This window comes from Dipodomys spectabilis, unplaced genomic scaffold (assembly GCF_019054845.1).
Source record: "Dipodomys spectabilis isolate Male_0828 unplaced genomic scaffold, ASM1905484v1 ptg000179l, whole genome shotgun sequence".
NCBI classification, from domain to species: Eukaryota; Metazoa; Chordata; class Mammalia; order Rodentia; family Heteromyidae; genus Dipodomys; species Dipodomys spectabilis.
The window spans coordinates 12,805,199-12,877,287 of record NW_024870856.1 but is presented as its reverse complement, the minus strand read 5'-3'; the positions used below and the strand labels follow the sequence as shown (position 1 = coordinate 12,877,287).

Sequence of the window (72,089 nt, the reverse complement as noted above, 5' to 3'; positions counted from 1 at the left end):
CAGTCCTCCTCAGTACACTACCCACTCCTCTTCAGTACAGTACCCAGTCCTCTTCAGTACAGTACCCAGTCCTCTTCAGTACACTACCCAGTCCTCCTCAGTACACTACCCAGTCCTCCTCAATACAGTACCCAGTCCTCTTCAGTACAGTACCCAGTCCTCTTCAGTACACTACCCAGTCCTCCTCAGTACACTACCCAGTCCTCCTCAGTACACTACCCAGTCCTCTTCAGTACACTACCCAGTCCTCTTCAGTACAGTACCCAGTCCTCCTCAGTACAGTACCCAGTCCTCTTCAGTACACTACCCAGTCCTCTTCAGTACAGTACCCAGTCCTCTTCAGTACACTACCCAGTCCTCCAGTATACTACCCAGTCCTCCAGTATACTACCCAGTCCTCTTCAGTACAGTACCCAGTCCTCCTCAGTACACTACCCAGTCCTCTTCAGTACACTACCCAGTCCTCTCCAGGACAGTACCCAGACCTCCTCAGTACACTACCCAGTCCTCTTCAGTACAGTACCCAGTCCTCTTCAGTACACTACCCAGTCCTCTTCAGTACAGTACCCAGTCCTCTTCAGTACAGTACCCAGTCCTCTCCAGGACAGTACCCAGACCTCCTCAGTACACTACCCAGTCCTCCTCAGTACACTACCCAGTCCTCTTCAGTACAGTACCCAGTCCTCCTCAGTACAGTACCCAGTCCTCTTCAGTACACTACCCAGTCCTCCTCAGTACACTACCCAGTCCTCTTCAGTACACTACCCAGTCCTCTTCAGTCCAGTACCCAGTCCTCCTCAGTACAGTACCCAGTCCTCCAGTATACTACCCAGTCCTCTTCAGTACAGTACCCAGTCCTCTCCAGTACACTACCCAGTCCTCTCCAGGACAGTACCCAGACCTCCTCAGTACACTACCCAGTCCTCTTCAGTACAGTACCCAGTCCTCTCCAGGACAGTACCCAGTCCTCTCCAGTACACTACCCAGTCCTCCTCAGTACACTACCCAGTCCTCCTCAGTACACTACCCAGTCCTCCTCAGTACACTACGCAGTCCTCTTCAGTACCCAGTCCTCCTCAGTACAGTACCCAGTCCTCTTCAGTACACTACCCAGTCCTCTCCAGGACAGTACCCAGTCCTCTCCAGTACACTACCCAGTCCTCCTCAGTACACTACCCAGTCCTCTTCAGTACACTACCCAGTCCTCCTCAGTACACTACCCAGTCCTCCTCAGTACACTACCCAGTCCTCCTCAGTACACTACCCAGTCCTCTTCAGTACACTACCCAGTCCTCCTCAGTACACTACCCAGTCCTCCTCAGTACACTACCCAATCCTCCTCAGTACACTACCCAGTCCTCCTCAGTACACTACCCAGTCCTCTTCAGTACACTACCCAGTCCTCCTCAGTACAGTACCCAGTCCTCCTCAGTACACTACCCAGTCCTCCTCAGTACACTACCCAGTCCTCTTCAGTACAGTACCCAGTCCTCCTCAGTACACTACCCACTCCTCTTCAGTACAGTACCCAGTCCTCTTCAGTACACTACCCAGTCCTCCTCAGTACACTACCCAGTCCTCCTCAATACAGTACCCAGTCCTCTTCAGTACAGTACCCAGTCCTCCTCAGTACACTACCCAGTCCTCCTCAGTACATTACCCAGTCCTCTTCAGTACACTACCCAGTCCTCCTCAGTACACTACCCAGTCCTCCTCAGTACAGTACCCAGTCCTCCTCAGTACACTACCCAGTCCTCTTCAGTACACTACCCAGTCCTCCTCAGTACACTACAAAGCCCTCCTCAGTACACTACCCAATCCTCCTCAGTACACTACCCAGTCCTCTTCAGTACAGTACCCAGTCCTCTTCAGTACAGTATCCAGTCCTCTTCAGTACACTACCCAGTCCTCTTCAGTACAGTACCCAGTCCTCCTCAGTACACTACCCAGTCCTCTTCAGTACAGTACCCAGTCCTCCTCAGTACACTACCCAGTCCTCTTCAGTACAGTACCCAGTCCTCCTCAGTACACTACCCACTCCTCTTCAGTACAGTACCCAGTCCTCTTCAGTACACTACCCAGTCCTCCTCAGTACACTACCCAGTCCTCCTCAGTACAGTACCCAGTCCTCCTCAGTACACTACCCAGTCCTCGTCAGTACACTACCCAGTCCTCTTCAGTACAGTACCCAGTCCTCCTCAGTACAGTACCCAGTCCTCCTCAGTACAGTACCCAGTCCTCCAGTATACTACCCAGTCCTCTTCAGTACAGTACCCAGTCCTCCTCAGTACACTAACCAGTCCTCCTCAGTACACTACCCAGTCCTCTTCAGTACACTACCCAGTCCTCTTCAGTACACTACCCAGTCCTCCTCAGTACACTACCCAGTCCTCTTCAGTTCACTACCCAGTCCTCTTCAGTACACTACCCAGTCCTCCTCAGTACACTACCCAGTCCTCCTCAGTACACTACCCAGTCCTCCTCAGTACACTACCCAGTCCTCTTCAGTACACTACCCAGTCCTCTTCAGTACACTACCCAGTCCTCTTCAGTACACTACCCAGTCCTCCTCAGTACAGTACCCAGTCCTCCTCAGTACACTACCCAGTCCTCCTCACTACACTACCCAGTCCTCCTCAGTACAGTACCCAGTCCTCCTCAGTACAGTACCCAGTCCTCTTCAGTACACTACCCAGTCCTTTTCAGTACACTACCCAGTCCTCCTCAGTACAGTCTGTCAGTCCTCTGGCTGTCTGTGGCATGAGTCCATGCTCACAATGGCTGGATAAAGCCTCAGGAACAGACCCTGCTCATGTGGGACAAACCTAGCTTCCTTCTAACCCGTTCGTGGTATGGGCCTAACTTCCCTCTGACCCGCAGGTGCCATGGGCCTAGCTTCCCTCTGACCTGGTTCTTCATGCCCCACTGCCAAGCTACTGCCTGGCTGTCTACAATGTGACCAGAAAGCTGTAGGTTTCCTGGGAAGTGCAGAGCACCCGGGAAGCACTGCAAGGCTGCTGACCGCCTGAATATGTGTTGTCGCCGCACGGAGGTGGTAGGAAAGTATAGCCTCACCCTGAAGCTCACACAGAACCTTCCCATGAATATGCAGGCACACAGACCATCTGTGAATACATGCACACACACCCAGGCACCAGCACATACGTGTATACAGACATGATGAAAGGCAAGGCACAAGTGAGCATACACGGATGCACACAATCGGGCACACACACACACACACCTACACAAATACATGGACACAGACATGCACAGGTGAGCAAACAAATGCAGGTGCACACACACACCTGCACAGGCGCACACACACATGCCTGGCCATACTCATGCACGTAGGCACACCCTTATAAATGTAGGCACACAGAGACATGCTGTCCAGCCTGTGGGCCTGGCATGTCAGCCCTCGATTGACTGTTTAAAGACTCGTCATCCTGAGCCCTTTGCACAAGAGCAGAACAGTAGTCTTCAATTAAACGTGCTGTAGAGCTGCAAGAAATTTGTTTAAAGTTTAACACATAGTAACATCACAACAAACAAGCCCTGCCATGGAGACGGGATCTAAACAAAGGCTGCAGATACCCCAGCTGGCACCACGCCCAGGCACCATGGCAACCCCCCCAAAACAGAAATAGTTGGACTTTCTCCCCCCAGTCCTGTCAGTGTCGGTGTGACTTCCTGACGGGACCTAAGCAGCTCGCTTGGGTCCCAAGCTCCCAGACTGGGTGAGCCCCTGCAGCCGGGCTGCCCCCCAGGAACACACACACAGTGCCCTCACAGCCAGCTGCCCTGGCCACAGAGGGGAGACCTCAGGAGGTGCTCCCAACCCAGAGTTCTCCAGCTCTTCCCTGCTCTGGAAGACAATCGCCTGCCGTCCTCATGCCTGCCTGCCTCCCCTCAGACAAGGCACACAGATGGAGGCCGAGACCGCAGTGCGTCCCGCACAGGCCACCGCCCGAGCACAGGACCCCTTGAGGTCTGGGCGCTAAGGAAATTCACAAGTGACTGGGGAAGGGTGTCTGCAGATGGCAGGGTCTGACGCTCTGTACCACCCTCTCTGTACCAAATCAGCTAGACACCAGGCTCTAGGGTCTGGTACTGACACCACGGCGGCCCCTGAGCTCGGCTTCATTTGCTCATGCTCCCAGACCCCGAGTTCTCATGCCCGGCAGCCAATGGCCAGGCCTCAGCCCTTAAGTACCTTCTGAGTCCTGAAGCCTTACCTTCACAGAACAGGGACAGGATCGGGGCTCCCCCAGCATAGGGCTCGAGCGCTCAGGCCTCCGTGGGAGGGTGCATGGATACAAGTCTTGTGTGTGCGTGTGCACATAGACAGATGAGTACGTGGGTGCAAATGTGTGCAGCATGAAGCAGCTAGGCATTCTCCTGGGATCTACTAGCCCTGGATAGGCCTCTTCTTTCTACTTCCTTCCAGCCCTTCTAGAAGCTTCCGTGTGGGATCATACTTGGGCCTCTTTCTCATCAGGCTAGCCACGCTGGGTTCACGTGGCAGCAGGTGACATGTGCCTAGGGAGTGGAGCAGGGTGGCATCACTGACCACACACCCCAACACAGGAGTGTCCTGGGGCTAAGCTCACACAGAAGCAACACCGGGGTAGACAGGGAGCTCAGAGTCAAGATAAAGCTGGCCAGGCTCTGCCCCCGGCTCACACAGCAGCTGCAAGCTCGGCAAGCACACGTGTAAATACAGCTGACCTACTTTCCCTCTGCACTGGGGCAGGGGCCACATCCACCAGCCCAGTCTCAGTCTGGACACCAAGATGCAGCAGTGCCTGTGCCAGAACCCCTGCCCCAGACGTCTGGGCACAGCCCAGATCCGCTCCCTCACCCACGGTGCAGACGTGCCAGCATGGCTTTGCTTGCCAGTCCCTGCCTATTTCTCCTGGGACTGACCACTCAAGGCTACGCCACAAGACCAGGTGCTACCAGAAGTCTGAATTTCCCAGCAGGGAACTGCATAGACAGTCTCCCCCAGAGCCTTGCCCAGGACGGGCCCCAGAGAGCCTGCAAAGACACCCTTCCATAGTTGAGGCTGGGGTGGGCCTCACCCAACGTCAGGGTCCCGTCACCGTGGTGAGGGCCAGAGCGGCGCAGGGTCATGGGCCACTGAGACCCTGGTGGACCCAAGAAGAGGCTGTAGCAGGAGGCAGTGTGGGTGCCCTGTAGGGCGCGGGAGAGCTGGCTGGCTATACAGAGCCAAAAGCACGCGTGTGGGCTCCCATGCCCTGCCCACGCCCCTGACGCCCTCCCGGAGCTCCGGGAGGCCCAGCCACCTCCAGTCCCTCCCTGCTGTCCCTTCTCTTCCATGTGACTGGAATGGAATGCGTGATGCACACAGACCCTGCCCTAGGGGACCACATGGTGGTCAGGCCTGCCTGGGGTGTGGCTGGGAGTATCTCTGGGCAAGCTGGGCACCCTTGGGCCCAGGGCTACTGCCTAGCCCCCCGAGGAACAACAGGACCCGGCCAGAGTGGAAGGCAGAGCTCAGCCCAGAGGACTCTGGAAGGCAGCAGGGCAAAAGGCTCACTTCCCGTTGCCCAAGCCACCAGCCGCAGCCCTGTGAACTGAACCCCCACCCGCAAGGTCTGAGAAGCCATTAACGAGGAGGCAGGTGCGGAGATGAGCCCCATCTGCCCAGAGGCAGGGCCACATGTGGAGTCGCCCCAGCTCCCCAGAGGGGCTGGGGACCGCGTGGGGACAGCATGGGGAGGAGTCCAGCTTGGACTCAGCACACAGCCTCTGGGGACAGGGGAGCCTGGACGGTCATCTTGCCAGGCGGTCAGGACTCAGGCCTCATGTGGGTGGCCCAGAAGTCACGATGGGGGGTCGATTCAGCCCATGAGTGGCGATGTGGGTGAAACTGCACACCCGAGGCTGCCAGGCGCAGAGCGAGGCTCTGGGTCTGTGAGGATGGGCAGTGGGAAACACCACACTCCGGCCCCTCCGACATGGCGGCTGCAGCCACAGCGCCCAGCAGCACTTACTTGATCTTGCTGAAGACGATGTCCACGTCAGTGACCGTCACGTTCTTCCCGTCGATCACGTGGCAGTCCTTGCACAGTTTGGACCAGTTCTTGCCGTGCATCTCCTTGCCACTGGCCCGCGTGTCCCCGTGCACTGCGAACCGCCGGAAGGCCTCCTCCAGGGCACTGAGCTCGGAGGGGGCCGCGGCCCCGCCCTCACCGCCTCCCTCGGACTCCAGCGACAGCCGCTTTGCCGTCTTCTCTCTGGCTGGGTCCCCGGGAGACTTGGGGGGTGTCCTGTTGGCAGCTTTGGCAGGCTTGCCCTTGCTCTCAGCCATGTTGCTAGGAGGGAGAGGGAGGACAGAAGTCACTCTGTGTCTGAACCCTGGCTGTCTGCAGATGATGGTCACAGAACCACGGTTCACGGCAGAGATGTGGCACACGCAGAGATGATCTAGGGGACAACTGTCCAGCAGGTGACATCAGTGGAGTGGGTGGACCTGCTCCCCTGCTCCCCAGGACCCACAATCTCCAGTGTAGGAAATTCAGTCTGCTCGCTCACAGCAGACTGTCCCCCCGCCGCCCGTCACAGCCCCGTGGTCTGCTGCACAGCTCAGGACACAGCCAGAATCTGTGACCTGATACCATCAGACAGGCACACAGTGACCAGGGCAGAGCCAGACCCAGAGGTACATGGAGAAGCCCTGGAGACATCTGAGCAATTCCTGCTCTGAGCCCAACGAATATAGTCAACACAGCTGGCCCAAGGGGAAACAGAGTCACCTCACCATAGCAATGGGCCAGTCAACTCCTCGAGCATGCGTACCTAGCAGGCACAGCAGGAAATTATGGTGCACAGCACACGGGAAGGCGGTGAGAACTTGCCCTACAACTCAAAACACATGTTTCCCTCCAGGGGCAGGTGCCTGCGCCAGTGTGGCCAGGCATGGCCTTCACTGTCCTGAGCATCATTCTAGAGGGTGCCAATTATTCAACGTGGGAACCAGCCAAAGGCTGGGGCTTCCAGGCCAGGTCCCCCACAGGGGCTCATACGAAGCACAGTTCAGAAAGAAATGGCCGCTCAAATGCAGGGGTCAGGAGGATGGTGGTTCTGGGCCATCCTGGGAGTGGAGTTAGTGAGGCCTCATTTCAACCAATACATTGCACATGGTGGTGCAGCTAGTCAGGCGTAGATATGAGAGGATCCTGGTTTGATACTGGGCAAAAACTTGAAACATTATCTAAAAAATAAACACCAAAAAAGTATAGCTCAAGAAGTAGACCATTCACCTAGCAAGCACAGGCCCTGGGTTCAAAACCCAACATGAACAAAAGGGAAGGCACAGCCACCTTGAGGGGAGACTTTAGTACCGAAGTTTGAACTCAGTGCATGGAAGGCAGTCTGTGCAGGAAAGAGCGCAGACCAGAGAACACAGCAGGCTGCTGCGCATGGAAAGAATCCCTCCAAATCCAACTCTGGCTGGATGAGCCAGCCAGTCTAGAACGTTCTCCACCCATGGCGAACTTCAGACCTTTCCTGGTGTAGTACTCAGGTGCTGTCCTGGGGGACCAGTGCCTAGGGTCGCAGGTCATCAGCCCAGCCTGGCTCAGAACACGGCGACACCAGCGGCACAGGGAGACGGGCGGGGACAGGAGGCAGACTTTTCTGGCCTGCCTGCTATCCTGCCATGTACTACCTTAGCAATGTATCTTTACAGGTCTGTTAGTGAGCGGGACGGAGTGACATTGAAGAAATGCACTTACTGCCTGACGGATGTCATTGTAACTGCTCTGTGCATCCCCTTAAAGTAACATGCACACGGTGACGGCAAACCGTAGCTAAAAAGTGCCCAAATGAGTTAGGCCCTAAGGGGCGGGTGGGGAGACCCCGAGGCCAGCCCTGTGGGGGGGGGGGCAGGCGGCCTGGCCCTGGGAAAGGCCAAGCTGGGTTGCGGCTGTCAGAGGGAGAAGGGTGGGGTCCTCAGAGCCGGCCTCAAGAGGGACGCAAGAGAGCTCTGTCCCCGTCACCTGGTTCTGCTCCTCCTCAGGGGCAGGCTGACAACTTCAACCCGGAAAGCGGAGGCTGCCGCAGAGGTTCCGGGGAGCGTGGGGTGCCCTGACCCTCCTCCCTGTCCCCCGGTGTGGGGTGCCCCGACCGTCCCCCCTCCACCCCGTGTGGGGTGCCCCGACCCTCCCCCCTCCACCCCATGTGGGGTGCCCCGACCCTCCCCCCTCCACCCCGTGTGGAGTGCCCTGACCTTCCCCCCTCCACCCCGTGTGGGGTGCCCCGACCCTCCCCCCGTCCCCCGGTGTGGGGTGCCCTGACCCTCCCCCCGTCCCCCGGTGTGGGGTGCCCCGACCGTCCCCCCTCCACCCCGTGTGGAGTGCCCCGACCCTCCCCCCTCCACCCTGTGTGGGGTGCCCCGACCCTCCCCCCTCCACCCCGTGTGGGGTGCCCCGACCCTCCCCCCTCCACCCCGTGTGGGGTGCCCCGACCCTCCCCCCCGTCCCCCGGTGTGGGGTGCCCCGACCCTCCCCCCGTCCCCCGGTGTGGGGTGCCCTGACCCTCCCCCCCGTCCCCCGGTGTGGGGTGCCCCGACCGTCCCCCCTCCACCCCGTGTGGGGTGCCCCGACCCTCCCCCCTCCACCCCGTGTGGGGTGCCCCGACCCTCCCCCCTCCACCCCGTGTGGAGTGCCCCGACCCTCCCCCCGTCCCCCGGTGTGGGGTGCCCTGACCCTCCCCCCTGACCCCGGTGTGGGGTACCCTGACCCTCCCCCCGTCCCCCGGTGTGGGGTGCCCCGACCCTCCCCCCGTCCCCCGGTGTGGGGTGCCCTGACCCTCCCCCCCTCCCCCCCGTGTGGGGTGCCCCGACCGTCCCCCCCCTCCACCCCGTGTGGGGTGCCCTGACCGTCCCCCCCTCCACCCCGTGTGGAGTGCCCCGACCCTCCCCCCTCCACCCCGTGTGGGGTGCCCCGACCCTCCCCCCTGCCCCCCCATGTGTGGGGTGCCCCGACCCTCCCCCCTCCACCCCGTGTGGGGTGCCCCGACCCTCCCCCCTCCACCCCGTGTGGGGTGCCCTGACCCTCCCCCCCATCCCCTGGTGTGGGGTGCCCCGACTGTGCCCCCCCATCCCCTGGTGTGGGGTGCCCCGACTGTGCCCCCCATCCCCCGGTGTGGGGTGCCCTGACCCTCCCCCCCTCCCCCGGTGTGGGGTGCCCTGACCCTCCCCCCTCCCCCGGTGTGGGGTGCCCTGACCGTCCCCCCCTCCACCCCGTGTGGGGTGCCCCGACCCTCCCCCCTCCACCCCGTGTGGGGTGCCCTGACCCTCCCCCCTCCACCCCGTGTGGGGTGCCCCGACCCTCCCCCCTCCACCCCGTGTGGGGTGCCCTGACCGTCCCCCCTCCCCCGGTGTGGGGTGCCCTGACCCTCCCCCCATCCCCTGGTGTGGGGTGCCCCGACTGTGCCCCCCCATCCACCCCGTGGGGTGCCCCAACCGTCCCCCTGTCCCCCCCGGTGTGGGGTGCCCCAACTGTCCCCTCCCCTGGTGTGGGGTGCCCTGACCATCCCCCCCGTGTGGGGTGCCCTGACTGTCCCCCCCGTCCCCCCCGTGGGATGCCCTGACTGTCCACAGCAGTTCTCCTGGCTCCCCGCCCTTCTCTCCCAGGGCTCCTGGTGTCAGCAGCATCTCCTGTCTTACACTCCCTGCCACACAATCTCAGGCTGCTCTGACCTTCCTGTGCCTCCACGGGAACGCAGGTCATTCAGAGGGTTTTGGAGAGACAGGTCTAAGCCCCCAGGGTGGAGATGCACAGCCTTCCAGGTGCGTCCACCCCCCACGTGTACGCCCTCCACCCTTCCCCCGTGGGCAGCGGGCAGGACGCCTCCGCCTCCTCTCGGCTTGAGTTTTCTGCTCTGCTCTGAGAAAGCCGGCTGAGCAGCAGAAGGGCCGGCAGCATCACCCCCCACCCTGGGGACAGGAGGAGGGGTGGGAGGAGGGGGCAGTGCCTCCCTGGTCCAGCCAGGGCTGCCGGGAGGCTGAGTGCTGTGCTCATCACCCGCACGGGGCTTGGGGGCAGACTGTGTTACCAGATTTGCATCTCCAGACAGGACTGGGGGTGGGGGGGGCAGGGAGGACATCTGGGGGTGGAATTACAGACCTCACCCAGGCCCACCACCAGCATTCCTGGTGAAGTAAAATCGCCGGGCTCCGGAAAGCCCAGCCCTGGCTGCTCAGCTACAGGACGGTGGTGATGGAGTCTGGGAGGCTCCCCTGACCTCTGACCTCCGGAGGTCCTGCTGTGGCCAGCTGCGCTGTGGCCAGCTGCGCTGTGCTGATTGTGCTGCGGCATGGCTTGCCTGTGCCTCTTCCTCCTAGGAGTGAAGGGCCAGGAGCCGGCCCGCGCTGACAGGCTGCCCTCAGCTATGACAGGCGGTTCCACAGGCGCCAGGGAGAGCGCTGGGAGGGGGTGGGCACAGAAAGCTTCTGGGACACACAGCGGGCTGGGCCATGTTCCTCTCCCCAGCTCCCAGGCCACTGGCAGGCTCTTGTCTGGGATAATGCTGTCTGCCCAGAGGGCCAAGGGGAGATGCCACCATAGACAGAAACACCATGGCCACCTCTGGGCAGAGAACATGCCAGGCCCACAAGACACACAGAAGGCTCAGCCAGAGGCCTCACCGGGCACTGCAGGCCGACAGGTAGCTGAAGAGAGGGGAGGAGTCCCAGCTCTTCAAGTGTGTTCCAAAAGAAGCACCTGCTGGCCATGGATGGCCCTTTCCAGAATGTTCCATGGGCTCTATTTCAGCCTGGTCCCTGGAGGCTGATGAGGACAGAGAGAAGACTTGGGCAGAATGGAAATAATGCCCTCCAACTCCGATTAAACAACAAAACAACGCCATGGCCCCTGTGGGAGGCCGGAACACAGCTTAGCCGGTGCTAGCTGCAGCTCCAAAGGTGGCTCTGGGTGAGGCCATCAGACCACAGACAACACAGACCACAGCCCTGAGCCCTGGAGGGCCTACAGAGTGGAGCTAAAACGGACTCAGAGCTCGTCTGCTCACGTTCTTTCTATCCCCGCCACGGCTTGGAGGCCCCGGGAACTGAGTGTGGACAGGTCTGTGTGGTGCGGCCGGCAGGCAGCTCCCAGGACAGCCGCAGGGGGCTCCGCCCTGCTCCGCCCCGTCCCACCCCATCCCCACCCCACGCCACGGGCACACAGCGTGCCCTTTGGCAATTGTTTGTTCTCATCCTAGCCCGCCCGCCCTCCCCACGGCTCCTCAGGACACTCATGTGAATGGCCACTGTCCCAGGCAGAGAGCTCCCTGGGCCCACACAGAGCAGGCATTTTCTGAGTGTGTGTCCGGGACACACAGAGCCCGGCACTGGAAGGCCAGACATACTGCAGGCCCCGCACAGGGCCTCAGCACCTGTGCACGCACATGACCAGGGCACCCCAGGCCACTCTCCAGACAGGCTGAGGTCAGGCTGCTGCCCCTGAGAATGGCCCAAGAATCCCACACGCCACACTGTGGCCGTTAGTCCCCAGGGGGCAGCAGGTTGAGGGTGAGCCATCGACCTACAGCCACGTCCATCCGAAGCCCTGAGCCTAAGCTGGACCTCACTGTCCAAAAGACCCTCCTGGGACAGGGACAGAGTCTCGGGCATCTAGCCTTCCTGTCAGAAAAACCAGGGAAGGCAGAAGGTCAGCGGGCACGGGCACCTCCACCTGCGGGGCTCCACAGGAAGCCCAGGGCTCAGGCCGCAGCCCAGGAGCCGCAAAGCCCTGCAAAGCGGGAGTGCAGCAGCTCAGGTGACCACTGGAGCGACTTGCTCTTAGTCCTAAGAATAAGAGAGGGGACAGCTGCTGGGCCAGCTGGAGGGCCAGAGAGAGGCCTTGGCAGAAGCAGTGCAGCACCCCCTCCCCGAGCAGCAGCAATGAGTTATTCCAGAACTCTCTGTGTCTGCCTACCCTAACACTGGGACTCCCCAGAAGTCTGACGGATACACAGCTGAGAATGCAGAGGCCAGGGACTGTGGTGCATGTCCCCGTGGCTTCCAGACAAGTGTCCCAGGCCACAGGGAGAGACAAAATCAAAAGCTGCCACCCACTGTACAGGCACACACCATTTCTCTGGACAGTCTGCTGGGGACAGCCTCTGCACCTCAGTCAGTCTAAGGTAAGTGTGGTGGGGCTGTCCAACCCAGGCCTCCCTCGGGGCAGGTTAAGGTCCAGGCCACCTTCCCTGGGGGACGGGCTGGGGGATGCGCTGGGTCCAGGCCACGCTCCCTGGGGGACAGGCTGGGTCTGGGGCCAGGCTCCCTCTGGAAGCTTCATGTGGCAGCGCCCCAGAGGAGAAAAACGTCCTACTGGCTGACTCCCCTCAGCACAGATGCATCTGCACCGCGCCCAGCCCTCTGCATGCAGCCCACGGGCACCCCCTGGCCAGCACCGTCTGCCAGGTGGCCCCCAGCGGGGGCATGTTGGTAGGTGAGTGATAGTTCTAGAAAAGAATCCCATTCTAATCCTGGAGGCTATGAATGGGGCCTTGTTTGGAAGAATTGTCTACAGTTGGGTGCTGAGTCCTAGAGTAGTGGTTTTGAGAGACAGAGGAGAGAGAGACATCCCTCCGTGTGGCCGTCCCATCTGGACCACGAGGGGGCTCTGGAAGGGATGCTAGTGAATGGAGCAGTGCCTCCTTCAGGCCGGGGACGCCAGCAGAGGCCTGGGACCCCTACCTCTGCCATCCCAGGGCACAGGACCCAGGGTGTCCTCTGAGAGAAGGCAGGACTGGGCAGGAGGCGGCCACCCTCACAATGGACCTTGGGCACCTTGATCCTGGATGTCTGTCCCCAGAACTGTGAGGAGTGTATTTCTGTTCTTCATAAATCTCCCTGCTGTAAGTATTTTACTACAGCAGCACAAGACATGGAGCGAGAAGGCTGGGCGTGAAGAGCGGAGAGGCTGGGCTGAGGCTGGAGAGGCCGGAGCCCCTCCCTGGAGCCTCGGCCTTGTCCAGCTGAGCTGCAGGGCTGGTGGCCTAGGACTTCAGGAGAGTGGAGTCCTGTGGAGAAGCTGCCCACGTGTGCCAATCGGCACACAGTCTCCGGGCTCTACTGTGGCACATGTAACAGAAGAGGGCCACCCCACGTGGCAGCACAGCCAAGGCCTGAAGAAGCAAAGCCATGGGTGTGGGGCACAGACAGCCCAGAGGACAGACAAGGTGGACAGTCGGAGCTGGGCCGGGAGGCCTGCAGGCCAGCCCAAGCAGACAGGGTTTCTGATAAGGGACGGGTAGTGACCCTGCCTCCCGTGACTCTCCCTTCCCGCTGGAGTATACCGGGGCAGAGAAAAAGGCACCAGCCGGAGGAACAAAGTGGGCGGGAAGCCTGAGGAAGAAATCCTTCACAGGAAGTTTAATTTAGGGGAGAGTTAAGTTGCATTCATGTGCCAAGTGGTCATCTTCCAGACGGGAGGCCCTGGGGAGAACCGTCTGCAGACTGTGGGAGGGAAGGTGTGCTGAAGGCACAAAGATTCTCTTAGTCATTTTTCATGGCACTGGGGTTTGAGCTCAAAGGCTCTGGCTTGCACACAGCTCCTGGGCCGGGTCCCTCATCCTTTCCTCTCTGGCTATTTTCAGATTGGGGTCTCCTACCTAACGTCCTCTTATCTGTTGCCTCCTCTGTAGCTGCCATTAGGCACATACACTACACGCAGCTTGTTTGCTAAGATAGACTCTTGGTAACTAATTTTTTGTCCAGGCTAGCTTAGACCCCAACCATACTACCCAAAGCCTCCTAGTACCTGGAAAAATAGGTGTGTGTCACCACTTCCTGGCTTTTGGTTGTGGGGGGTTCAGTAACTTTTGCCTGGGATTGGGCTCAATCTGTGATCTTCTACATCTTCGCACCCTGAATTAATTATTAAGATCACAGGGGTTTGCCACCTCACAGAAAGAATCTTAAATGACATCATAGTGCATTAATCACTTCTGATCATCAAATATCAGCAGTAACCAGTGTGGCAGCTATGCTTGTCCAGAGGGGTTGGGCAGTGGGCAGGCGCACAGGGAGCCACGGCTGTGTGGGCTGAGCAGTGCCGGCCTCCCCTCACCACGCCACCCCTGCCCACTGGGCAGCCATGCGGGGCGAGGATGCTTGGCCGGACTGAACCCTGTCCTAGAAAACTGAGTCCGACAAGGCAAGCCCCGAGACAGAAGATATTTAGTACACGGAGCAAATGCCAGCTTGGAGCGAGCCTCTGCTGTCAGCGAGAAAAGAGAGAGCTTAACAGGAAAAAAATATGCCTGTCAAGGAGGCCAGAGAGGGCCAGCACACACGTGCCCAGTTTACTGGTCAGTCGGGAGCACACAGACAAAGGCCCCAGTCAGACAGGACCACAGCCCCAGCAGCGTGGAGGGATTCGACCGCAAGTGCTGGTGAGCTGTGGAGTGCTGAGCTCCCTCAGGGGCGTCACGGACAACCCCGCACATTAGTCCTGACCACACTAGTCCTGAGACACACAGAACCTGGGCCCTGCAGAACCTGGCAGAAACAGCCAGAGACGACCGCAAAGTGGATACTACAGCGCTGGGCTGAGTGGCTCAGAGAAGAACGGTGTGAACCAAGTTAACACACTGGCGATCAGAGGTGACACACAACAAAGCAGGCCCCCTCCAGAACAAAGCCAAGGGAGCAAGCCTGAGTCCCAGCAGCTGACAGCAGGCAGAGAGAGACAGCAGAGCCCCGGCCCCTGCCTATGTCCACGCCACCCGGCCCGTCAGGTGATGAGGCTGAGGGGCTCAGACAAGTCTGAGGGCTTTCTATATTTCTTCCCCAAAGGAAGTTTCCTGTTGGGCTCTTCTGACCTCATACTCTGTAACTGCATTTCCTATGCTGGGTGCAGTTAAGGAAACTGAGGCCACCCAGGGCTCCCTGTCCCACAGGAGCTGACAGCTGGAAGATAGCGGCTGCCTCCTTCCTCCTGGGACCCCAGCAGAGTCCAAAAAACCCACTCCAAGACTGACAAGGGAGCAAGGCGGCAGGGGAGAGGGGGAGTTAGTCCTTAGGAGAGAGACGGTCACCATGCGAGACCCTGTCACAGACAGGTCCCTGAGCTGGTGGTGCCAGGGCAAACGGTCTTAGGCCAGAGAGGCCCTGGGGGATGGATCTTTTAGGTAGAGATGTCCTGGGTGGGGATGATCTGGGTGGGGATGATCTGGGTGGGGATGATCTGGGTGGGGATGATCTGGGTGGGGATGATCTGGGTGGGGATGATCTGGGTGAGGTTGATCTCGGTGAGGAAGTCCTCAGTGGGGATGATCTGAGTGAGGAAGTCCTCAGTGTGGATGATCTGGGTGAGGATGATCTGGGTGGGGATGATCTGGGTGAGGATGATCTGGGTGGGGATGATCTGGGTGAGGATGATCTGGGTGGGGATGATCTGGGTAAGGATGATCTGGGTGTGGATGATCTGGGTGAGGATGATCTGGGTGAGGAAGTCCTCAGTGGGGATGATCTGGGTGGGGATGATCTGGGTGAGGATGATCTGGGTGGGGATGTTCTGGATGGGGATGATCTGGGTGGGGATGATCTGGGTGGGGATGATCTGGGTGGGGATGTTCTGGGTGGGGATGATCTGGGTGAGGATGATCTGGATGAGGATGATCTGGGTGAGGAAGTCCTCAGTGGGGATGATCTGGGTGGGGATGATCTGGGTGGGGATGATCTGGGTGGATGATCTGGGTGGGGATGATCTGGGTGGGGATGATCTGGGTGGGGATGATCTGGGTGGGGATGATCTGGGTGGGGATGTTCTGGGTGGGGATGTTCTGGGTGGGGATGTTCTGGGTGGGGATGATCTGGGTGGGGATGATCTGGGTGGGGATGATCTGGGTGGGGATGTTCTGGGTGGGGATGATCTGGGTGGGGATGATCTGGGTGGGGATGATCTGGGTGGGGATGATCTGGGTGGGGATGATCTGGGTGGGGATGATCTGGGTGGGGATGTTCTGGGTGGGGATGTTCTGGGTGGGGATGTTCTGGGTGGGGATGTTCTGGGTGGGGATGATCTGGGTGGGGATGATCTGGGTGGGGATGTTCTGGGTGGGGATGATCTGGGTGGATAATCTGGGTGGATGTTCTGGGTGGGGATGTTCTGGGTGGGGATGATCTGGGTGGGGATGATCTGGGTGGGGATGATCCGGGTGGGGATGATCCGGGTGGGGATGATCTGGGTGGGGATGATCTGGGTGGGGATGATCTGGGTGGGGATGTTCTGGGTGGGGATGTTCTGGGTGGGGATGATCTGGGTGGGGATGATCTGGGTGGGGATGATCTGGGTGGATGATCTGGGTGGGGATGATCTGGGTGAGGATGATCTGGGTGAGGATGATCTGGGTGAGGATGATCTGGGTGAGGATGATCTGGGTGAGGATGATCTGGGTGAGGATGTCCTGTTGTTACATTCTGGATGGACTGTTACCTTTAGTAAGAGGTCTTGCATGTTGGGCATGGTCATAGGTGAGAAAACCATGCATTGGGATGGAGGGCCTGGTGTGGGTGCACTGTGTGGAGGGTATTATGAGCATGAGGTGGCAGAAGTGCAGGGTGTTTTGAGTGGGAGGTGCTGTCTGAAGCATGGTTAGCCAAGGGATGCCCTGGTGCGGGCTGGGCTTGCAGCACTGGCTGCTCCACATGCAAGGAGCCAGCCGGCCTCCTCAGAGGACGCGCAGTGGCAGGTGCCCCTGGTGGGGCTGGCAGCCATGTCTGTGTGGCCAAGTCGCTCCAGCCTTCCCCCTTCACTCCATGCTGTGCCTGGTGGCACAGACTTGTGCGGGCTGAGGAAGCCTGGCTGGGCTGACCGCTGCCCGGTGCCGGAGGGAGAGCCACGGACTCACACCCTCCTCCTCGCTCTGCCTCACCAGGCATGGGCCTATAAATAGGCGGCCGGGAGGCAGCCGTCTCCCGGGTGAGGAAGCTTCTGATTTCCAGCGTCTGCTGTGGCTGAGCATTTCAGCCTGAGATTCCCCCAACCTCCCCTTTCCGCAGGTGATGGTGCTTTTAATGTTCCTAAATGTCATTTTTATGCTCTGCATGCGTCCCCCAGCTGGTAACAGAGAGAACCAGACAAGGAAGAAAACAGGCCGCCTGCAAGGCATTTCCCGGCAGCCTTCTGGCCTCCGCCCCCCACCCAGCCGCACCCAGGCGCCCCTAGCCTGGGCCTCCCTGGGTCATGACCCACGACCCTGCAGGGGCTGCAGGCTCCGGGCAGGCAGGAGCCCTGGCCCTACTGCAGCCAGCCACAAAGGCGAGGGCTTCCCTCCCGTGTCCAAGGTCTTTTACATAACTGAAACCACAGAGGCGGTGGACCCAGGGGTGGGGAAACCCCAGGATGCAGAGACCCCGGGGTGGGGAGACCCCAGGATGCGGAGACCCCATGGTAGGAAGACCCCGGGGTGGGGAGACCCCAGGATGCAGAGACCCCAGGATGCAGAGACCCCAGGATGCAGAGACCCCGGGGTGGAGAGACCCCGGGGTGGAGAGACCCCAGGATGCGGAGACCCCAGGATGCAGAGACCCCATGGTAGGAAGACCCCGGGGTGGGGAGACCCCAGGATACAGAGACCCCAGGATGCAGAGACCCCAGGATGCAGAGACCCGGGGTGGGGAGACCCCAGGATGCGGAGACCCCAGGATGCAGAGACCCTGGGGTGGGGAGACCCCAGGATGCGGAGACCCCAGGATGCAGAGACCCCAGGATACAGAGACCCCAGGATGCAGAGACCCCAGGATGCAGAGACCCCGGGGTGGGGAGACCCCAGGATGCGGAAACCCCAGGATGCAGAGACCCCAGGATACAGAGACCCCAGGATGCAGAGACCCCAGGATGCAGAGACCCCGGGGTGGGGAGACCCCAGGATGCAGAGACCCCAGGATGCGGAGACCCCAGGATGCGGAGACCCCAGGGCGGGGAGACCCAGGGGCAGAGCCGCGCGGTCCCGGGTGCGGGGTGGCTGGCTGCAAGTGCGGAGGGCCGGGCCCAGGTGTGGGGAGCGGGGCGCTGTCACCTGCTGTTTGGGTGCACGGGAGGGGGGCGCGGGGATCGGGGGCTGCGTGGATGGGGTCGCGGGGATCGGGGTCGCGGGGATCGGGGGCTGCGGGGTGTACGGGGTGCGCGGGGGCCGCGGGGTGCACGGGGATCGGGGGGCCGAGGAGTGCACGGGGGGCGCGGTCCGGTTCGCGGGGCCGCTCGGGCCGCCCGCTCCGCCCCAGGACGCCGTTCCAGCTCCCGGCCGCCTCACGGGATCCGCGCCAACCGGCGCCTCGCGAGCGCCCGGCCGCGGGCCCGCGAACCCGCACGAGCGGCGACGCGGAGAAAGGCCCGCGCCGTCTCGGGCGCCGCAGACGCGCGGTGGCCCGCGCGGGGCCTGGCGCTGCGCCCCGGCGAGGCACAGGTGCGAGCCCCGCGCCCCAGCCCCGCGCCCGGCGCCTGCTTACCTCGGAGATGCGTTCACCTCGGCGCCTCCGCCACTCGGCCGCGCGCGCGCGCCCGCGCCCGCGCCCGCGCCCCCTGCGAGGGACCCGCCCCGGGCCCGCCCAAGCCCCGCCCCGGGCCCGCCCAAGCCCCGCCCCCGAGAGGCAAGTCCCGCCCAGTCCCTGAGCGCTGAGCTGTCCAAGCCCCGCCTCCCTCCCAGGCCCGCCCAATCGTTCGGCCTGACCTCGATCCGTCCCGCCCCTCTCTCCCGCCCTCGCGCGCAGCACGGCCCCGCCTGGCCCCAGCACCGGAGGTTCCCCGCGCGCGGGGGTTCCCGGTGCGCTCTGCCTTAAAAGGCGGCTCCAGCCCGGCCGCCGTCGCCATCCGCGCCGCGGGCGGCGCTGGCGCGGGGGTCCTCGGCCGAGACCGCCCCGAGGCCGAGGCGGGGCGCGGCGCACCTGCCGCTCAGGCCGGGGTGGGGGCTCGGGCCCTGGCGGCAGCGGTGAGCGCGGTGAGGACTCCGTGCGGCGAGGACGCGGCCCGCGGTGGGGACACACCTCCTCTCCTGGGGTCACCTCCTCCCGCGGGGTCACTTCCTCCCGCGGGGTCACCTCCTCCCGCGGGGTCACCTCCTCCCGCGGGGTCACCTCCTCCCGCGGGGTCACCTCCTCTCCTGGGGGGGTCACCTCCTCCCGCGGGGTCACCTCCTCTCCTGGGGTCACCTCCTCTCCTGGGGTCACCTCCTCCCGCGGGGTCACCTCCTCTCCTGGGGTCACCTCCTCCTGCGGGGTCACCTCCTCCTGCGGGGTCACCTCCTCTCCTGGGGGGTCACCTCCTCCCGCGGGGTCACCTCCTCTCCTGGGGTCACCTCCTCCTGCGGGGTCACCTCCTCTCCTGGGGGGTCACCTCCTCCCGCGGGGTCACCTCCTCTCCTGGGGTCACCTCCTCTCCTGGGGTCACCTCCTCCCGCGGGGTCAATGCCTCCTTTAGGGACATCTCCTCTGGGGACATCACCTCCTTTAGGGACACTGCCTCCAGCATAGGACACCATCTCCCGTTTCCACCCATGGGTCCCATGCTTGGGAGCTGGGCCTCTGCCGGATGTCAGAGCTGCTGCCCGCCAGGAGGGTGAATGCTGAGGGCCTCTGCCCTTCCCGGTGTTACAGGACATCAGCCCTCCCAGGCTCAGCGGCTGTGCTCAGCAGGGACACGCCCCTCAGCGCACTAGGAGCCACACGCGTGCTTCTGAAGTTCGGGGAGTGGGGACAACTTCCCCCCGGGTAGTGGTCCTGACCCCCATCTTTCTCTCAGAGACTCTGGACCCTTCCATTCTGGGAGTGGCCAGAGATTCCTCTCTGCCTAGTCCTTGCTTGGGAGGGGCGGGGATGGAGAAAAGATGTTTTATGTCCCAGAGCTCCAAGCACTGCCATTACCTGGAACCTATTAACAGTGCAAATGAGGTGCTGAGAAAACATGGCTCATTATTATGTTTCTGTTAACATATTTGCAAGAGGTGACTGTTCCATCAAAAAATAAAAACAGGGCTGGGAAGGTGGCTCAGTGGTAGAGCGCTTGCCTAGCATGCATGAAGCCCTGGGTTCGATTCCTCAGCACCCCATACACAGATAAAGGCAGAAGTGGTGCTGTGGCTCAAGTGGTGGAGTGCCAGCCTTGAGCAAAAGAAGCTCAAGGACAGAGTCCAGGCCCTGAGTTCAAGCCCCAGGACTAGCCAAACAATCATAAATAAATAAACATAAATAACAGTATCTGTGTGGTACTTATTGCAGGAAGATGCCAGGTTTGCTTCCAGGAAGGAGACAGCCCATTATAGAGTACAAACATTTTGGGGTTTTTTTGTTTTTGTTTTTTGTAGGTCATGGGCCTTGAACTCTGGGCCTGGGCGCTGTCCCTGAGCTCTTCAGCTCAAGTCTAGTGCTCTACCACTTGAGCCACCTTCCCAGCCTTAGAGTACAAATTTTTGATTCCTTTTTGTCCCCAGTATGATATGATCTATTAAACAGTTCCCACTTATGAAAGGGTGACAATGACCAAGATGCCCTGTACTCACATCTGATATGTTAAATCGAAACCCCTTTGTACATTTGCTTAAAGATAATAATAATAAAACTTCAAGTTCTTAGGCAAAAATAAAAGCAAACCAACCATTGTTTTCAGCTGGTATAGTGGCATAAAATCATGCTACCTGTCCTCTAAGCTTACCTCAAGGCTAGCCTGAGCACCACTTCAAGACTAGCTCAAAAACAACAACAAAAACAACCAAAACCACCACACAAGTTTCAAAACCTGTGTGCGCAGCATTCACTGACATGCTGTGAATTCAGGATCCTACACTGCAGGAACACGCGTTGTGACCCTGTTGGCTGTCCAGAATTGGAAGGTAGCCCATTATTTCCTAGAGCCAGAGGTGAGAGGGGGCCAGGCAGGCGGGGTGAGCTGGACTCTCTGGTGCTCAGGGGCTCCTCGGCGCTCTGACCTCCGGCCTTGCCTGCCCATCTTGGCAGCTCGGCCTGTGGAGGGTGCGGTGATGTTCAGGAGTCCTTCACCTGGCCCACAGCTCACCCCAGCTCTTTCATGACAAAGGTTGATGGGTGTTACAGAAAGATTTCAATATATAAAGTGATGTACAATCTATTGGCTTAGGAACTCGTATTTTACTTTTGAACTATAATTCCGTAGGACAATGTTCTAAAATTTGAAGACCTAAAGGATTACTTCTTTTTTTGGTTAAAAAAATACATTTTCAACCAGTCTCAAGCCTGCCGCCGTGGGGATCCTTCTGCTCAGGTAGATGGCATGGCGTTCACCGCCCAAGAGGAGACTGGCGGAGGCAAACCACAGCTTAGACCCCTGGTGGCCACCGCCCTGTCAAGGCAGCGCTTTACGTGTCTCCTTTGATTTGGTGCCTGCACTCGAGCCCTCTGGGATGGCCTTTCTGGCCTCCAGTCACTGGCCAACAGTGGGGTCTCAACCCTGATGGTGAGATCCGGATGGAGCTAAAGGAACCCTGTGCAGCCAGGCAAGCCAGCATCCCTGTGGAGGAGGGGTCCTCAGACTGCTTCTACCTCAAGATGGAGCACACACACACGGCACCACCACACACACATGTGACTGTTGTGAGCACACACAGCACTGCCGCACACATGCATGACTGTTGAGCACACACAGCACTGCACACACACACATATGTGACTGTTGTGAGCACACACAGCACCACACACACACACACATATGTGACTGTTGTGAGCACACAGGGCACCACACACACACGTGACTGTTGTGAGCACACAGCACCACACACACACACACACGTGACTGTTGTGAGCACACACAGCACCACACACACACATATGTGACTGTTGTGAGCACACACGGCACCACCACACACACATGTGACTGTTGTGAGCACACACAGCACCACACACACACATATGTGACTGTTGTGAGCACACACACACACACATGTGACTGTTGTGAGCACACACGGTACCACACACACACACATATGTGACTGTCATGAGCACACACGGCACCACACACACACATATGTGACTGTTATGAGCACACACAGCACCACACACACACATATGTGACTGTTGTGAGCACACAGCACCACACACACACATATGTGACTGTTGTGAGCACACACAGCACCACACACACACATATGTGACTGTTGTGAGCACACACAGCACCACACACACACATATGTGACTGTTGTGAGCACACACGGCATCACACACACACACACACGTGACTGTTGTGAGCTCACACCGCACCACACACACACACATATGTGACTGTTGTGAGCACACACAGCACCAAACACACACATATGTGACTGTTGTGAGCACACACGGCACCACACACACACATGTGACTGTTGTGAGCACACACAGCACCACACACACACATATGTGACTGTTGTGAGCACACACGGCACCACACACACACATATGTGACTGTTGTGAGCACACATGGCACCACCACACACACATGTGACTGTTGTGAGCACACACAGCACCACACACACACACACATGTGACTGTTGTGAGCACACACAGCACCACACACACACACACATGTGACTGTTGTGAGCACACACACACACATATGTGACTGTTGTGAGCACACACGGTACCACACACACACACACATGTGACTGTTGTGAGCACACACAGCACCACACACACACATATGTGACTGTTGTGAGCACACACAGCACCACACACACACATATGTGACTGTTGTGAGCACACATGGCACCACCACACACACATGTGACTGTTGTGAGCACACACAGCACCACACACACACACACATGTGACTGTTGTGAGCACACACAGCACCACACACACACACACATGTGACTGTTGTGAGCACACACACACACATATGTGACTGTTGTGAGCACACACGGTACCACACACACACACACATGTGACTGTTGTGAGCACACACAGCACCACACACACACATATGTGACTGTTGTGAGCACACACAGCACCACACACACACACACATATGTGACTGTTGTGAGCACACAGGGCACCACACACACACGTGACTGTTGTGAGCACACAGCACCACACACACACACACACACACACACACGTGACTATTGTGAGCACACACAGCACCACACACAACATATGTGACTGTTGTGAGCACACACAGCATCACACACACACATATGTGACTGTTGTGCACAGCACCACACACACACATGTGACTGTTGTGAGCACACACAGCACCACACACACACATGTGACTGTTGTGAGCACACACAGCACCACACACACACATATGTGACTGTTGTGAGCACACACAGCATCACACACATATGTGACTGTTGTGCACAGCACCACACACACACATATGTGACTGTTGTGAGCACACACAGCACCACACACACACATATGTGACTATTGTGAGCACACACGGCACCACACACACACACATATGTGACTGTTGTGAGCACACACGGCACCACACACACACATATGTGACTGTTGTGAGCACACACGGCACCACACACACACATATGTGACTGTTATGAGCACACACGGCACCACACACACACATATGTGACTGTTGTGAGCACACACAGCACCACACACACACATATGTGACTGTTGTGAGCACACACACACACACACATGTGACTGTTGTGAGCACACACAGCACCACACACACACACACGTGACTGTTGTGAGCACACACAGCACCACACACACACATATGTGACTGTTGTGAGCACACACAGCATCACACACACACATATGTGACTGTTGTGAGCACACACGGCACCACACACACATATGTGACTGTTGTGAGCACACACGGCACCACACACACACATATGTGACTGTTGTGAGCACACACAGCACCACACACACATATGTGTCTGTTGTGAGCACAGACAGCACCACACACACACACATATGTGACTGTCGTGAGCACACACAGCACCACACACACATATGTGACTGTTGTGAGCACACACACACACATGTGACTGTTGTGAGCACACACGGCACCACACACACATGTGACTGTTGTGAGCACACACAGCACCACACACACACATGTGACTGTTGTGAGCACACACAGCACCACACACACATATGTGACTGTTGTGAGCACACACACACATATGTGACTGTTGTGAGCACACACAGCACCACACACACACATATGTGACTGTTGTGAGCACACACGGTACCACACACACACACATGTGACTGTTGTGAGCACACACAGCACCACACACACACATATGTGACTGTTGTGAGCACACACAGCACCACACACACACACACATATGTGACTGTTGTGAGCACACAGGGCACCACACACACACGTGACTGTTGTGAGCACACAGCACCACACACACACACACACACACACGTGACTATTGTGAGCACACACAGCACCACACACACACATATGTGACTGTTGTGAGCACACACAGCATCACACACACACGCATGTGACTGTTGTGCACAGCACCACACACACACATGTGACTGTTGTGAGCACACACAGCACCACACACACACATATGTGACTGTTGTGAGCACACACAGCATCACACACATATGTGACTGTTGTGCACAGCACCACACACACACATATGTGACTGTTGTGAGCACACACAGCACCACACACACACATATGTGACTGTTGTGAGCACACACGGCACCACACACACACACATATGTGACTGTTGTGAGCACACACGGCACCACACACACACATATGTGACTGTTGTGAGCACACACAGCATCACACACACACATATGTGACTGTTGTGAGCACACACAGCACCACACACACACATATGTGACTGTTGTGAGCACACACGGCACCACACACACACATATGTGACTGTTGTGAGCACACACAGCACCACACACACATATGTGTCTGTTGTGAGCACAGACAGCACCACACACACACACATATGTGACTGTCGTGAGCACACACAGCACCACACACACATATGTGACTGTTGTGAGCACACACACACACACATGTGACTGTTGTGAGCACACACGGCACCACACACACGTGACTGTTGTGAGCACACACAGCACCACACACACACGTGACTGTTGTGAGCACACACAGCACCACACACACATATGTGACTGTTGTGAGCACACACACACATATGTGACTGTTGTGAGCACACACAGCACCACACACCCATATATGTGACTGTCGTGAGCACACACAGCACCACACACACACATGTGACTGTTGTGAGCACACACACACACATGTGACTGTTGTGAGCACACACAGCACCACACACCCACATATGTGACTGTCGTGAGCACACACAGCACCACACACACATATGTGACTGTTGTGAGCACACACAGCATCACACACACACATATGTGACTGTCGTGAGCACACACAGCACCACACACACATATGTGACTGTTGTGAGCACACACACACACATGTGACTGTTGTGAGCACACACAGCACCACACACCCACATATGTGACTGTCGTGAGCACACACAGCATCACACACACACACATGTGACTGTTGTGAGCACACACAGCACCACATACACATGTAACTGTTATGAGCACACACACACACATATGTGACTGTTGTGAGCTCACACGGCACCACACACACACACATGTGACTGTTGTGAGCACACACAGCACCACACACACACACACATGTGACTGTTGTGAGCACACACAGCACCACACACACACACATATGTGACTGTTGTGAGCACACACACACATATGTGACTGTTGTGAGCACACACAGCACCACACACACACATATGTGACTGTTGTGAGCACACACACACACATGTGACTGTTGTGAGCACACACAGCACCACACACACACATATGTGACTGTTGTGAGCACACACAGCACCACACACACACATATGTGACTGTTGTGAGCACACACAGCACCACACACACACATATGTGACTGTTGTGAGCACACACAGCACCACACACACACACATATGTGACTGTCGTGAGCACACACAGCACCACACACACATGTGACTGTTGTGAGCACACACAGCACCACACACACACATATGTGACTGTCGTGAGCACACACGGCACCACACACACACATATGTGACTGTTGTGAGCACACACAGCACCACACACACATATGTGTCTGTTGTGAGCACAGACAGCACCACACACACACACACATATGTGACTGTCGTGAGCACACACAGCACCACACACACATATGTGACTGTTGTGAGCACACACACACACACATGTGACTGTTGTGAGCACACACGGCACCACACACACATGTGACTGTTGTGAGCACACACAGCACCACACACACACGTGACTGTTGTGAGCACACACAGCACCACACACACATATGTGACTGTTGTGAGCACACACACACATATGTGACTGTTGTGAGCACACACAGCACCACACACCCACATATGTGACTGTCGTGAGCACACACAGCACCACACACACACATGTGACTGTTGTGAGCACACACACACACATGTGACTGTTGTGAGCACACACAGCACCACACACCCACATATGTGACTGTCGTGAGCACACACAGCACCACACACACATATGTGACTGTTGTGAGCACACACAGCATCACACACACACATATGTGACTGTCGTGAGCACACACAGCACCATACACACATATGTGACTGTTGTGAGCACACACACACACATGTGACTGTTGTGAGCACACACAGCACCACACACCCACATATGTGACTGTCGTGAGCACACACAGCATCACACACACACACATGTGACTGTTGTGAGCACACACAGCACCACATACACATGTAACTGTTATGAGCACACACACACACATATGTGACTGTTGTGAGCTCACACGGCACCACACACACACACATGTGACTGTTGTGAGCACACACAGCACCACACACACACACATGTGACTGTTGTGAGCACACACAGCACCACACCCACACATATGTGACTGTTGTGAGCACACACACACATATGTGACTGTTGTGAGCACACACAGCACCACACACACACATATGTGACTGTTGTGAGCACACACACACACATGTGACTGTTGTGAGCACACACAGCACCACACACACACATATGTGACTGTTGTGAGCACACACAGCACCACACACACACATATGTGACTGTTGTGAGCACACACAGCACCACACACACACATATGTGACTGTTGTGAGCACACACAGCACCACACACACACACATATGTGACTGTCGTGAGCACACACAGCACCACACACACATATGTGACTGTTGTGAGCACACACGGCACCACACACACACATATGTGACTGTCGTGAGCACACACGGCACCACACACACACATGTGACTGTTGTGAGCACACACGGCACCACACACACACATGTGACTGTTGTTAGCACACACACACACATGTGACTGTTGTGAGCACACACAGCACCACACACACATATGTGACTGTTGTGAGCACACACAGCACCACACACCCACATATGTGACTTTCGTGAGCACACACAGCACCACACACACATATGTGACTGTTGTGAGCACACACAGCACCACACACACACATGTGACTGTTGTGAGCACACACAGCACCACACACACACATATGTGATTGTTGTGAGCACACACAGCACCACACACACACATATGTGACTGTTGTGAGCACACACAGCACCACACACACACATATGTGACTGTTGTGAGCACACACAGCACCACACACACACATGTGACTGTTGTGAGCACACACACACACACGTGACTGTTGAGCACACACGGCACCGCCGCACACACACGTGACTGTTGAGCACACACGGCACCGCCGCACACACACGTGACTGTTGTGAGCACACAGCACATGGCACCCACATACCTGTGTAACTGATAGGAGCAGACCAGCTCCCAGAAGGGTGAGGACTGAGCTCCCCTTCACCATGAGGAACCCTTACCTGACGTGACGATTTGCAGGGCAGCAAAGGCAGTGTCCTGGAGAGGTGGAGTATGGTGACCTGAGTCCTGCCCTCCACCCCACACACCCCCAGCCGTTGTGCAGGGATGGGGGACCAGGCCTGGGAGAGCTGAGAGACTGGGAGATACGTTACAGAGCCCCAGAGCCCCACCCAGTGCCCAGCTGAGCACTTAGCACACAGCATGGGCCTGAGGGAACTGCAGCGGGATGGCTGGAACAGGGAAGGACAGCGTCTGCTCTGGCCAGGCCCGAGGCCCCAAAGTCGTGGCATGGCTGGGCAGACTGCACAGCAGAAGGGCATGGCAGTGTGATGGAGGTAATTATCCTCATGCGAGCTCAACTCTACTCATCAACAGCACACAATAGAGCAAACCACTTTTAAACAGCTACGGGATAGAATAAATTCCAGAGAACACATATGTCCAACTTCAAAACAGGCAAGCTTCACGATTTCTACCATCTGACATGAAATATCAGACACACAAAGAAGTAGAAAAATGTCCCATTCAATGAACCGAAGCAGACCCAGAGCTGACACAAGCACTAAAACATGTCAGAACTAGGTTTTACATTTTGTAGCATGTGATAGAGCCATGGAAAATGTGGTAACCATCCAGGTCAGGCTTCTGCTGTGGGGACAGTGACCGGCTGCATCGAAGGACGCAGGTTTCATTTAACTCTGCATCAGTATCGGAGCAAGTCGTACCTTGTCTGATGAGTGCGGGTCAAGGAGAGCTGTCCTCCCAGCATCAGGACGGAAGAGTTTAGGCACATCAAGACCATCCAGGCCTGGTCTTCCCGTTCCTGGCCCACCTTGCTTGTAGTAAGTTCTGGCTACTAGGGAGCTCAGCTGTTTTTTCACACACCCCTAAACCCAGATCCTTGTTTCCAGCCCTGGTGCTGGGAACCAGGGTCCTTTGTCCACACACCTCCTGAGCAGACAGAAGAGTGGCCCTGGCTCTGGCTTAGACTAGCTGAGGAGTCAGGGGTGGGCTCCTTTTAGCTTCAGTGATGTGTGGCAGGATCTAGGGGCTGGAACTTTCCTTGAAAGTTTTGAAAGACCTACACTCAACAAAGTCTCTAAGAGACTTCTTATGGGATATAGTCTTCCTCCCACAGTGTAAGTGAAACATCAGAGTCAGAATATCAACAGATGCAGATATCAGAGCAAACATACCTTCAGAGGAAAACACAGCAATGATTCCTAATTGGCCAGAATGATACCTTCTGGAAGGAGAGAAGTTGATGTATTCCAGCAAAAAGTATCTGAGAGCACAGCAGAGTCTGGAGAACTCCTCCCCTCCCAGAGGGCCGGAGGCTGGGAAGACAGTGGCAGACAGAAGAATCACAGCTGAGCACAGCCATTAAACCTGAATCACAGATAATCATGCGACGCTTGCTTCCAAGCATAGGCAGCTTGAGCCAGAATCCTGGTAGAGAAGAGAAGGGCAAGGAAAAAACACATCAAGAAGGGAAAGGACCCCAGAAGTGGAGCTAATGCCATGTATTACCAGACCCTTTTCAAACTTACTGGGAATAAAGAGAAAACAAAATGTTACCTTAAAATAAAAATGTGGACAGCATGACAAAGCGCGGTGAGGTGGTGGGGGATGCAGAGGCTTTGCTGCAAAGGCACATTTCAGTACACGAGCCCACCACGCTTGCTGGGGCGGGGTCTGTGTGGCCGCAGGCCGCACACGGTGGCCCTCTGGCACTAAGAGGGTGGGAAGCGTGTGAAGGACAGAGACACTGCTCTTCCGCGTGAGCTCTTCCGCGTGAGCAGTGTGAGCTTCCACCACGCAGCCTTCAGCCCTTCTGTGACCATGAGAGAGCGCTCACATTCCTGTGGCCCCGGGAAGATCCAGGGAGCCTCCTTCTCACACGTAGGTTGTACATCTTGGTTGGCCGATCGTGTCCTGAGGGACCAGCACAGACAAGGAACTGCCTTAGCTTTGGCTGCTTGGCAGGAGTGTCTTCCCCAAGATTTAAAGTGGCCTATTTCCTTAAATCTAGCTAGACCTTTAAGGAAATCTTTATCAGGTCACTGACTGACCATAGAGATAATGAAAGAGAAAAGTCAGTTTTAAGCAATATACATTTTCAAAAATAGTTTGGAAAAGTCACAAACAGATGGGTCTAGCCCTCAATAATGAAGATCCACATTCCCCGTGAAGTCTGATTTTCAGAGTCACCACATTGTAATGCATGGAGTGTCTAGATCTCAACAGAGAAACAAGAAAATATGGCTGATTCATAGGAAAAAAGATTGGCCAGAAGCCAAATTTTTGGCTTCTGAAGAAGCTCTGAAGTAGTTCAGATATTTTAAGTAAATCAGTGGCTCACATGTGGTTATAAGTTGAAGGATCACATATACAAAGAGGTAAGCTAGTAAATAAAGTGGAAACAAGTGGGAATGTTAGCACAGCTAGGAACTGTAAAGATGAAACAACTAGAAAGTAGATTAATGGAAGTGCACTCTGGACTTAGGCAGACATAAGCATTTGAGAGGGTCAGCAAAATGGACAGCCCTGAGAGCCATGCAGTCTGAGGACTGGGAAGAGAAACGATGAAGAAAACGAAAACAGTGGATGGGATTTGTGGACACCAATGACTGCATCAAAAGCAAAACAATGATGGCTAAAAACCGCCCAGATCTGATGAAAGATGTGTACGTTTACACTGACAAAGGCTAAAAAGCCCAAAGGAAGATGAACACCAAAAGATCCACTCTAACACACATTACATTCAGAATACAAAGACCTAGAAAATGAATTTTGAAAAGCAGCAAGAGAAAAGGACAAATCACAAACAAGGAAACCTTAACTGGCTAGCAGCTGATTTCTTATTAAAAACTACAGAGACCGGAGTGGGGAGTTGATATACTTAGAAACAGAAAACTGAGAATTCTGTATCTGATTAGTCTGTCCTTCAGTAATAAAGAAATTAAGACTTTTTAGATAAAAGCCCAGGGAGTTCATTGCCAGCAGACCCTCTCTAAAAGAAGTGCTATGGAAATTCTGTAGACTGAAGCAATGATGTTTATGAATGCTTAAAAAGACATCTACAATATAAGTAAATATACAGGTACACTAATGTTCAAGGCGGTAATGTGTGGACCTCCGGTTCCCCAGGCACTGAGTTCCCTAGTGCGTGACAATGGCCCTTACTTCCTGGTGAGGAGAGATTTGAGAGTAACCAGTAACATCCCAAGCCAGGCGGAAGCCCAGGTCAGTGAGACCCCCGTGCCCAGGAGGAGCAATCCCCCATCTCCTGCTGACCTGTGCTCCCTGAGTCTGGCCTCACCTCTGCTCTCCACTGCCTGGGGGGTCACACTTGCACTGGCTGCTCCTTCCTTCTCTGCACGTGTCCGGAGTGGGTCTTCCCTGGGCAGCTCTCATCAGACACATGACCTGCGTGGTCAGCGGCTCACACCATAGACACATCCATCTTTAATCCCATCTTTTTGCACAGGTACTCACCAACATTCACCACCAAGTCTTCACACTGACTCCAGTTCAATCCAGTGAACACCAGGAAGCAGAGGTGTGGAGGAGGAGGAGGTTGGGAAAATGCAGTCCTAACATTGAATACACACATGAGGAAATGGAACCAGGTAACTTGAGGGAAGACATGGGGTTGGGAGATGAGGGAGAAGAGGGAAGGGGTAATGGTGGTCAACATGTTGAACTCCTAAGTTGACATGTTGACTTGGAACTCCTTGGTACAACTACCTAAAGATAATTTTTTAAGTTAAAAAAGTCTTCAAATATAAGTAGTAGGTGGAAGAATTGCTTCAAGGACAGAGAACACCCATGAAACCCACCAGCTGATTTCTCCACCGCTCACTCACCACACCACGGCCCCCATCCCTCCCCGTGCCCTGCGTGCTGTGGTGTGCACACAGCCCTGGCCCACCTCACCAAGGCACAGCACTTGGCCGTGCTAACACCACCCTCCAACTCTAGTTTCCATCCCATGGACAGACCCTGCCATGTGTCCTTCTCCATCTATGCCAGACCCACCTGATGACTGTGAACCACACACATGGGCACCTATTGTGATAGACTAACATCTGTGCCCTTTGCTGCTTTGAGCCATGAAATCGGAGCCGCTGGGGTGGTGGTGGTGAAATAGGCTGGCTGGCATGAGGCACGGAGGAAGCCCCGGTGAGGGGACATGGGAGCTGGCCTCTCCCCCCCCCCGCCGACCTCCAAGGGAGGTCACACAGCCATCAGCTGAGTCGGAGGTGGAGCCCTAGAAAACGCACCTGCCAGCACCTTGGTTTCAGACTCCCCAGCCTCCGGAACTGAGAAATGACATTTTTCACAGCAGCCTAAATGGAGTACATCTGTGAATGTCTAATTCATCCACAAGAAATTCCAACTACCACAGGCTGTCTTTTAGAGGGATGCCAAGAAACTAGGCTTGACTTTGACCCGTCTTTGAGGTGCCCTGCTGGTGAGCCTCTCTGACGGGCTGAGGCGCTCAGAGGGGAGCACGTGGAAGGAGACATCTGGGCTGAAGGAAACATGTATATCAGCAAAAGAGGGGTTTGAGTTGTCAGAGCCGCTCTTCCTCATGTACAAGGTGCTGCGTGGGCACGGTTGTAGCTCCCGCTTCCTGCGGGAGTGGGCAGCTACCCATTGGGAGTTACCCAGCTTGAGAGCTTGCCCCAGTGTTAAGACTCCAGGCACAGTGCTCATAGGGAAAGGATCCGGGATGCTCATGGATGGGCAATGCAGACAGAACGAGCACTGCTGAATGAAACGCTGTCAGGATTAGCATCCTCATTGTGTGCTCCTACCCCCATTCCTGTTTTCATTCTCTCTGGTTAATTTGCAAACATTGGTGCCATTGGTGGTGGATACACATCAGAATACTCCCAATAGCTTATCTGGCAATAGCTTCCCTCTGCAGCTTCCCACTGCAGTGTGCCAGAGATGAGCATCACCCCACAGGCCACAGTGAACGGTTCTGAAGCTGATCCAGGGTTGAGGAAGTCCTGGCCTGCAGTGGGAGGCAGAATGAGCGTGCCAGCCAGCAGCCGCCCAGCAGTGCCTGCTGGTTTACCTGAGGGACACAACTCTGTGACCAACAAAAAGCTAATAGTGTTTTTCTGCTTGTTGTACCTTGAGGATTTACACACATATAATACTAGCTATTCAGAAGGCTGAGATCTGGAGAATCATGGTTCAAGGCCAGTCTAGACAGAAAAGTTCACTTAGATATTTTGAATATCTAAGTATCAAAATATCACCAAAAAAGCTAGGCTGGAGATGCAGTTCAAGTAATGTGGTAGCCCTGAGTTCAAACACGAGTACGCTACATTCTGAGACAAATATCTGCTTTTGATGGTGGCTTGGTTTCAGCTTTGTTCAGAGTTGAGCCTGAAATGTATGTCTGGGCCATGTCATGCCTTTACCCATGTGCATTTCTAGCCTTTGTGACTGTGAGCACTTCTGGCTGGATTTGTTTTGTAGTGGATGAATTGCTGTGATAAAATACCTGACAAAACTACTCAAAAGGAGGACAGATTTGGGGTCACAGATTCAGAGGACTCTATCTGTGGCTGCCTGCCTGTATGTGGCAGTTCATCACTGCAGATAAGAAGCGGAGAGAAAGAATGTAGGAAGGGGACAGGGTGTGATACTCCAGGGACACACCTCCAATGACAGAGGCCCCATTTCCTACCTTCCACCACCTAATGCTTCCACCGCATTATGAATCCACCAAGGGGCAGATCCACTTACCAGGTCAGGCCACGGTTACCCGGTCATCGGAAATGACAGCACAGGCACCTCCAGAGATAAGCTTTATTAATCTAGTCTTTTCTAATTCAATCAAGTTAACAAAATTAACCATCACAAGTCCCTCCTTGACACCTTGATATGTAAACACGTATCCTTAAACCGCAGCCTCCTAGCCCTGGTCCCCAGTGGTGAAGGCCACCTTGTAATGAACAATGCGTGAAGTCTACCTCCTAGAGTTCCCCGCACCCAGCATTGTTCAAAATCCAAATTCAACGTCTCTTCTGAGATGAAGAAAACTCAGTTGTGAGCCCCTGTAAAATAAGAGAGGTTAATATTTCCAAGATGCATTGGTAGAGAGCAAACAATTCCATTCAGGAAGAAGGGGACCACATCGGTTGTACAGGGGTTAGTATAGCTGCTCTCCCCATAGGTAAATCCCTGACGACCTGAGTTTGTAAGCAGAGTAAATTATTTTATCTGCCAGAAAATGGCTGTATATTTATCTTACGTTATTTAGAAAAATAATTCATCTGTTAGATAGCTTAAATAAAGTGGGGGCATAGCAGGAAATAAATAGAACCATTTATGCAGCATGTGCACATTCATGACTTGAAAAAATTTTGGAAGTCATTCTGTATTTTTTCCCAAGAAAGAACTGATTTTTGAATAGCAAATTAATTTTTTGATGAAATGCAGTTTATCAGTTCCTTCTTTAATAGTGCCGTTTTCTATCAAAGATAACCTTACTTTACATAAGATAAAGAAGATGTTGTGTGATTTTTCTACTAGTGCTAAAGTTTTACCCTATAAGTTTGGGCCTATGATTGATTTTCAGATAGTTTTTGTGTATGGTGTGACCTAGGGGCTGAAGCATTTTTGTTTGACATATGGATATCCAATTACCATAACGTGTAAAAGTCTTCCTTCTCTCCACTGAACTGCCATACAAATCTGTTTTCTATGACTGAGCAGGAGTGTGTGGACTACTTCTGTAGTTTCTACTCTGTTCATTGGTCATTATGTCTACCTTATTGCAGGTACTCTATTTTCAAAATGGCTGCTCTAGATTTTCTGAATTTCCATTTCTATTTTAGTAACAGTGTCTTCTTTGGAAGAAAAAGTCTGAAGATATTCAACAGGGACATACAGACACAATTGGGGGAAAAACTTACAATCTTAATATTTTATATTCTAATCCATCAACAATGCCTCACTTAACAATAATATAGATTAAGTTGAATTCTTCAACATGGTTTTGGATCCCAATGCACAAATTTTGTACCAATTTTGTTAAGTTCACTATTGTTGATGTTTTGAATAGTTTTTGAGATGCTACTTGAAAACTCTTGTCAGAATATGAAAATATAGTTGAGTTTTATATCGTAACATTATATACCACAACCTTGCTACCTTATTGTTTCTATCAATGTGTTTGCAGATTTCTAAAACTCATATTGCCTGAGGAGTGGCGAAAGGAAAGACACTATGTTCTCAGCTGTATGCCACTGGTTTGATTTCTTGCAAGGCTGCACCTCACAATGTCCCAGAGGATTGACACACTTGGGGGGAGCGCATGGGATCTTCGAAGTGATAGACGCTGCTGAGTCTGTGGTTAAGTGACAGGGCTCATCCAAGGAGGAGGCAGAGAAATGCAGGCTAAGTGTGTGCCACAGAAAAAGGCGGCTGGCACTGGAGCTGGAGCTCAGGGGCACAGGCCCTTAGCTCTATTGGCCAAATCCATTGCTCTGCTACTTGAACCATAGCAGCACCTCTCACTTTTTGCTGGCTGATTGGAGATAAGCTTATGGATTTGTCTGCCCATGGAGTCATGTTCCTCACCCTTGCTTTTCCCCAAGGCCCGCTGAGTTGTGGCTCCCATGTCCCTTTGCTACATTCACAATCCTCCCCTTGTGAGAGCTCTATACATTTTTTTTTGTTTTTGTTTTTTTGTAGGTCGTGGGGCTTGAACTCTAGCCTGGGAGCTGTCCTCAGCTCCTCAGCTCAAGGCTAGCGCTCTACCACTTGAGCCACAGCACCACTTCCAGTTTTCTGAGTGATTTATTGGAGATAAGAGTATTACGGAGTTTCCTGCCTGGGCTGGCTTTGAACTGTGATCCTCAGATCTCAGCCTCCTGAGTAGCTAGGATGACAGGCGTGAGCCGCCAGTGCCCAGCTACATTTGGTTTGACATTGACATACAGCACTCATTTTTTGCAATCACACTGTGGGCCTAGGTCTCTAGTTAAAACAGAATGAGTTAGGCTGCTTTTCTTCCTTCCCCACTTCCTGAAAGAGGCTGTATAAAAATAGCATTACCTAAAAACATCTCACAAGTGAAGAAGTCATCAGGACAGAATTTTCATTGGATCAGAATTTCAAATGAGCAATTCAGTTTCTTACTTGCTATAGGCAATCCAGATTGCGTATGTTTCATTTAGCCTGTAATAGTGATCTGTGTCAATTACCTGGAAAAGAAACTCTCTCTCAAGTCTAAAAGTATATTCCAACTTGGAAAGAGTCAGAATTCAGTCTACAAGGTTTAAGAGCCTCTATTCCATTATATCACTGTACTTGGACTGAGATGTTGACTGTCCATGTTTGGTCTTCATGTTTTTGAATCAAGATGAGGTGGGGTCAAAATTTGAGGTCATGAAGTCTTAAATCCACCCACACTGGCTAAGTACAGCAAGTCTCATTCTATAACTGTAATCACCAAATGAAAATTAATTATGTCTCAGATAACTTTACCAAGATAAACTTGACAATGAAGGGCAAGCACAGGGAAGACTGGCAGCCATGCAGACAGACCTGCATACCAGACCAGCTAACACGAGGCCCCGGCCTGTCTGACTCAAGTTATGCAGCAGAGTCTGGGCCTGCCACCTGAATGCAAGTTTCAAACTAGGTGAGCCACAATCAGCTTCATACATTTGTCTGTCCTTTGTCATGCTCTCCACAGTCTGGAAGCGCCTCTGGAGAAGCTGTCTGTGGACAGAGCCTGGAAGACACTGCAGAACCAGTACCTTAAGAGTAAGGACTTACCATTGCAGAGTTTGCATAGCTAGACCCGTGCCCAGGGCACAATGCAGTGTGGGTGCCCTAGGATCTGGTCTGGCTGTAGCTCTGTTCGTGGAGGGTACGGGGTCCTCACACTGGGTGTCCCCAGTGGTAGGAGGTGGCTGGGAGAGCTGTGCCAGACTCCAGCCAGCCATGGGTGCACACTGTGACAGGATCAGCCTTCATTGTTGGGTCTCCAGCGGCGGAGTCATATTGCATGCATAGCCAGAATGGCTCCAAGGTGAACCAATTGGGATAGTTCTCTTTCTAGATGAAGCTCTCTTCCTTGATGACTGTGAAGCTCACACTCCACTGAGGCATGTGGAGGCCATGTGAGAAACAGGTTAAATCCTGTTGGGGACAGGGTGATGGCTGCTAAGAGCTGCCACATCTAGCAGCCCAGCCCTGGCTGGGCCCATGCTCCCACCTTATTGATGAAGAGGTTGGTTCAGCAGGAGTGGCGCCAGGGGTCCATGGAGGGAGCCCGGACCTCTGTAGACATGGACTTCCTTTTCCCTGCCTTCTCTGCAGGCAGTGCTCAGGTTGCTCAACCTTGAACCCTTCTCTTCCCCACGATGAAGGGTTCCTTCACCAGGACCTCAGGAAAATCCACAGAAGCAACTTGTGCACACCATGATGATGGGCCGGCTCTGGGGCTGGCAGATCTACACCAAGCTCTCCACTCTGAGGAAGTGAGTCTGCAGCCACAGTCCTCGGGCGGGCTTCTAGGTGGGTCTGGACCCATACTTCTCAGGTGTGCTTCTACTTTGAGGTGTCAATGGCTGAATTCAAGTGCCCTTCTCTGGTGGTTTTTGGAGCCTATAGGGATACAGCTGGGACTCCAGATGATATGAGCTGTTGCTTTAAGGCTCCAGAACAGGAGGTATAGCAGGCTAAGGTGGGGTGGCTGAGTGACTTGTCATGGATGCTTCTGAGAGATGACGGGGCATCGGAGAGATGGCAGGAGCCCAGACAGCAGACAGTGAGGACCCTCAGGGCCACTCAGTGACACTGTTAGGGCTGAGTCTGGCAATTTACCTCTGGAGCACAGTAGTTTCCATCAAATGTGTCAGCATCAAATGTCCAGGGGAAGAACCCAGGAGAGCCTCAGCCTCGGGTTATTGTGGGTGGGTTTCAATCCCGGGGAGTTCTCCCTCCGAAGCTCTGCTGGCCTGCAGTGATGACAACCCCTACAGAGAAAGTTAGGTCATCTGTAGCCCCCAGAAATGGTAGCACAAACCTGCTTGGTACACACACACATACCTCACACAGCACATGCACACAACATATACAAGCCTCACACAATACATGCACACCACATGCACACACACATACCCCTCAGAGAATACATGCACACTACACACCTCACACAGTACATGCTCACCACAAACATACCTCACATAGTACATACACACCACAAACACACCTCACATAGTACATGCACACTACACACAAGCCTCACATAGTACATGCTCACTACACACACGCCTCACATAGTACATGCTCACTACACACACGCCTCACATAGTACATGCTCACTACACACACGCCTCACATAGTACATGCTCACTACACACACGCCTCACATAGTACATGCTCACTACACACACGCCTCACATAGTACATGCTCACTACACACACGCCTCACATAGTACATGCACATTACACACAAGCCTCACATAGTACATGCTCACTACACACAAGCCTCACATAGTACATGCTCACTACACACAAGCCTCACATAGTACATGCTCACTACACACACCTCACATAGTACATGCACACTACACACACACCTCACATAGTACATGCACACTACACACACGCCTCACATAGTACATGCTCACTATACACACGCCTCACATAGTACATGCTCACTACACACACGCCTCACATAGTACATGCTCACTATACACACGCCTCACATAGTACATGCACACTACACACACGCCTCACATAGTACATGCACACTACACACACGCCTCACATAGTACATGCTCACTATACACACGCCTCACATAGTACATGCTCACTACACACACGCCTCACATAGTACATGCACACTACACACAAGCCTCACATAGTACATGCTCACTATACACACGCCTCACATAGTACATGCTCACTACACACACGCCTCACATAGTACATGCACATTACACACAAGCCTCACATAGTACATGCTCACTACACACAAGCCTCACATAGTACATGCTCACTACACACACCTCACATAGTACATGCACACTACACACACACCTCACATAGTACATGCACACTACACACACGCCTCACATAGTACATGCTCACTACACACACGCCTCACATAGTACATGCTCACTATACACACGCCTCACATAGTACATGCATACTACACACACACCTCACATAGTACATGCACACTACACACACGCCTCACATAGTACATGCTCACTACACACACGCCTCACATAGTACATGCTCACTACACACACGCCTCACATAGTACATGCACACTACACACAAGCCTCACATAGTACATGCTCACTATACACACGCCTCACATAGTACATGCTCACTATACACACGCCTCACATAGTACATGCTCACTACACACACGCCTCACATAGTACATGCACACTACACACAAGCCTCACATAGTACATGCTCACTACACACACCTCACATAGTACATGCACACTACACACACACCTCACATAGTACATGCACACTACACACACACCTCACATAGTCATGCACACTACACACAAGCCTCACATAGTACATGCTCACTATACACACACCTCACATAGTACATGCTCACTACACACACCTCACATAGTACATGCACACCACACACACACCTCACATAGTACATGCACACTACACACACACCTCACATAGTACATGCACACCACACACACCTCACATAGTACATGCTCACTACACACACACCTCACATAGTACATGCTCACTACACACACACCTCACATAGTACATGCACACCACACACACCTCACATAGTACATGCACATTACACACAAGCCTCACATAGTACATGCACACACCACACACACCTCACAGAGTACATGCACACTACACACACCTCACATAGTACATGCACACTACATACAAGCCTCACATAGTACATGCTCACTACACATACCTCACATAGTACATGTACTCTACACACACCTCACATAGTCATGCACACTACACACACCTCACAGAGTACATGCTCACTATACACAAGCCTCACATAGTACATGCTCACTACACACATGCCTCACAGAGTACATGCACACTACACACAAGCCTCACATAGTACATGCTCACTATACACACACCTCACATAGTACATGCACACTACACACACGCCTCACATAGTACATGCACACTACACACAAGCCTCACATAGTACATGCACACTACATACACGCCTCACATAGTACATGCTCACTACACATACCTCACATAGTACATGTACACTACACACACCTCACATAGTCATGCACACTACACACACCTCACATAGTACATGCACACTACACCCACCTCACAGAGTACATGCTCACTACACACACCTCACATAGTACATGCACGCTACACACACGCCTCACATAGTACATGCTCACTATACACACACTTCACATAGTACATGCTCCCTACATACAAGCCTCACATAGTACATGCACACCACACACACCTCACATAGTACATGCACACTACACACAAGCCTCACATAGTACATGCTCACTATACACAAGCCTCACATAGTACATGCACATTATACACACCTCACATAGTACATGCTCACTACACACACACCTCACATAGTACATGCACACTACACACACACCTCACATAGTACACGCTCACTATACACAAGCCTCACATAGTACATGCTCACTACACACATGCCTCACAGAGTACATGCACACTACACACAAGCCTCACATACTACATGCGCACTACACACACCTCACATAGTACATGCACACTACACACATGCCTCACATAGTAGTACATGCACACTACACACAAGCCTCACATAGTACATGCACACTACACACACACCTCACAGAGTACATGCACACTACACATACCTCACATAGTACATGCACACTACACACACACCTCACATAGTACATGCACACCACACACACCTCACATAGTACATGCACACCACACACACCTCACATAGTACATGCTCACTACACACACGCCTCACATAGTACATGCACACTACACACACACCTCACAGAGTACATGCACACTACACACACCTCACATAGTACATGCACGCTACACACACGCCTCACATAGTACATGCTCACTATACACACACTTCACATAGTACATGCTCCCTACATACAAGCCTCACATAGTACATGCACACCACACACACCTCACATAGTACATGCTCACTACACACAAGCCTCACCTAGTACATGCTCACTACACACAAGCCTCACATAGTACATGCACACTACACACACCTCACAGAGTACATGCACATTATACACACCTCACATAGTACATACTCACTATACACACACCTCACAGAGTACATACTCACTGTACACACACCTCACAGAGTACATGCACATTATACACACCTCACAGAGTACATACTCACTGTACACACACCTCACAGAGTACATGCACATTATACACACCTCACAGAGTACATACTCACTGTACACACACCTCACAGAGTACATGCACATTATACACACCTCACATAGTACATACTCACTACACACACACCTCACAGAGTATATGCACACCACACTTCACATAGTACATGCTCCTTACACACATGTCACATAGTACATACTCACTATACACATATACTACATAGTACCCCACACATATACTACATAGGCTCACACATTACATACTAAAGAGCACACATTATATAGCACACATACCCAGCATAGCACACAGATACCACTACACCACGTTAAACACACTCACAGACTACACACTAAACAGAACACCGCTGCACAAACAGACCCCATACAGTCTTTCATACTTTGTCCCAGATGCTGTGGTGCCTTGCTTTGGGAAGTCCTGACTCTCCAACCCAACTCACCGCTTGTGAAGAGCACTTCTTGGGATGGATAGCAGTCTTGGGGAACAGCACTGAACACAGAGAAGTCAGCAGCAACTTCTTTTGCTTCTGTCCATTAGGTAGTCTGAAATGACAGACGACAACATCGGCTTGGATAGAGCTTGTACTGTGTTGTTGAGGGCTGCAATAAGCAGCACCAGTGTTGGTTCCATCTTCTCCCAGACTCTCAGAGACCACCAGCTCTGGGTGTCAGCTGAGTGTTGAGCAGGCAACAGGAGTGACTTCCAGGGAGATAAACAGAGGGACCATCAGGGAGAGATGACAGGGCACACTGGGAGACTGCCAAGGAGAGGTGACAGGAGTCACAGAGCGGTATGAGGAGCTGCAGGACTGCCAGGGAGAGGTGGCAGGGTAGTCAGGGGACCACCACGGAGCGCTGACAGGATACACAGGGGGCCACCAGGGAGGGAGGGAAAGTATCTTCTGGGGAGAGATGCCCAGGAGAACAATGCAAAGATGGCTAGAGGAGTGTGAGGGCCCCCTGCTTCAGCAGGGGCATGAGTTAGGCCTCAATGGGCTAAACAGTTGATTTGTAGGAAACACGAATGTGGATGGAGCAATGGGATAAGAGGGTAAGCCAGGCGTTAGTGGCTCACACCTGTCATCCTAGCTACTCAGAGGCTGAGATCTGAGGATCACAGTTCAAAGCCAGCCAGGAAAGTCCATGAAATTCTTATCTATAATCAACTACTCAGAAAAAGCCAGAAGTGGCACTGTGGCTCAAGTGCTAGAGCACTAGCTTTAGAACAAAGAGGCTTAGTGACAATACCCAGACTGAGTTCAGGACCAGCAAAAAAAAAAAAAAGAGGTAGGCCGTGATGCTGAGGGCCTGTGCTCTGGAGACTCATGTCCAGGAAACCCGAGACCAAGCACCGGCAGCTGCTCTCTGCACCCTTCAGTCCCCTAAGTGTGGCTCTGCGCCTGCCTCAAATATTCACCACCACCCCCTGAAGTATGAGTCTGCCAGCATCCTTTCTCTACTCGGGAACTTGCAGTGACATCCAAAGTCCTCAGTGGGAACTCTGGATTCAGAGGCACAGATCCCTGGACCTCTACGCCTGTCCCTGTTGCCAGCGCCTGGGTGGAGAAGGCTTGAAAGGTGTCTTACTCCCTTGCAGTGCCAGGTCCTGCACCACGGCTGCCCCTAGTCACAATAACTGACACTGTAAACTAAAAACTCCTTCTGCCTTTACATTGCTTAAATAGAAGTCACACATTTTGTTGTAGCCATAAAAATCTGACTAACACAGATGAGGTCAGTTAGGGATGACCTTGAGATGAAACCAATATGGTACTAAGGCAAACCCCAAATCCAATGCCTGGGGCAGGCACGGAGACGCAGAGACAACATGGTAGGGGACAGAAGTGCTGTGCCAGAGGGCTGAGCAGAGCTGGAAGAGACAACGGGAGCCAGTCCTAAACCAAGTGCCATTAGAGACCAGAAGAGGACATTCAGGTGAGGACTTCACACAGAGGTGTGGAAAATAAGTAACCATAGTCTCCTCTTTGTTTAGATGTAAAAAAGAGAAGGAGACTTCTTGTAGTTTACATTACAAGCTACATGAGTGGCTTTAAATGTTAATGCTAGCTGGGCACCAGCGATCACACCTGTAATTCTAGCTACTCAGGAGGCTGAAATGTGAAGCTCAAAGTTTAAAACCAGCCCTGTCAGGAAAATTCAAGAGCTGCTTATCTTAAATTAACCAGCAGAAAGCTAGAAGTAGAGTGGCTCAAATAGCAGAGAGTAGCCTTAAGCGAAAAAGGTAAGGGACAGCGCCAGGTCCTGATTTTAAGCCCCAATATAGGAAAAATGTTGATAACGTTAAGAGAAACAAACATGGTTTCTATTATGTCATTCTGTCAGTTAAAATAGATGAATTGCGTTCTAAAACCTTGGAGTTAAGAGGAAATTCTAGCTTTTTCCGACGGATGAACCACCTGCAGCCAGCTATGGCTCACCTTGATGAAGACGGAGGTGACTTTGGACTGCTTGTTTTCTCCTGTGGGGTAAATGAGAATGCAGAACATGAGAAGCCATCGATACCAAGCCTTCCGTTAGACAGAATTGGAGGGAGGGGCACCTGGGTGCGTAGGAGGGGGATGAGGCCTCCCAGGGACAGACCCTTCCTCCCCAGCCACTCTCACATACGCTCAGCTTTGTTTCTCAGGTATAGGGTACCCCAGCACGGGGGTCCTGCCCAGGCCATGGACTACATGCTTCCCATTTCCTCCCCCTGCATTGAGGAGACCCCCAGGTTCAGAAACACATGGCACACAGACCCATATCACACATTACACAGACTGCACTCTACACGTACATATTACATGCACACATCATACCCACCCACCACAGAGACCCACATCACATATTACACAGACTGCACTCTACATGCACATATAACATGCACACACTATACCCACCATAGAGATACACATCATTTTATATACACTGAACTCTACATGTACATATAACATGCACACATCACATAGACTTACCACATGTAAACTCAACACACACAAACACACATTACACAGATACACACATGCATATATCACACCATATAGTTACACACACATACCATACCACACAGATACACATGCACACATATACCACACAGGTACACATGCATACACCACATCACACAGGTATACACACATCATACCATACAGGTACACACACATACCACATATTACCCACTACACATCCTCTATGCAGCACACTTACATAACACATACTCAGTGCACACTATAGAAAAATACCCCCACACTAAACAATATACACACCACATTCATACATTATACACAAATATCTAGGCCAGGATAAACGGTGAGGTACCAGCATGGTTGAGTCCCTGTTCCCAGTACCTACCTGGGGAAGGCCTTCCTCCATCTGTGTACACAGATCCTTCCTCCATCTGTACACACAGATCCTTCCTCCATCTGTGTACACAGATCCTTCCTCCATCTGTGTACACAGATCCTTCCTCCATCTGTACACACAGATCCTTCCTCCATCTGTACACACAGATCCTTCCTCCATCTGTGTACACAGATCCTTCCTCCATCTGTACACACAGATCCTTCCTCCATCTGTACACACAGGTCCTTCCTCCATCTGTACACACAGGTCCTTCCTCCATCTGTACACACAGATCCTTCCTCCATCTGTACACACAGATCCTTCCTCCATCTGTACACACAGGTCCTTTCTCCCCGCACCCACCTGGAGAAGGCCTTCCTCTGATTGTGCACACAGGTCCTTCTTCTCCATGGGACTGGTGTTCTGTTGGAAACGGGCCTGCATTATGTAGTCAAATGTGCTCAACTTCTTGGCCACTGGGAAAAGGAGTACAGGGAAGGACAGTCACCTGGCAAGCCGGCCTGGCCTCCCCCGCACCCCCCGGAACACCCTCCCAGGACTCCTGAGGGCTTGCCTGCCCTCACAGATGCCAGGAAGTCAAGAGGGGAGACAGAGGATGGCAGCCTCCCTGCCTTGGGGCTGGCAGAGTGGCACATGGTGTCTGAATTACATCTAAGCTTTAGTTCCATTGCTCTAAGTACTGGGCCATTCCTAACTAAAGTGCTGAAAATAGAAAACAACATAGAATGTACCTATAAATTGGAATGAAACACATTGGGGTGGGAAAGTGGTTACAAATGAATTAATAGTATAACAGACATCCCAGAGAGCTCAAATAGTATAATTTTGAAGAAAAACTAGATCAAAGCCCCACAAAATCAGCACTAGGAAATGGTATATGCAAGAGGGGGTGGGAACAAAGGGAGAGGGGTAGATGAAGGAAGGAGGAAGAACACAGTCAAAAATTCATTGCATATACACAAAATTGAGAAAAGTGAGGGAAGGGGGTGAGAATGTTGAAGGGTGATATTGATCAAGATGCATTATATTCATAAACTGTTTTGTCACATGGTACCCCTTTGTACAACTTCTTAAAGGTAATAAAAAATTAAAAAGAAAATATTCAGAATTATTCCATAATATGTAACCTAGTGGCCTCCAAACAAATACACAAAGCAAGACAGTAGGAGCCGCAGTATTGTTTAAAAATGCGTATCGTGAAGGCAGTGCTGCTCATGGACTCTGCGGTCTTGGGTGTCAGTGAAGCGGGCCTGGCCCCTGCAGCCCCAGACTTCCCCGCGCCGTCCCCTACAAGGCTACAGGGAAAGCACAAATCTCACAGACTATTCCCCAGGAAGGCCTCAAACCAAGATCTGCAAGTCTGCACCTCCTGAGTGTTAGGTTTTATAGGTGTGAGCCACTGGCCCCAGGTCCCATCCGCTCCTTTTCCACATCCTGTTCTTTCCTAGTTCTCCTGGTCCCCTTTCTTTGACTATTTTAAAGAGTCCCCATGTTTTCTGCAGAATGTGCATCCATAGGAGCGGCCCATTGACCAGTTATGCAATGCCCAAAGAGGTGGGAGGCCAGCTGGCTGACCACAGCAGACAGGAGGTGTTGGACCATGCAAGCTCTGCAGCGGCACTCAGGTAAGGGCAGCCTGTCCATCAGCTTCCTGATGCCCATTGTTACCATTTCTACTTAATGCCTTTCTAAATCCATCTATTCATTCTGCTCCCCTCCTTCCTTTTTCTCTCTTTAGTGTCAATACCTGGCTTGAAGTCTGGACCTTGAACTACCACTCAGCTTTCTTGTTGATGGCTGGCTCTCTCCCTCCAGAATTTTTCTACGTCATTGGAGATGGCACCTTACAGACTTTATTGCCCAGACTGGCTTCAAAACATACCTTCCTGGGGACTACAGGTGCAAGCGATCTTCCCCAAGCTCCTTGAGTTCCTTTTCAAAATATCCTGGTCTTTCCCAGAAGTCCTGTTGCTTTGCCTGGATAGTTCAAAGACTTTCCTGTGACCTCTGTAATGTGTGTTCAGTTTCTAGCTGGACCTGATGACCTCCCCATGGATCTTTCTTGCCTGGGGTTTGTCCTTTTTCTTATTAGCTTCCTTCTGGGAAAGCTACCTAAAGTGTTACCTGTCTCAGGACTAGTGAGCAGACACTCAGGGTTAGTGAGCACGGGGAAGGACTCAGTGAGTACACACTCAGGGCTAGTGAGCACACACTCAGGACTAGTGAGCATGGGGTGAGTACACACTCAGGGCTAGTGAGCACACACTCAGGACTAGTGAGCATGGGGTGAGTACACACTCAGGGTTAGTGAGCACGGGGAAGGACTCAGTGAGTACAACTCAGGGCTAGTGAGCATGGGGTGAGTACACACTCAGGGCTAGTGAGCACGGGGAAGGACTCAGTGAGTTCACACTCAGGGCTAGTGAGCACACACTCAGGACTAGTGAGCATGGGGTGAGTACACACTCAGGGTTAGTGAGCACGGGGAAGGACTCAGTGAGTTCACACTCAGGGCTAGTGAGCACGGGGAAGGACTCAGTGAGTACACACTCAGGGCTAGTGATCACGGGGAAGGACTCAGTGAGTTCACACTCAGGGCTAGTGATCACGGGGAAGGACTCAGGTGAGTACACACTCAGGGCTAGTGAGCATGGGGTGAGTACACACTCAGGGCTAGTGAGCACGGGAAAGGACTCAGTGAGTTCACACTCAGGGCTAGTGAGCACGGGGAAGGACTCAGTGAGTTCACACTCAGGGTTAGTGAGCACGGGGAAGGACTCAGGTGAGTACAACTCAGGGCTAGTGAGCACGGGGAAGGACTCAGTGAGTTCACACTCAGGACTAGTGAGCACGGGGAAGGACTCAGTGAGTACACACTCAGGGCTAGTGATCACGGGGAAGGACTCAGTGAGTTCACACTCAGGGCTAGTGATCACGGGGAAGGACTCAGGTGAGTACACACTCAGGGCTAGTGAGCATGGGGTGAGTACACACTCAGGGCTAGTGAGCACGGGGAAGGACTCAGTGAGTTCACACTCAGGGCTAGTGAGCACGGGGAAGGACTCAGTGAGTTCACACTCAGGGTTAGTGAGCACGGGGAAGGACTCAGTGAGTTCACACTCAGGGCTAGTGAGCACGGGGAAGGACTCAGGTGAGTACAACTCAGGGCTAGTGAGCACGGGGAAGGACTCAGTGAGTTCACACTCAGGGCTAGTGAGCACGGGGAAGGACTCAGTGAGTACACACTCAGGGCTAGTGATCACGGGGAAGGACTCAGTGAGTTCACACTCAGGGCTAGTGGGTGAGTACACACTCAGGGCTAGTGGGTGAGTACACACTCAGGGTTAGTGAGCACGGGGAAGGACTCAGTGAGTACACACTCAGAGTTAGAACGGGGAAGGACTCGGGTGAGTTCACACTCAGGGCTAGTGAGCAGGGGAAGGACTCAGTGAGTACACACTCAGGGCTAGTGAGCACGGGAAGGACTCAGTGAGTTCACACTCAGGGCTAGTGAGCACGGGAAGGACTCAGTGAGTACGCACACAGGGCTAGTGAGCATGGGGAAGGACTCAGTGAGTACACACTCAGGGCTAGTGGGTGAGTACACACTCAGAACAGGGAAGGACTCGGGTGAGTATACACTCAGGGCTAGTGAGCAGGGGAAGGACTCAGTGAGTTCACACTCAGGGCTAGTGAGCACAGGAAAGGACTCAGTGAGTTCACACTCAGGGCTAGTGAGCACGGGAAGGACTCAGTGAGTACACACAGGGCTAGTGAGCACAGGGAAGGACTCAGTGAGTTCACACTCAGGGCTAGTGGGTGAGTACACACTCAGAGTTAGAACGGGGAAGGACTCGGGTGAGTTCACACTCAGGGCTAGTGAGCACAGGAAAGGACTCTGAGTTCACACTCAGGGCTAGTGAGCAGGGGAAGGACTCAGTGAGTTCACACTCAGGGCTAGTGAGCACAGGAAAGGACTCTGAGTTCACACTCAGGGCTAGTGAGCAGGGGAAGGACTCAGTGAGTTCACACTCAGGGCTAGTGAGCACAGGAAAGGACTCTGAGTTCACACTCAGGGCTAGTGAGCATGGGAAGGACTCGGGTGAGTACGCACACAGGTAGCAATGGAAGATGAGCAGGTGTCCGAGCAGCACGGAGCTGGTGAGGACCAGCGGCAGCACCACAGTGAGCACTGAAAGGACCACGGGAGTCTTCACCCGCACAGCGCACAGCGGCAGGAACAGCAGCCATGTGTTCACAGTGCTGACCTCTGTGTAGACAAGGAGATCTGTCTATCCAGTGGCACCTGCCCACACCACAGCACCAATGGTCCGTTGGGCAGAGGGACAGAGGGTGCAGGTGTGTGTGGGTAGGGGGAGTCAGCCGGGGCGTGTTCTCCTGTGCAGGGGTGTCCTACCCCATCTGAGGTCCCTGTGGCCACGTAGCTGTGGCCTCCACCTTCTGAGTCTGTGGCGGTGCCTAGAGCCAGCCCAGGCCACTCCTCAGACCGGCCACCTCCCCTGTGGTGGAAAGCCTCCCCCTTCCCCGCCGCCCCGAGGCATTTCTGGAGCAGGATCTGCTCTGGCCCTCAGCACCACAGTGCCACTTGGCACTGATTTGTGCAGCTGCTGAGGGGCTGCGTGATAGAGTAGAGGGCTCGATCCACACAAGCACATTTGCCTCACAGCACATTCTAGAACACACCCTCATCCTTCCACATTCTGGATGGTACAGGTCTGAGCTCATGGTGGAGCAGGGTCACCCTTGCTCAGATGCTCTGGGGAGGGTGCTTGCCTCTTCCAGCTCTGAGCACTCTAGGAGCTCCAGCGTTTGTGGACCTCACTCCCAGCCTCTGCCTCCAGGTCTGCTTCCATGTGGCTTTGTGTGTCTGTATCTCCTCTTGTCTCTCACACTGTCATTGGATTTTGGGCACCAAGACCAAGATGAGCTCCTCACCTCAGGACCCCACGTCAGAAGTGCACTGACCCATTCTCAGACAAAGGACACAGACATATGTCCACAGCCTGGCTCCTAGACCATTCAGTTGGAGCATCACCCAACTGCTCCTCAGAGTCTGAAGCCCCCATCACCAGCCTTGATGTCTGCTCTTCTCTCCACGGACATCTAGCACCAACAGACAGACTCTCGCTCACTTTGCACCTGCATGTGGCCCAGAGTTCAGCATGTCTGAACGGGGCCAGCATGTCTGGGCCACTCAGGTCTGACTGGGAGTGACACAGGAACAGGGTTGGCACACTCTTCTACCCTTCGCTTCCTAGAGGCTCAGCTAGACTACGTCTAGACAGCACACGCAGGCCCCGTGTCTGTCTTGGGCACATGCGAAGCTACTAAAGTGTGCAAGCTGGGCTGCTGTCCCTGTCTCAGGGTCAGTACCACAAGCACAGTCTGCAGGGAGCCCAGTAAGCAGTGACTGACACCTTCTAGCTTCTCTCAGGGACTTCAGATCCAGACTTACCACTGACACTGTAGATTCCGACTCACTATGTCTAAGGCCCAGAAGTGGAAGGGGGTGATGCTTTTATCATACTGGGAACTCCAGGGAAGCAGACCCCAGGGTGTACCTTTATAGAGGGGGTCTGTGCGGAGCTCACTGGGGTTGGTAAAGAGCTTGATGGAGACATACAGCAGGATGATCATTGCGCAGAGCATACCAGCCAAGGCTGAGACCACGGAGCAGAAGAAGAACCTGGAGATGAGAAGCAGAAGCATGCATAGAAATGGGGGAGATGAGGACAGGCCAGACCAATACCAAATCCAAGGACGTACAGAATCACAAGGAGGTATAGGTGTACCTACCGGACCAGGACCAAGGCTGTACAGAATCACGGTGTGGTGCGGGTGTGCATAGGGGATCAGGACCAAGGCTGTACAGAATCACAGTGTGGTGCGGGTGTGCGTACAGGACCAAGGCTGTACAGAATCACAGTGTGGTGTGAGTGTACCTACGGGACCAGGACCAAGGCTGTACAGAATCACGGTGTGGTGCGGGTGTGCGTACAGGACCAAGGCTGTACAGAATCACAGTGTGGTGCGGGTGTGCGTACAGGACCAAGGCTGTACAGAATCACAGTGTGGTGCGGGTGTGCGTACAGGACCAAGGCTGTACAGAATCACAGTGTGGTGCGGGTGTGCGTACAGGACCAGGACCAAGGCTGTACAGAATCACAGTGTGGTGCGGGTGTGCGTACAGGACCAGGACCAAGGCTGTACAGAATCACGGTGTGGTGCGGGTGTGTGTACAGGACCAAGGCTGTACAGAATCACGGTGTGGTGCGGGTGTGCGTACAGGACCAAGGCTGTACAGAATCACGGTGTGGTGCGGGTGTGCGTACAGGACCAAGGCTGTACAGAATCACGGTGTGGTGCAGGTGTGCGTACAGGACCAGGACCAAGGCTGTACAGAATCACGGTGTGGTGCGGGTGTGCGTACAGAACCAGGACCAAGGCTGTACAGAATCACGGTGTGGTGCGGGTGTGCATACAGGACCAAGGCTGTACAGAATCACGGTGTGGTGCGGGTGTGCGTACAGGACCAGGACCAAGGCTGTACAGAATCACGGTGTGGTGCAGGTGTGTGTACAGGACCAGGACCAAGGCTGTACAGAATCACGGTGTGGTGCGGGTGTGTGTACAGGACCAAGGCTGTACAGAATCACGGTGTGGTGCGGGTGTGCGTACAGGACCAGGACCAAGGCTGTACAGAATCACGGTGTGGTGCGGGTGTGCGTACAGGACCAAGGCTGTACAGAATCACGGTGTGGTGCAGGTGTGCGTACAGGACCAGGACCAAGGCTGTACAGAATCACGGTGTGGTGCGGGTGTGCGTACAGGACCAGGACCAAGGCTGTACAGAATCACGGTGTGGTGCGGGTGTGCGTACAGGACCAGGACCAAGGCTGTACAGAATCACGGTGTGGTGCGGGTGTGCGTACAGGACCAGGACCAAGGCTGTACAGAATCACGGTGTGGTGCGGGTGTGTGTACAGGACCAAGGCTGTACAGAATCACGGTGTGGTGCGGGTGTGCGTACAGGACCAAGGCTGTACAGAATCACGGTGTGGTGCAGGTGTGCGTACAGGACCAAGGCTGTACAGAATCATGGTCTGGTGCGGGTGTGCGTACAGGACCAGGACCAAGGCTGTACAGAATCACGGTGTGGTGTGGGTGTGCGTACAGGACCAGGACCAAGGCTGTACAGAATCACGGTGTGGTGCGGGTGTGCGTACAGGACCTGGACCAAGGCTGTACAGAATCACGGTGTGGTGCGGGTGTGCATACAGGATCAAGGCTGTACAGAATCACAGTGTGGTGCGGGTGTGCGTACGGGACCAGGACCAAGGCTGTACAGAATCACAGTGTGGTGTGGGTGTGCCTACAGGACCAGGACCAAGGCTGTACAGAATCACGGTGTGGTGCGGGTGTGCGTACGGGACCAAGGCTGTACAGAATCATGGTGTGGTGCGGGTGTGCCTACAGGACCAGGACCAAGGCTGTACAGAATCACGGTGTGGTGCGGGTGTGCGTACAGGACCAAGGCTGTACAGAATCACGGTGTGGTGCGGGTGTGCGTACAGGACCAAGGCTGTACAGAATCACGGTGTGGTGCGGGTGTGCGTACGGGACCAGGACCAAGGCTGTACAGAATCACAGTGTGGTGCGGGTGTGCGTACAGGACCAGGACCAAGGCTGTACAGAATCACGGTGTGGTGCGGGTGTGCATACAGGACCAAGGCTGTACAGAATCACAGTGTGGTGTGGGTGTGCGTACAGGACCAGGACCAAGGCTGTACAGAATCACAGTGTGGTGGTATAAGTGTGCCTACAGGATCAAGGCTGTACAGAATCACAGTGTGGTAGTATAAGTGTGCCTACAGGACCAAGGCTGTACAGAATGACGGTGTGGTGCGGGTGTGCGTACGGGATCAGGACTTTCCTTTTTCTAACCATTTCCATTCATTCCATTCCCCAAGCAGACACCACTGGCTCCTGAGGATCCTAGCTGCAGTCCTCACATCTAAGCTCACTCTTGTCTGTCATGACATCTAGACAGACGTTCCATTCCTAACTAGTGAGAAAGACAGGTCCCATGTTGGCAGAGCCTAAAGCCTACCACACTGGACCTCTCACATTCCAGCTGTCTGCCTCAGGCCTCCACAACCCTGTTTTTAGTCCCTCTGCTGTATCCTCAGGTACCTGCCGACTCCTTGTAGCTTTTACTTTGCTCCACAGTCTCCAAGGCTACCAGCCACTCCCTAGGACCTGTGCAGGCCCCTTAGGGCTGAGAATCCTGACATCCTGTCCTGGGACCTCTGTTGTATTGTCAATTTTTGGAGTCAAATTATATTCCAAATGCCATCCTCTCTCTCCTCTGCCTCTCTTCCCACTCTCCTCTCTTCTCATTCTCTGTCTCTCTTTTGCCTGCTTTCTCAGCTTCTGGCAAATGAAGAGACAGAAGGAGATCTGGTGCAGATGCCAAGGCTCAGGACCACCTCTTGTGAGTGAACGACACCCATCAGTTGTTCTCCCCTCTGGCCATGACTAACTTTCTTCTCGCCGTCTGTCTGCTCGTGGGTAAGGCCATGCCCTCACCTGCCCTAACATGACTTCCTAGAAAGGCGTCTGGCCTACTGGCAAAGGCATGCATCCATGGCCAGGCATTCCATGGCCAGCCAGGCAGCCAGCCAGATACACCAAGGAGTGCAGGGATGGCCGCTTCAGACTGTGCTGGTTGCTATTCTCCAGGGTAGGGGTGGGCTGGGCATCCCGGGCCCATCTAGTCAGGCAGTTCCTACTCTATCACCACAGTGGGATCACCTGCACACCATGTCAGTCTGCCCACACTACGCAAAGTCGAGTAGAGTGGCAGGGATGCAAAAGGCCAACTGGACGCTCTCAGGCCCAGGTCCCTCTTCTTGGATGGCCACTGGAGGCTCATAACCCACAGGCCTCGGCCTTCTTCAAGTCAGTATGATTGGCAGAGGTACCTAATACATTCTTCCTGTCAATATTTACCACCCACTGAGCTAACAAACACCTCAGGACCCTGAGAATGCAGGAGACCCTGACTTGTGTTCACAGACATGGTCTCTGTTGGGCCTGAAGCTCACTCCCTGCTTCTGCATCTGGATATGACTCTTGTTGATGGCCTTAGTGTCAGGAGGTGGAAGTGCCTTGACATCAAGTTCAGAGCCTCAATCAGTCTGTCACCTGTAGACAGAGGCTAGCTCCTTCCTGTCCATGACCGGGTCCACAGTGATGGGCTCTGTGGTCATGGGATGGAAAGATGGCTCTACCAAATTGTCAGAACCAGTGGAAGTGGCCCTGAGCTCTGCCATGCCAGGCCAAGGGCATACCCCCAGAATGACCATTCCCCTGCTCCATAGCCCCCCTCGCCTACTGTCCACAAGGCCTTCACTGATTCCCCTCTAGGGCCCCGTCCTTGACCCTGCAGCCCCCAGTTGGGCTCTCACCAGTAGTTCCTGCTGCCCACACAGTTGTTTAGCCATTTACAGTGGTGATCAAAGCCAGAGACGCACTTGTTGCAGGCACTGCAGTGTTTGGCTTTCTTGCTCCTGGAGAGAAATCAGAAACCACCTGTCAGTTTCATGTGCCAGCCAGGCTTAGGTGAAGAGTACCCATGCTCAGCTCGGGTGGGGGTCAGTTTAGTGGATCCCTGGTGAGAAACAGGAGGTTGAGGGCCACACCTGGGTACAAGGTATGCACTGGAAGTCTGTGGGGATAGGACAAGGCCAGCCCTGGGTACAACTACTCCTTAGAGGAGAAAGTAGGACCCACGGGTGATGCACAGTGCAGGTGGACACTGACCACCTGGCCGCTTCCTGCAGCCAAGCTTGAGGGCCGGAGGAGGATTCTGGCAGCGGGCCGAATCACTTCCTAGGAGCTGAGTGGCAGCTTGGGTCCCCTCCTGAGGTGTAGGACATCCTTACCCTTTCTAGGCCTCAGAGATCTGCGACCTCACCAAATGCCCATGGAAATCACCTTCCTCCCCGACTGGACCATGGAGCCTTGGGAAAGCCCAAGATAGGCATAGCTACACCTACCCCAGGGCCTGGCCTGCAGGCACACAGAATTCTTAGAGTGACAAGGCCCATTCTAGCCACAGTCCTTTAGCCCAAGGAGCTGCTCACTGTCCTGCAGGCCAGCCCTTCACGCTGCAGGGTGGATGGCCGAACGTGGCCTCAAAGAGGCTGTCAGGATTTAAATTCGTGTCTATAGGGTGCCCCAGCACCAGTGCCAGTTCAGTCCCTGCAGGCTCAGTGGATGGCACTAAACAGGGATGAGCGGCTCCTCCCACCCTGTGCTGAAACCCCGCAGCCCTGACCCAGCTCGTGCGGCACTCACACAGCGACCTCACACAGGTGGCAGTACTGGTTCTGGATCACATGTGCGTGTTTGGACCGGTCGAAGGTCGGCACAGGCTGGGAGTAACTCTTCTTAAGTCGGACATTGGAGTCAGCTGGATCAACGGTAATTGTGATCAAGTGGACGACGAGATGGAACAGGAACAACCCGCCAACCACCTGGAGTGTCAAGGAGCACACAGCCCTCGGCTGGTGGGCCTGATCTGAGGGTGGGCGTGACTCAAGTGGACATGAGGTGAGGGGTGGACATGACTCAAATGGACATGTCTTTAAGGGCACACATGAGTTGAAGGGCCTCCCAGGAAGAATGTCCAGGAGCAGGGGCCAGGGACAGCCCCTTGGGCCTCTACAAGATCGATGTGCTGCATTCTAGGACCAATCTGTGGACATTCCCACCCTCCATGGTAGGCACATGTCCCCACAGCAAGGGGCTACAGAAAAAGGGAACCATGCCCCAAAGCCCCACGGCTTTCTATCCAGAGTGGGCAGAGCTCAAATGCAAGCAGGGAGCTCTGATCTGTCCTTGCAGTTGTGAAGATGCTATGAACCGATGCATGAGGGACAGGTGTATTCTCTAGAAACAGAAGGATCTGTCAGAGAGTAGGAGGGAAGGCCAAACCTAAGCCAGCCTAGGTGTATCATCTCATCTCCTAGAGACCCCAGACTCTCTAAAGGGCCCTGGATCTCTCTCAGGATTCTCAGGACTTTCAGGCAGGGCTCTGTGCAGCTGGGCCTAAGTGGCTTTGGGAGAGGATCTCTGTTCACTGGTAAGCAGGACACTTCCCACTGGGACTGAGGGCAGTAAAAGCCCTCAGATCCCTACACTCTCCTATCATCCTAGAAAACCAAACATAAGTGGATGCAAGGCCAGGGCCTCTTCCTTCTCCTTGCTGGGACTTTAGGGCTGGGTAGGGCAGTGTTCAACATCTTTAGAGGGAGTCAACAGGGTGACACCCTGTGTGAGAGCTTGTGTCTAAAGGTGGATGTTTCTATTGCCTTGTTTCTAGGCAATACAAAGACCATGGGTGCCTGTGGGTGGCTGTGCAGGAATTGTTAAAGCAGGCCCGACAAGGCTGATCCTGGCAGAAGCTTCTTCTCAGAGATCAGGGGTGCTGTATTGGCCTGCAGCCATCAGCTCTGTCACAAAGCTACATGTAGGCCCTGCCCAGATGAGGGTCCCGCAAGCACTGCCGTGATGCAAGGCAGTCGAGTGAGGGGCTGATTCTGCTCCAGACCCAGACCCAGGACACATCCTGTCACCTGGCATGAGCAGGGCTGAGAACAAGGCTCAGGATGCACAGAAGGGATGGCAGAGGTGGACGTGAGCCAGACACCAAAAGGCCCAGAACTAGTATGCAGGCCTGGCGTGGGCAGGCATGTGGCAAGAGGGTTTGGACAGTGTAGGGAGATGTCACCGTTGGGGCATGGAGAGACTGGTGCTAAAGCCCCTCCCATAGCCCACAAGCTGGGTGGGACCTGGGTCACTTGCTGAGCACAGAGAGCTGCTGGGATCCACAGGATGTGAGTGGGTGGGACCACCGATGGGTGGTAGGCACAGGGATTGGCCCAGCAGCCCCCACGCCCTCCCTGTCTGCGTGGTTCCTGGGGCTTAGGCGGTGAGGGCAGAGGATAGACACAGCACAAAGCCATGGTCAGGTCCTTCCTCCCCAGGACTAGACTATCTCAGAACCTCCAGGCAGCAGGTGAGCTGAGGTTGCCAAAAAACACCTGGAGCTCTGCCACCACAGCCTGTGAGGTTCTCACAGCCACCCCAGATCACCAACATTACACACTGCTTACATAAGACCTCTGCTGCTTCTGGGCAGCGGGGACAGCAAGGCCCATCTGCAGGATGGATGTGATGAGCTTCTCTTGGGCCTGGACTGGCAGGCAAACCCTGCCCTGGCCTTCTCAGAACCAGACACCCTGAATGTCTCCACCCAGGATCACAAACGGCTCTCACTGAAGGACCAAGTCACAGCACATCTTTTACCATGCCCTCACGTGCCCTGCTTTGCTAGGGACAAGATTTCGCTTTCAGTGTTACCCACACAGTACTGGTGACCTACATTTAATCCAAAGTGACCTGGCTAGCTACTCCTCTGCCACACACTCCAATGCCACCCTTCAGAAAATCCCTGTCTCCATCTCTGCCTTCACAAGCCCTACCTCTGTGGTGTCTTAGGTCAAGTGGAAATAAAAGGCGAAAGAGACAGGCAGGGTGAGGCCTCCCCTCCCTTACCACAGGGCCTCTCTCTGGAAGTTTCTGTCTGGGAGCCTGTGAGAACCCAGCTGGCAGGAACACTCCATAGCAACAATCTGTGTTTAGTAAACAAACAGCACAAGGGCGCCAGGCCAGGACACGCCTGCCATGGCCTCTGGCACTGGTGACCTCTTCCTCATCCTGTTTCCACAGGAAAAGGGGAGGCAGAGGAGCCCAGCCAGCCTCCCCACAGTCCCCATACAATCCGGACTCATGGCCTCCAGGGCAAAATCTGAGGCTGAGCTGGGAACTCAGAGCCCCATCAGTTACTAAAGACACTCAGGCAATGCTATGATACTCATGTGGTCCCCAGAACAACGTAGGATTGGCAGAGGTCTCTAGGAACTGTAGAGCTATGGAGGGACCTCACTGGATGACTTTCAGAGCCGCCCTCTCGGTAGTGATACTGAGTCACACCATCAAAGGACCTCACGGGCTGCCCATACACCAGGCCCTTTGTTCTGTCCCCTGGCTTCTACCCCAAGTCCTCACCACAGTAGCCCCAGACCCTGATCCAGCCTGGACCTTGACCTTCCTTGCTCACTCCAGTTCCACCTGTGACCTGGTGGGCACCAAAAGACACAGGTGCCCTCCAGTGGCTGCAGCAGCCAAGGTTGCTGGCTGTGGCCGAGGGCCATCCTTGCTTTGGTTCCTGTAGTCACGGGGCCTGCAGTCCGTGGTGAGGGGAGGCGAGGAGGGCGCGAGGTCACTGTCATCAGTGCGGGGGGGAGGGAGGCCTGTTGAGGGGTGACGCACACCACAGAGAGCTGAGCACAGATGCATGACTCCCACAGCCTTTTGGTGCAGCTTCCTAACTACTTATCAGAAGGCCAGTTAAACACACATCATTCTTCAGAATTCTTTTCTTACTGAACTTGGTTTTGCACAGGACATCCTGTGGCAGGCTGTGGGAAAGGCTGAGGAGACTGAAGTCTTTTCTGGAGTCACCATGCACAGTGCCTTCCTACTACCTCATTCCACACCCCTCCCTCCTCACTGCTGGGGCCACTCCCCAGGGCCTTCTACACCGCTCCTTGCTACAGCAGCGATTCCCATCTTTCAGGCCCAAGTATGAATCACATGGGACACAGGACTGATACTAACACAGAGGTAGGTGCCAGTTGGGAGCAAAACCCAGGAAACAGGCATGGCAGGTTCAGGCCTGCTCACTTGAGAGACCTTCAGAAGCCCCGACCCCCTCTGGCGCCAGGCAGCCCATTGACATCCCACGAGGAGAAAGGATACAGTGTAGGCAGCATATTTCCCACCATCTGGCAGGAAGGGGATGAAGATCCCAAAGGTGATGAATGACAAGAGCAGGTACATGGTACAGGAGACTGCCTGGAATATGTGGAGAGGCCGAGACCAGCCATTTACCCTGGACAAGGGGCGTGGCTGGGTCCTCTTCACAGCGGTGTCCCGGGCTTCCGGAAGCACCTGTCTCCGACTCCTGCCACATATGTCCATCTGCAAGACAGAGAGGGCACAGAGGTTTGGACCTTAGTCAGATAAAGGGGCATGGACTGCTGCACCCACTCACCACCAACAGGAGGAGACCGCCAGAGCTGACAGTGTCCTAGTGTGGTCCAGGGCCATTTCAGCAGAGAAGCAGGGCCAACTGTGGCCATGGCAAATCCCTCCATAAGCAACTGGTCTTTACGAAGCAACCCATAAAGGCTATGCAGACCCCACAGGCCCTCTCAGCCAGGACCTGGCAAACCAGAGGCTTTGCAAGCTCTGCAGAAACCTTTGCTACCACTGTACAGCACTGAATGTGGTGCTCCTCAATAAACATGCAGGCCCTTGGACAAAGGGAAACCTTCATGCCACAGGGGCCACAGTGAGGTCATGCAGGAAAAGGCAAGGGTTAGCAAACTAGCTGGCATTTCATCCACCAGAACCTTGGAGAATTCTGTCGCAACTTCCTCCTGAGTGGTTCTGGGATCTCCTTCCCTGGAGGTGAGGAGACTTTACGTGACCCTAGATTCTAGTGCCTCTAGGTGTCCCCAAGTTGCCCAGGGGGACAGCAGCTGGGAGGGGCCCATGGCCACTTCTTGCCAAAAGGGGGTCCTAGCATTAGAGAGGGGGCATGGAAGATGCTCTGGGCCACTGCAAGCTGGAGCCTTAAGGAGGCTGGGAGCCTCTACAGGGCTTCAGAAAATTCGGTTATGTTAGTCTGTGCAAACACCCCAAAGTTACAGCGTGTGCAGAAGGTGTGGCTGACACAAAATCTATCACTTCTACAAGACAGCAGAATGAAGGCGCATTCTAATATTCTTTTCTTCTTGTGGGCTCCCCAGAGCACAAGGGCTGCTTTGTGCTTGTGCTCTCTAGGAGACCCCAGGCAGACACAGGCCCTGGAGCTGGAGCTTCTTTGATGACCTGAGGATGTGAAGGCCCTTGGAGAGCCACTCAGCTGTGACACAAGGCCAGGGCGTGCGAGGCCACTTTGAGTACTGAAGCACAACTCCTTACTGAGCACCATCCAAGTGACAGGAAGGTGTCTAACACCGCTGGAAAGTTGTGGAGGAGAAATCCCAGACCAGTGAGCAGGAGGAGCACGGAACGTCTAGGCGCAGCGTGATGTGGACGGAAGTTAGAACTCAGTATCTCCATCGAGAGGGGAGAAGGGCAGGGTGCACAGATGCACCAGGGAGAGGGCTTTCCCCGCCGTGCAAGCCTAGGCTGAAGCCTCTCCCAGGGGCAGAGAGGAACCTCAGAATACATCCGTGCTGGGAAAAAGTGATAAACATACAGGTGCTCTTGGAAAAAGGACAACATACAGTTTCTAAAAACCCTACCTGTGTTTTACTTAAAAAAAACTGAAACATAGGGCAGGGCATGTTAGTGATAGGGCATTTGCCTACTGTCCATGAGGGTCCTCACATAGGAAAAATAAACTTCTGAGAGGATTTTTAGCCTAAAATAGATATACTCTAATGGTAAGTATGAGAGAAGGATCAGGACTTTGGAGATGTGTGAGTATTCAGAGGTCATCTCAGGAGCATCCTGATAACACAGATACTAACCCTCAAACAAAACGCAGTAGGAAAATTAGCCTCAAACTTAATTTAAATGAAATCCAAACCAAAATCCAACCTAAGCAATAGCTGGTAGAAGAGTGACTGCGTGCACCTGCCCTCAGTATCGTGCTCATGTGCATCATGTACGCTCATTGTGTTCATGTGTGCATCATGTGTGTGCTCCTCGTGTGCATGCCGTGTGCTCACTCTGCTCCTCGTGTGCATGCCGTGTGCTCACTGTGCTCCTCGTGTACATCATGTGTGCTCACTGTGCTGCTCGTGTGCATCATCTGTGCTCACTGTGCTCCTCGTGTGCATGCCGTGTGCTCACTGTGCTCCTCGTGTGCATGCCGTGTGCTCACTGTGCTGCTCGTGTGCATGCCGTGTGCTCACTGTGCTCCTCATGTACATCATGTGTGCTCACTGTGCTCCTCGTGTGCATCATGTATGCTCACTGTGCTGCTCGTGTGCATGCCGTGTGCTCACTGTGCTGCTCGTGTGCATGCTGTGTGCTCACTGTGCTCCTCGTGTGCATCATGTGTGCTCACTGTGCTCCTCGTGTGCATCATGTGTGCTCACTGTGCTCCTCGTGTGCATGCCGTATCCTTACTGTGCTCCTCGTGTGCATCATGTGTGGTCACTGTGCTCCTCGTGTGCATCATGTGTGCTCACTGTGCTCGTGTGCATGCCGTGTGCTCACTGCGCTCCTCGTGTGCATGCCGTGTGCTCACTGTGCTCCTCGTGTGCATCATGTGTGCTCACTGTGCTCCTCGTGTGCATCATGTGTGCTCACTGTGCTCCTCGTGTGCATGCCGTGTGCTCACTGTGCTCCTCGTGTGCATCATGTGTGCTCACTGTGCTCCTCGTGTGCATCATGTGTGCTCACTGTGCTCGTGTGCATCATGTGTGCTCACTGTGCTCCTCGTGTGCATGTGTGCTCACTGTGCTCCTCGTGTGCATACCGTGTGCTCACTGTGCTCCTCGTGTGCATCATGTGTGCTCACTGTGCTCCTCGTGTGCATCATGTGTGCTCACTGTGCTCCTCGTGTGCATGTGTGCTCACTGTGCTCGTGTGCATGCCGTGTGCTCACTGTGCTCCTCGTGTGCATCATGTGTGCTCACTGTGCTCCTCGTGTGCATGCTGTGTGCTCACTGTGCTCCTCGTGTGCATCATGTGTGCTCACTGTGCTCCTCGTGTGCATCATGTGTGCTCACTGTGCTCCTCGTGTGCATCATGTGTGCTCACTGTGCTCCTCGTGTGCATCATGTGTGCTCACTGTGCTCCTCGTGTGCATCATGTGTGCTCACTGTGCTCCTCGTGTGCATGCCGTGTGCTCACTGTGCTCCTCGTGTGCATCATGTGTGCTCACTGTGCTCCTCGTGTGCATCATGTGTGCTCACTGTGCTCCTCGTGTGCATCATGTGTGCTCACTGTGCTCCTCGTGTGCATGCCGTGTGCTCACTGTGCTCCTCGTGTGCATCATGTGTGCTCACTGTGCTCCTAGTGTGCATCATGTGTGCTCACTGTGCTCCTAGTGTGCATCATGTGTGCTCACCGTGCTCCTCGTGTGCATCATGTGTGCTCACTGTGGTCCTCGTGTGCATCATGTGTGCTCACTGTGCTCCTCGTGTGCATCATGTGTGCTCACTGTGCTGCTCGTGTGCATCATGTGTGCTCACTGTGCTCGTGTGCATGCCGTGTGCTCACTGTGCTCCTGGTGTGCATCATGTGTGCTCACTCTGCTCCTCGTGTGCCTGCCGTGTGCTCACTGTGCTCCTCGTGTGCATCATGTGTGCTCACTGTGCTCCTCGTGTGCATCATGTGTGCTCACTGTGCTCCTCGTGTGCATCATGTGTGCTCACTGTGCTGCTCGTGTGCATCATGTGTGCTCACTGTGCTCGTGTGCATCATGTGTGCTCACTGTGCTCCTCGTGTGCATCATGTGTGCTCACTGTGCTCCTCGTGTGCATCATGTGTGCTCACTGTGCTCCTCGTGTGCATCATGTGTGCTCACTGTGCTCCTCGTGTGCATCATGTGTGCTCACTGTGCTCCTCGTGTGCATCATGTGTGCTCACTGTGCTGCTCGTGTGCATCATGTGTGCTCACTGTGCTCGTGTGCATGCTGTGTGCTCACTGTGCTCGTGTGCATCATGTGTGCTCACTGTGCTCCTCGTGTGCATCATGTGTGCTCACTGTGCTCCTCGTGTGCATCATGTGTGCTCACTGTGCTCCTCGTGTGCATCATGTGTGCTCACTGTGCTGCTCGTGTGCATCATGTGTGCTCACTGTGCTCCTGGTGTGCATCATGTGTGCTCACTGTGCTCCTCGTGTGCATCATGTGTGCTCACTGTGCTCCTCGTGTGCATGCCGTGTGCTCACTCTGCTCCTCGTGTGCATCATGTGTGCTCACTGTGCTCCTCGTGTGCATCATGTGTGCTCACTGCGCTCCTCGTGTGCATGCTGTGTGCTCACTGTGCTCCTCGTGTGCATCATGTGTGCTCACTGTGCTCCTCCTGTGCATCATGTGTGCTCACTGTGCTGCTCGTGTGCATCATCTGTGCTCACTGTGCTCCTCGTGTGCATCATCTGTGCTCACTGTGCTCCTTGTGTGCATGCCGTGTCCTTACTGTGCTCCTCGTGTGCATGCCGTGTGCTCACTGTGCTCGTGTGCATCATGTGTGCTCACAGTGCTCGTGTGCATGCCGTGTGCTCACTGTGCTCGTGTGCATCATGTGTGCTCACTGTGCTCCTCGTGTGCATCATGTGTGCTCACTGTGCTCGTGTGCATGCTGTGTGCTCACTGTGCTCGTGCGCATCATGTGTGCTCACTGTGCTCCTCGTGTGCATCATGTGTGCTCACTGTGCTCGTGTGCATGCCGTGTGCTCACTGTGCTCCTCGTGTGCATCATGTGTGCTCACTGTGCTCCTCATGTGCATGTGTGCTCACTGTGCTCCTCATGTGCATCATGTGTGCTCACTCTGCTCCTCGTGTGCATCATGTGTGCTCACTGTGCTCCTCGTGTGCATCATGTGTGCTCACTGTGCTCCTCGTGTGCATCATGTGTGCTCACTGTGCTCCTCGTGTGCATCATGTGTGCTCACTGTGCTCCTCGAGTGCATCATGTGTGCTCACTGTGCTCCTCGTGTGCATGCCGTGTGCTCACTGTGCTCCTCGAGTGCATCATGTGTGCTCACTGTGCTCCTCGTGTGCATCATGTGTGCTCACTGTGCTCCTCGTGTGCATCATGTGTGCTCACTGTGCTCCTAGTGTGCATCATGTGTGCTCACTGTGCTGCTCATGTGCATGCCGTGTGCTCACTGTGCTCCTCGTGTGCATCATGTGTGCTCACTGTGCTCCTCGTGTGCATCATCTGTGCTCACTGTGCTCCTCGTGTGCATGCCGTGTCCTTACTGTGCTCCTCGTGTGCATGCTGTGTGCTCACCGTGCTCCTCGTGTGCATCATGTGTGCTCACTGTGCTGCTCGTGTGCATCATGTGTGCTCACTGTGCTCCTCGTGTGCATCATGTGTGCTCACTGTGCTCGTGTGCATCATGTGTGCTCCCTGTGCTCCTCGTGTGCATGCTGTGTGCTCACTGTGCTCCGGGTGTGCATCATGTGTGCTCACTGCGCTCCTCGTGTGCATCATCTGTGCTCACTGTGCTCCTCGTGTGCATGCCGTGTCCTTACTGTGCTCCTCGTGTGCATGCTGTGTGCTCACCGTGCTCCTCATGTGCATCATGTGTGCTCACTGTGCTGCTCGTGTGCATCATGTGTGCTCACTGTGCTCCTCGTGTGCATCATGTGTGCTCCCTGTGCTCCTCGTGTGCATGCTGTGTGCTCACTGTGCTCCTGGTGTGCATCATGTGTGCTCACTGCGCTCCTCGTGTGCATCATGTGTGCTCACTGTGCTCCTCGTGTGCATCATGTGTGCTCACTGTGCTCCTTGTGTGCATCATGTGTGCTCACTCTGCTCCTGGTGTGCATCATGTGTACTCACTGTGCTCCTCGTGTGCATCATCTGTGCTCACTGTGCTCCTCGTGTGCATGCCGTGTGCTCACTGTGCTGCTCGTGTGCACGCCGTGTGCTCACTGTGCTCCTCGTGTACATCATGTGTGCTCACTGTGCTCCTCGTGTGCATCATGTATGCTCACTGTGCTGCTCGTGTGCATGCCGTGTGCTCACTGTGCTGCTCGTGTGCATGCTGTGTGCTCACTGTGCTCCTCGTGTGCATCATGTGTGCTCACTGTGCTCCTCGTGTGCATCATGTGTGCTCACTGTGCTCCTCGTGTGCATGCCGTATCCTTACTGTGCTCCTCGTGTGCATCATGTGTGGTCACTGTGCTCCTCGTGTGCATCATGTGTGCTCACTGTGCTCGTGTGCATGCCGTGTGCTCACTGTGCTCCTCGTGTGCATGCCGTGTGCTCACTGTGCTCCTCGTGTGCATCATGTGTGCTCACTGTGCTCCTCGTGTGCATCATGTGTGCTCACTGTGCTCCTCGTGTGCATGCCGTGTGCTCACTGTGCTCCTCGTGTGCATCATGTGTGCTCACTGTGCTCCTCGTGTGCATCAAGTGTGCTCACTGTGCTCGTGTGCATCATGTGTGCTCACTGTGCTCCTCGTGTGCATGTGTGCTCACTGTGCTCCTCGTGTGCATACCGTGTGCTCACTGTGCTCCTCGTGTGCATCATGTGTGCTCACTGTGCTCCTCGTGTGCATCATGTGTGCTCACTGTGCTCCTCGTGTGCATGTGTGCTCACTGTGCTCGTGTGCATGCCGTGTGCTCACTGTGCTCCTCGTGTGCATCATGTGTGCTCACTGTGCTCCTCGTGTGCATGCTGTGTGCTCACTGTGCTCCTCGTGTGCATCATGTGTGCTCACTGTGCTCCTCGTGTGCATCATGTGTGCTCACTGTGCTCCTCGTGTGCATCATGTGTGCTCACTGTGCTCCTCGTGTGCATCATGTGTGCTCACTGTGCTCCTCGTGTGCATCATGTGTGCTCACTGTGCTCCTCGTGTGCATGCCGTGTGCTCACTGTGCTCCTCGTGTGCATCATGTGTGCTCACTGTGCTCCTCGTGTGCATCATGTGTGCTCACTGTGCTCCTCGTGTGCATCATGTGTGCTCACTGTGCTCCTCGTGTGCATGCCGTGTGCTCACTGTGCTCCTCGTGTGCATCATGTGTGCTCACTGTGCTCCTAGTGTGCATCATGTGTGCTCACTGTGCTCCTAGTGTGCATCATGTGTGCTCACCGTGCTCCTCGTGTGCATCATGTGTGCTCACTGTGGTCCTCGTGTGCATCATGTGTGCTCACTGTGCTCCTCGTGTGCATCATGTGTGCTCACTGTGCTGCTCGTGTGCATCATGTGTGCTCACTGTGCTCGTGTGCATGCCGTGTGCTCACTGTGCTCCTGGTGTGCATCATGTGTGCTCACTCTGCTCCTCGTGTGCCTGCCGTGTGCTCACTGTGCTCCTCGTGTGCATCATGTGTGCTCACTGTGCTCCTCGTGTGCATCATGTGTGCTCACTGTGCTCCTCGTGTGCATCATGTGTGCTCACTGTGCTGCTCGTGTGCATCATGTGTGCTCACTGTGCTCGTGTGCATCATGTGTGCTCACTGTGCTCCTCGTGTGCATCATGTGTGCTCACTGTGCTCCTCGTGTGCATCATGTGTGCTCACTGTGCTCCTCGTGTGCATCATGTGTGCTCACTGTGCTCCTCGTGTGCATCATGTGTGCTCACTGTGCTCCTCGTGTGCATCATGTGTGCTCACTGTGCTGCTCGTGTGCATCATGTGTGCTCACTGTGCTCGTGTGCATGCTGTGTGCTCACTGTGCTCGTGTGCATCATGTGTGCTCACTGTGCTCCTCGTGTGCATCATGTGTGCTCACTGTGCTCCTCGTGTGCATCATGTGTGCTCACTGTGCTCCTCGTGTGCATCATGTGTGCTCACTGTGCTGCTCGTGTGCATCATGTGTGCTCACTGTGCTCCTGGTGTGCATCATGTGTGCTCACTGTGCTCCTCGTGTGCATCATGTGTGCTCACTGTGCTCCTCGTGTGCATGCCGTGTGCTCACTCTGCTCCTCGTGTGCATCATGTGTGCTCACTGTGCTCCTCGTGTGCATCATGTGTGCTCACTGCGCTCCTCGTGTGCATGCTGTGTGCTCACTGTGCTCCTCGTGTGCATTATGTGTGCTCACTGTGCTCCTCCTGTGCATCATGTGTGCTCACTGTGCTGCTCGTGTGCATCATCTGTGCTCACTGTGCTCCTCGTGTGCATCATCTGTGCTCACTGTGCTCCTTGTGTGCATGCCGTGTCCTTACTGTGCTCCTCGTGTGCATGCCGTGTGCTCACTGTGCTCGTGTGCATCATGTGTGCTCACAGTGCTCGTGTGCATGCCGTGTGCTCACTGTGCTCGTGTTCATCATGTGTGCTCACTGTGCTCCTCGTGTGCATCATGTGTGCTCACTGTGCTCGTGTGCATGCTGTGTGCTCACTGTGCTCGTGCGCATCATGTGTGCTCACTGTGCTCCTCGTGTGCATCATGTGTGCTCACTGTGCTCGTGTGCATGCCGTGTGCTCACTGTGCTCCTCGTGTGCATCATGTGTGCTCACTGTGCTCCTCATGTGCATGTGTGCTCACTGTGCTCCTCATGTGCATCATGTGTGCTCACTCTGCTCCTCGTGTGCATCATGTGTGCTCACTGTGCTCCTCGTGTGCATCATGTGTGCTCACTGTGCTCCTCGTGTGCATCATGTGTGCTCACTGTGCTCCTCGTGTGCATCATGTGTGCTCACTGTGCTCCTCGAGTGCATCATGTGTGCTCACTGTGCTCCTCGTGTGCATGCCGTGTGCTCACTGTGCTCCTCGAGTGCATCATGTGTGCTCACTGTGCTCCTCGTGTGCATCATGTGTGCTCACTGTGCTCCTCGTGTGCATCATGTGTGCTCACTGTGCTCCTAGTGTGCATCATGTGTGCTCACTGTGCTGCTCATGTGCATGCCGTGTGCTCACTGTGCTCCTCGTGTGCATCATGTGTGCTCACTGTGCTCCTCGTGTGCATCATCTGTGCTCACTGTGCTCCTCGTGTGCATGCCGTGTCCTTACTGTGCTCCTCGTGTGCATGCTGTGTGCTCACCGTGCTCCTCGTGTGCATCATGTGTGCTCACTGTGCTGCTCGTGTGCATCATGTGTGCTCACTGTGCTCCTCGTGTGCATCATGTGTGCTCACTGTGCTCGTGTGCATCATGTGTGCTCCCTGTGCTCCTCGTGTGCATGCTGTGTGCTCACTGTGCTCCGGGTGTGCATCATGTGTGCTCACTGCGCTCCTCGTGTGCATCATCTGTGCTCACTGTGCTCCTCGTGTGCATGCCGTGTCCTTACTGTGCTCCTCGTGTGCATGCTGTGTGCTCACCGTGCTCCTCATGTGCATCATGTGTGCTCACTGTGCTGCTCGTGTGCATCATGTGTGCTCACTGTGCTCCTCGTGTGCATCATGTGTGCTCCCTGTGCTCCTCGTGTGCATGCTGTGTGCTCACTGTGCTCCTGGTGTGCATCATGTGTGCTCACTGCGCTCCTCGTGTGCATCATGTGTGCTCACTGTGCTCCTCGTGTGCATCATGTGTGCTCACTGTGCTCCTTGTGTGCATCATGTGTGCTCACTCTGCTCCTGGTGTGCATCATGTGTACTCACTGTGCTCCTCGTGTGCATCATCTGTGCTCACTGTGCTCCTCGTGTGCATGCCGTGTGCTCACTGTGCTGCTCGTGTGCATGCCGTGTGCTCACTGTGCTCCTCGTGTACATCATGTGTGCTCACTGTGCTCCTCGTGTGCATCATGTATGCTCACTGTGCTGCTCGTGTGCATGCCGTGTGCTCACTGTGCTGCTCGTGTGCATGCTGTGTGCTCACTGTGCTCCTCGTGTGCATCATGTGTGCTCACTGTGCTCCTCGTGTGCATCATGTGTGCTCACTGTGCTCCTCGTGTGCATGCCGTATCCTTACTGTGCTCCTCGTGTGCATCATGTGTGGTCACTGTGCTCCTCGTGTGCATCATGTGTGCTCACTGTGCTCGTGTGCATGCCGTGTGCTCACTGCGCTCCTCGTGTGCATGCCGTGTGCTCACTGTGCTCCTCGTGTGCATCATGTGTGCTCACTGTGCTCCTCGTGTGCATCATGTGTGCTCACTGTGCTCCTCGTGTGCATGCCGTGTGCTCACTGTGCTCCTCGTGTGCATCATGTGTGCTCACTGTGCTCCTCGTGTGCATCATGTGTGCTCACTGTGCTCGTGTGCATCATGTGTGCTCACTGTGCTCCTCGTGTGCATGTGTGCTCACTGTGCTCCTCGTGTGCATACCGTGTGCTCACTGTGCTCCTCGTGTGCATCATGTGTGCTCACCGTGCTCCTCGTGTGCATCATGTGTGCTCACCGTGCTCCTCGTGTGCATCATGTGTGCTCACTGTGCTCGTCGTGTGCATCATGTGTGCTCACTGTGCTCCTCGTGTGCATCATGTGTCCTCACTGTGCTCCTCGTGTGCATCATGTGTGCTCACTGTGCTCCTCGTGTGCATCATGTGTGCTCACTGTGCTCGTCGTGTGCATCATGTGTGCTCACTGTGCTCCTCGTGTGCATCATGTGTCCTCACTGTGCTCCTCGTGTGCATCATGTGTGCTCACTGTGCTCGTGTGCATGCCGTGTGCTCACTGTGCTCCTCGTGTGCATCATGTGTGCTCACTCTGCTCCTCGTGTGCATCATGTGTGCTCACTGTGCTCCTCGTGTGCATCATGTGTGCTCACTGTGTTCCTCGTGTGCATCATGTGTGCTCACTGTGCTCCTCGTGTGCATCATGTGTGCTCACTGTGCTCCTCGTGTGCATCATGTGTGCTCACTGTGCTCGTGTGCATGCCGTGTGCTCACTGTGCTCCTCGTGTGCATCATGTGTGCTCACTCTGCTCCTCGTGTGCCTGCCGTGTGCTCACTGTGCTCCTCGTGTGCATCATGTGTGCTCACTGTGCTCCTCGTGTGCATCATGTGTGCTCACTGTGCTGCTCGTGTGCATCATGTGTGCTCACTGTGCTCCTCGTGTGCATCATGTGTGCTCACTGTGCTCCTCGTGTGCATCATGTGTGCTCACTGTGCTCCTCGTGTGCATCATCTGTGCTCACTGTGCTCCTCGTGTGCATGCCGTGTGCTCACTGTGCTGCTCGTGTGCATCATGTGTGCTCACTGTGCTCCTCGTGTGCATGCCGTGTGCTCACTGTGCTGCTCGTGTGCATCATGTGTGCTCACTGTGCTCCTCGTGTGCATCATGTGTGCTCACTGTGCTCCTCGTGTGCATCATGTGTGCTCACTGTGCTCCTCGTGTGCATCATATGTGCTCACTGTGCTCCTAGTGTGCATCATGTGTGCTCACTGTGCTGCTCGTGTGCATCATGTGTGCTCACTGTGCTCCTCGTGTGCATCATGTGTGCTCACTGTGCTCCTCGTGTGCATCATGTGTGCTCACTGTGCTGCTCGTGTGCATCATGTGTGCTCACTGTGCTCGTGTGCATGCTGTGTGCTCACTGTGCTCCTCGTGTGCATCATGTGTCCTCCGTGTTCTTGTATTCATCATGTGACTGATGGACACAATGACAATGCCCTCACCTCCTAGGACCCCCCAACTCATGTACAGTCCTTTCCACCCCGCAGGGTCCGGCCACTTTTGACAGTTGCCCCTCTCCACCCCAGAGCCAGGCCTGCGGTATCCCCTGAGCCTGCCATCCCCCCAGTAGGCTGGCCTGATCGAGATTACTTTCCCTTCAAGAAAATAATGCCCTGTGTATTCCAAGTGAGAAATGTCAGAAAGGACATGACAGTGAGGCCTCTCTATCTAGAGGGGTGGCAGGAACACGTTTCCAATGCCCTTCCTCTGCCTCACCTGGGCTGGGGACAGGAAGCAGAACAGGCCACAGGAGACAGGACCGCAGGCGTCAAGGCAATGACCACACACAGGATACTGGAAGTTTCAGTCACAGCTGCCAGAGAGACCACACTATTCCCAATTAGAACAGACAGCACATAAAGCATACACACATACACCATACACGTAACATCCCACACAACTGCACACAGCATACAGTTTTTGACTCCATACACAGTATACAATGATACAACACACAAATCACTGTATACCCTACATAGCAGATGACATATACACCACACACACAGCACACAGTACTCACACTGCATACAATAGTAAACACCATACCTAGCACACAATATATAACCTGCACACAGCAGACACTGCAGTATATAAATATACAATATTCAACCAGCATGTACACGCTACCATATACAATGACAGCACTCATAACACCAGAACACAACAGAATAACACACACCACATATACACACATTGCCATACACATGTACACACACACACAACTTTGTACATCCCATAACAACACAGACATGAAACCTGCAGCTACACTTCACTGTCCCCTCTATCCTGATATCCTGGGCTGCCTCCCTCAAAATCACACCTCCACTCTGAGCTGAGGCCCTTTAGCTTATTTATTCCAGCTGTATCTTAATAAACCTGTTTATCATTCAAGGACAGGGATATCTGTGATGCATGTTTCTGGAGACTTGACTTTGGATCCAGGAATTAGCATTGTGGGGGTGCCTGGGTTCCCTTTTAGGTCATTTCTGCAGAGGTCTCTTGTTTGAGGCCCCTGAAGGGTTATTCCAAGGCCACAGTCCTGGAGCTTTCTGTAGGCCTTGTCTGAGCCTTGAGCCCTGTCTGCTACCCTTCATCATCCTCTGCCCTCCCCACATACTGTCCCTGTAGCTTTCTCTGCGGCTCAGTACTGAGACACAGCAGTACTCTCCAGGGGGCTGGCCAGGCTTGCAGCCACTCATCCGAGCGCTCAGGAGCAGCCGGTCCTGCCCCCACGCCCAGCCTCACTGTGCTGACCCTGGCGAAGTGTCACCAGAGAGAAATCCTGCCAGCTCCGAAGCTGCCTGGTCAATGCTTCCCCTCTGAGACAGAGCCCCTTACTGGGTCCTGGTCCAAAGGGAAGAAGCCAAGCTATGTCTACCGTCCATTCTGATTTCTCACCTCTCTTACTAGGCTGAGCAGCAAAGAACAGACACCCCTCATTCGGTCCTGGCCAAACTGAGAAGTGCACAGGGTAGGCCCGGAACCCAGGCGCCTCACAAAGCTATGCTGGAAGCCATAGAGACCACCAGCTTCTCAGTGGGGGTGGGGAGGAGAGAGGTGAGAGTAAGTTGGCGTTGGGGGGGGGGGAGGGGAGAAAGTGACCAGACCAACTGGTCCCCATAAATGGACTCAAGGCAAAGTCACAACCCACCCTCCACACTGTGTCTGCTTTACATGTTCTGAGTTTTGACTATAAAATTCTTATGGGAGTGCCCAAGAGGTCAAGTGCTTGCTCAGCAAGTGTAAGGCCCTGGATTCAATCAAGGCCCTGGACACGGGGTGAGGGAAGGTACTACTGCAGCCCCATAATGAAAAGCCAACACCTTAATCACACTTGGCCCCATTCGAAGCAGAGGGCCACCCTGAGCCTGCCCACT

The 72,089-nt window shown here is 54.2% G+C and overlaps 2 protein-coding genes across 2 annotated transcripts in view; both read right to left on the bottom strand.

The window, feature by feature from the left end:
* Window positions 1–18,534, bottom strand: part of LOC122121003 (tubulin polymerization promoting protein) — a 22,983-nt gene extending 4,449 nt beyond the window's left edge. The window contains exons 1-2 of the mRNA XM_042695231.1: window positions 18,497–18,534; window positions 6,021–6,341 (exon numbers count right to left, since the gene is read on the bottom strand). Coding sequence (XP_042551165.1) covers window positions 6,021–6,337 — 317 coding nt within the window. The 5' untranslated portion in view covers window positions 6,338–6,341; window positions 18,497–18,534. The remainder of the gene's footprint in view (window positions 1–6,020; window positions 6,342–18,496) is intronic.
* A 19,398-nt stretch (window positions 18,535–37,932) lies between these two features.
* LOC122121027 (palmitoyltransferase ZDHHC11-like) lies at window positions 37,933–70,482 on the bottom strand. Its single transcript, XM_042695254.1, has 10 exons — window positions 70,429–70,482; window positions 58,723–58,944; window positions 55,195–55,373; window positions 54,303–54,404; window positions 50,394–50,518; window positions 48,926–49,081; window positions 45,154–45,266; window positions 43,890–43,930; window positions 41,892–41,994; window positions 37,933–38,004 (listed from the first exon to the last, which is right to left on the bottom strand). The coding sequence occupies exons 2-10, from the start codon at window positions 58,942–58,944 to the stop codon at window positions 37,933–37,935; spliced, it is 1,113 nt and encodes a 370-aa protein (XP_042551188.1). The 5' UTR covers window positions 70,429–70,482.
* Between the last annotated feature and the right edge of the window lie 1,607 nt (window positions 70,483–72,089).

Coding starts and splice junctions, on each gene's coding strand:
- LOC122121027 (XM_042695254.1), bottom strand. CDS start 58,944: ATGGACATATGTGGCAGGAGTCGGAGACAGGTGCTTCCGGAAGCCCGG. Junction 54,405..55,194: donor CACCTGTGTGAGGTCGCTGT/GTGAGTGCCGCA, acceptor ATTTCTCTCCAG/GAGCAAGAAAGCCAAACACT. Junction 38,005..41,891: donor AGAAGTGCTCTTCACAAGCG/GTGAGTTGGGTT, acceptor CTTTCTCTGTAG/GGGTTGTCATCACTGCAGGC.